The following is a 72,089-nucleotide window of genomic DNA, read 5'->3' on the forward strand; positions in this document are numbered from 1 at the left end:
CTCATTGTGTAAATGAGTGAATCATTTTCCTCTCCCTACTCTCCTGTCCTTCTTTCTAGATGGTAACAGCACAGATCGCGGCCCCAGCACCACTACCGCCTCAGCCTCCAACTCCACCTCCTGAACCCTCCCTCTCTGACCCCCCCCCCCAATCAGGGGTGCACCTGGGTGCCAGCTGTAAGAATGATGACATGGCAGGGTTTAAAACAGATGACCACAACTAACTGAGCCCTCCACGTCACCCATTTAAGTGTTTGATTTCTGCAACCTATTCCACTGAGGACATCTTTATGGTCTGTTAGAGGGAGGGGGTGGTGGGGGCAGGGGGAGGCTGATGAAATATAAGAGTATTCATATATAAACGTACCATATATACACAATACTAGCCTGCTAATGTTTCCAAGAGGACAATCTATGTATCAAAGTAATTATCTGTCCCCTCACCCTCCTACTCTTCCTTGTCCACAATGAAGCCCCCCCCCCACATTAAGGATCAGTCCCTCCCTCTCGCCCTCTCTCTACACCACACCCCTTCATATCCTCATCACTTCCCCTCTGACACCCCCTGGTTGGGATGGCCACCCAGGCTCCTCCTCCTGTAGTGCATGGCCTGAGTATAGTTAGGAGCACCCAGAGTGACCTTTCACCCCTGCATTGACGTCCACACTTTTGCTAATTAGGCATGAGGCACACATACACACACATACATTCTTACCAACACACGCCGATGCATGAAGGTCCTGATATATGTGGACAGTCCAATCAGAAGGGAGGTTTTGGATGTTGTCAGAGGTTTGCTTGGGGTTGTTTTTAAATGGTTAGCGAACAGTTTTATTCTGTTTTTATTTTATATCCCCTTGGCTTAGGGTGGGCGGGATCATGTCAGATGTCTATGGTTCTGTCTGCTTGTATTACATTTACACTGAGTGTACAAAACATTAGGAATACCCCCGTTCTACAGGGATCCTGGCCCATGATGACTCCAATGCTTCCCACAGTTGTGTCAAGTTCTCTGGATGTCCTTTGGGTGGTAGACCATAAATGATACACACGGGAAACTGTTGCATGTGAAAAACCCAGCAGCTTTGTAGTTCTTGAGACACTCCGGTGTACCTGGCACCTACTACCATACCTCATTCAAAGGCACTCAAATATTTAGCCTTTCTCATTACATCTGTCACACATACTGTACACAATCCATGTCTCTACTGTCTCAAGGCTTAAACATATTTCTTTAACCTGTCTCCTCACCTTTATCTCTATGCTGAGAAGTAGATTTAACAAGTGACATCCATAAGGGATAGCTTTCACCTAGATTCACCTGGACAGTCTGTCATGGAAAGAGCTGGTGTTCCTAATGTTTGTACACTCAGTGTATACATACATACACAGTTTATATATTACTTTGCATTATGTACAAATATATATATATATATTTAACTTCAATGGTTCAGAATCCATAACGGTTAGTTGTTGGCTCACAGAGCAGGGGCAATATTTGCTACTGCCTAAAGACATGAAGAGGCAAGGTGGTGTGATTTCTTTGGCTAGAAAAGCCTTTTTTTCAGCAGTCACTTTCCTGTTTTTCTGTATGTAATTATTGGTATGTTAATGCTGTAGACAGGACTAGAAAAAATATTTTTATTTATCTCTATCAGATGACTGTGTTGTAATGCAGTCAGTTTGGAGGGGATGTCTCCCCCACACCTTCTTTCTGTCTCTTCAGATGAAGACTTTTTCTTCCAAACCAACCCCTAGCTTCTACCCCCTTAGCATTTGATTTGGAATTCAGCCATGGAGAGGTCTTTGTTGTTTCTGGCTAGATTGCGAGGAGTCCTCTGTCACTCCTGGCTCTCCGATTGTGACCACTGACTCACTGTTAGTACAATGTTCATCAAATGTTGGTCCAACGTTAATTGAACATTAGTCTAGCATTCTTCTCTTTCCTCTATCTCTCTCCACCTGAACCACACACGCACCTCTCTGGCACAGTCTCTCAGAGTAGAGCGTCTTACTTACCCAGACATATTCACACAGGTTCAATACGACAACACAACTATACTGTGTATATGTATACAGTTCATATGCTCCTCACCAAATCCTGACTCATATTTTAGTTTTTTATGTTTGTTAGTTTCTTCTGTTTTTATGTTGTGATCATGGTATGTACAGTATATATATATCTAGACCCATGTCCTGTTTATGAGCAAAAACAAAGATATGGGGGGGAGAAAAGAAAAGAACAAAAAAACAGACTTGTTTGTTGGATATTGTAGATGATGATGCTTTATCCAGCCATATAGTTCAATCTTTACCTGTACATTACAGTAGATGACAGCTGTATTATTCGAACAATACCTAGTCATGTATAGTGTATCTATAGTTTGGAGTGCCTTTTCTTTCATACACCTTCGCCTTGCCCCCCTTATCTCCCACCCCTCCCATCACATAACCTTACATCCTCCTTAGGTGCTGTTGAATTACTTTCTGCCCCCTCCCCTATCCCCCCTCCTCTCAGATCTCAGTTTCAGTCAAGAGTTGTGCCAATGTTAGTTAACATTAGAATTTCTCGCTTTCTCTGTATGTACAAGTCATCTTCAACCTCCTTTTCCCCATGTTTAAAGCTTTTTGTTACACATCTGTTTTTAAAACATGATCTATATATAGTTCCAGATTGTTGTCCTGATTTGAAGAAAAGTCTGTGTTTGATTTTAATCAATGGTTTCACTAGGGTGCAGAAATAGACAACAGACAACAGTCAACATAGCATAGACATACATTAGAGCACATGATGTATTCAGTCAAAATGATGCTTCTGGTATCAAAGCCATTACGCCTATTGATGTTGTGACAAGCCATCCTCAGAGGTAATGCAGTACCTTGTATCTCATTGTCTACACACCCCTTCTCTTTTCCACCCTCCATCCCTCTGTGGTCTGAGGTGTTTATCATGTCCCCCTCCAGTGCCATGCCGTCCTGTTTGCTGTAATATTTGCGTTTATCAACGTGTTGCTATCTATCCCACCAGTGTGACCACTTCGCCTCTCTCCCCTGACTCCAGTTCAACCAGAGTGAACCATGTCAATCCACACCACAACCGTTTCAGTTACCAAAACAAAGACAAGCAAGGATAGTGGACTATAATATACCGACTGTGGCATCGTCACACTCGTGGCAGAAGAATTTGCTAACCGAGTTTAAAGAAAAAATAAGAAAAGACGACAGAAAACTAACTGTATAACAATACCACTACTACTTGAATGCCTCGGTTTGTGACATTTTATTTCATTTTTAAATGTTTGTTTTTTTGTTCTGTGAAGGTATCCTAAATGTTCGCCCCTGTAAATACTTCCCCCTGCGTGCCCTGAGGAATAGTTCCCTGGTTTCCTGGTACTGTCATTTGCATTAAATAAAGAGTAGGATAGCCTGGAAATGAACAAGCCTTGACCTCTGCCTGTGTGTCTGTGTGTGTGATCTTGCCCTGTTGTGACATCTGTCGTAGAGCTCAGTATGTACAGTAGAACAGCAGGCTATGACTAACAACACACTACAGTAGATGACTAGCCACATGTGGCCACAGCCCATCCACTTCATCCAGCCACACAATCTACATCAGGGGTGGGCAATAAGGGATTTCAAAATTCAGAGGAGGATTGGTTTGGGATCGATTTGTTTGTCAAAAGGCATTTGCGGGCCTGGAAAAGGGCAGTTATTTAAAAACGTATAGGTCCATTATAATTCCAACATACTTTTTATGTATGTTTAGGTGTTCAAGAGTAGCCTGGAGTGTTTTTTTAACCCAAAATACTAATATTCCAAATGATTCAAACCTCCCGTGGGACAGACTGAATGGTCTCCGGCCCATGGGCCGTATGTTGCCCAGCCCTGTTTTACATGGTTCTGTTATAGTCAAACTTAGATTCCTCTTTATTTGAGGGTTTGATAGAAGAGAGCACTTCAGGCTAACATAATTTAAATGTATAACTTTTATTTTAACATACAACAGCTAATAACTGTCCAGTGTTTCCAGATTTCTATGAAATATGACCTATAATTAATTACAATATGAGTGAAATAGTTTTCTTTCCCAAAAATGGTAATTACTTACGTTAAAAAGCATATTTTCTGTGTTGGAATGGAGTGGGCGTATACCGGTAATTCAGAAAATGTGAGTAGACTGCTGATAATATAACATTTCAGCAGACATTTTTATCCAAAGCGACTTACAGTCATGCGTGCATACATTTTACATATGGGTGGCCCCAGCGGGAATCAAACCCACAACCCTTGTAAACGCCATACTCTATTGACTGAGACACATAGGACCACCTGTGATGACATCATCTATGAGGAAAACATTTTTTAAATACTGTTTGAGATACAAGTTTGAGGTGGGGTGTTTGAAGTGTTTTTCTCCAATTTATGCTTTGTATAGGATGAGTCAACAACATTATTTGGGTATGACCCATTAGTTAACAGAATATGAACTTTTAAAAAGTGAGATTTTCAGTTGAGACATGAAAATGCAAATGCATTCACCATTGTCCGTTTTTGTATGTCAAAGTTCTACTACTCAACTGTTTTCTGGATGAGTTACATACACATGCAAGGCAGACATCTTGGGTGTTTTTTAGATTATCATCCATTATCCAACCTGGTCTCAAAGCATTTCCTATTATTCTGTACGTAAATCTGAGACACTCCATTTAGTATGATATGTTATGTTTCGTATGATATGTATTAATTTGTGGTTGTCCATCACCCATTTCGTATGATAAGTTACAAATTAGAAAAATATACAATGTGCTACGAATTTGTATGATGTACAATATGTTACGAATTCTAGGTAGGTGGCTAATGTTAGCTAGCTGGCTAATATTAGCTAGGCTAGGTGTTTGGTTTAGGAGTTAGGTTAAAGGGTTAGGGATAGGGGAAAGGTTAGCTAACATGCGAAGTAGTTGCATAGTAGCTAAAAAGTAGTTGAAAGGTTGATAATTAGCTAAAATTGTCCGTGATGAGATTCGAACTCGCAACCTTTGGGTTACTAGACTTTTGCGATATACACCAATCACCCTACTTTTGTTTTTGCCTTAAGTATCCATCTGTCTTATGTAACCATACCAAATGTAACCTATCATACTCATTTGAGTGTGCCATATTTGCTTTTAATATGTTACATCTAGTCTACGAGACCAGGCTGCATTATCTGATGACGTCCATTGAAAAACTATTGTCTCAATCCATACATTTCAGACACCAAATCTTTGTGTGGCCGTACACTAATAGGAGGAAAGCCTAAGGAATTGTAGACCTGAGGTCATGTGAGGTAGGACTAGTAGGTCAAAATAAAGTTCAAAGGTCATAAAGTTCTGGCCATGGAGGGTCCTGTGTGTCTACTAGTGTTACAGCACACAGAAAGATACATATTTAAGGCAGAAAACACCAACAACAACCATGACCCAACGCTCACACAGCCAAACACACGTCTGTACATGTCTAGAAAAAAACACAACCAAACATTCACATCACAAGGCAAAAACACAAATACACTAAAACACAGAATACACTAAAACACAAATACACTAAAACACAGAATACACTAAAACACAAATACACTAAAACACAGAATACAGGTTACTGCATCATTTGTAACATTAACAATACATATAAGATGATGTATTTCACATTTAGATTCTGATTGTAGTGTGTTCTTTTCACCTGTGACATATCTGCGATCAGGATAAATTGATATGTACTAGATTGATTTTGTCTCACAATTAAGGAGGCACTTGACCAGCTTTTAGGAAATACAGCAGCCAAAGAGTGTTTATCACAGAAAACAAAATCCCTCCTTAAACCTCTGTAGAACCATAGGGGACACCCCCTTCTTCAGTCCTGTATAAGATCATTTTGCATTAGTGCTTTAAACACAATTGTCTGAGTCTCTGACAATCATTTTGCGTTGGCAATATGCATAATTGAATGATGAAAGAAAAAAACATACAAGCAAGCACACATTAAAAAACTACGTATAGCTCTTTTGATATATTTTGATATATTTTGAATAAAATAAAATCTACATTCTTGAGAGGGAAAATGATTCAATCACCCCATAGGCAGTTTTACATGTCTCTGTTGAAGCCTGTCACAATTATTTAGGCATCCGTTCTGTATATCGGGCTGAGGAAAGTGGATTAAGCTGTCTGAAAGTAATTTAGGTCCTTTTCTCAATTGCATACTCCTTGCGTCCTTTCTTCTCGCCTCCTTCTCAAAACCCATTAGAAGAGAAGGTCAGAAGGGAGGGACGTCTGGCTCTTTCATCCAATGGGTTTTGAGAAGGAGTCGAGGAGAGAGGACACAAGGAGTATGTAATTGAGATTCTCCCTAGATGTCCTTGTTGAAACCTGACGGAAAGTGATTTAGGCATCCCTGCTGCTGCCTGTCTGGGTGTGTCTGTCTCAGGGGTCCTTGCTGACCACCTCCAGGATGAGTGGGTCAAATGAGTTGCCTGGCTGGATGTCCTGAATCTGCAGAACCTGTTTGGTATACTCCTCATTCATAGTCCTCATCTCCGTCAGGCACGCCAGAATCTTAGGGTACAGCAGGCTGGGGGGACAGGGAGGACAGGGACAGGGGGACAAGAGAGACAGGGATATAGGGCCCAAGAGGTCACTATGAAGACAGTATTCCTAGGCACATTATCCAACGTCATGCCTTACGACACGTCTCATGTCTCAATGAAATTCAATATTTAGACAGACTCACTGTTTCTCAGGCTTGGCCCTCTTGGAGTCGATGTGGACCTTCAGCGCAATAGCCAACTTCTCCTGCAGACTATCAATCACACCATGATTGATCACACCCGGACGATCTGCCAATCAGGACTCAACATTTTCAACCACATAAGCATTTGGGGAGCCAACTACCACTGTCTCACGAAGTCATTTAACAACTAATTTCAACAGTCTTTCCTCAGAAGTGTGGATGTATTTAAAGGTCTAATGTAGCCGTTTTTATCTCAATATCAAATCATTTATTGGTAACAATAAAGGACCGTACTGTAATTGTTTTGAATGGTCAAAAAGAAACAAAAATAGCTTCTTAGTAAAGAGACATTTCTCAAGCAGTACTTTTGCTAGGACTGTCTGGGAGGGGTCTGAGTGGGGAGGGGAAAACTGAAAACTAGYTGTTATTGGCAGAAAGATTTGGAACTCTTTCTTAGTGGTCTATTAACTAATTTATTGCCTGGTGATGTCACCAGGCAGGCCAAAACTCCATCCCACCAAAACCAGCTGAACATTTCAGGCGGTCTTCAAACAGCTCGCACACTRCAGGGGCATTATCATCATTTTCACAATTTCACAGTATGATTCCAATCTCATAGTGTGGAAATATAAAACACAGGAATATCACGTTTTGACAGCACTGGGCCTTTAAATGTATTGAAAGCAGGAAGAACGAAGCAAAGTCAGAGCATAGTAATGAGTGTGTGTGTGTGGCCTAATGTTTCCTGGAGAGAAGAGGGAGATGAGAACACTCCTGCAGCTGTAGGTTCCTCAGGGTGTAGTGGAACCGCATCAGAGGGTCCAACAGGTGGCGCTGAAACCCAGCTACAACAGAGATAGGGGGATGAGGGGAGGGAGGGAGGGAGGGGAAAAGAGATGAAGATATGGGAAGGGTTGGGAGTGGGGAGGGTGAGAGAGGGGAGAGGGAAGAGATAGGGAAGAGGGAGGAGAGAGATGCGGTATAGAGAATTGAGAGGGTGTTGTGTCTAAGGAGATAGAGAAAAATGTTTTAAAAAATTGAAAAAAGTGTGGGGGATGGGGTAAAAGGGAGAGACGAGAGAGAGACAGGGTGATGACGAGAGAGAGACAGGGTGATGATGATCGTCTACAGTCATGTGATGTGATAAAGGAACTAAATAAATCTAATAACCCTCACCTACAGGCAAAACAACAGGGTCAAGGACTAGGCTACACGGAACCATAGAAACATCCAGTAATAACAGGACAACACACTCGAATGAAAGTTGACCATGGTGTAACCTCACCAGGCTGTTCATCTACCTTGATTATATTTAACTTGACACTACTTATTTGATTACATGAGAAACCTTCATCACACTATCCTGATACTCTGACAGTTACAAGGGGTCACTGATTGACCAATTATTTCCTTTCAAGTGGACACCACTTTTCCAGATTGGAAAACATAAGATATCATACAGCTGCTCCTCCAGCTGGTCGCCAATGGCAACGGTAACAGGGAGGCTGGTGCCCTAATCACAGCATTCTATCTATAATGTAATGATGGTTCTTTTGACCAATCAGATCAGATATTTAGCAAATAATTGGGCAATATATCAGAATTTGGCTGCCTGTGTAAACACAGCCACAGAGACATAAACAAACAGATGGGCTACACCTGTTGAAATGRGAGGGGCTCATTAGCAGCAGCAATGAGGCTGCTGGTCAGGTGAGTAAAGATCTGGCTCCATGTAGCTGTAGCTCAGAGACTAGTCTCTATTGAACAATGACTACCAGTGCTGGTAAACTGTGGCTTGGGTGGGCCAGCCAGCCTAATGATATACAACTGTAGACAGACAAAAATTTGATTCGAGCACAAGACATTGGGATTGAATCCACTTCAAAGGAAAGCAGACACAGCAGAGGCTGTGAATGCCTGAGTCCAATTTGAGCTTCCTCTAGTTACAATACTGGTTGGTAATAAGAACGGGTTTGGGCACATTCTGACTCGAACATCAGCATTCATAGAAAGTATGTCAACTCTGTCACGCAACTGTCTGTCTCTCTGACCCCATTAGCATTACACCTGGTATTAAGATACAGTTCTTTCTACAGTTACTATATCCTCACTATGTAGATTACAATGTGTAAAGAGCATTACTACTGTGTGTGTGTGATATATCAGCCCGATTAACCGGTGCCCCCGCACATTGGCTACTCGGACTGTTTGCATTGTGTCCCGCCCCCCCGCCAACACCTCTTTTACGCTGCTGCTACTCTCTGTTTATCATCTATGCAGTCACTTTAACTATACCTACATGTACATATTACCTCAATTAGCCCGACTAACTGGTGCCAGCGCACTTTGACTCTGTACAGGTACAAACTGTATATCGCCTCGCTACTGTTATATTCACTGTCATTTTTTATTTATCTATTGTTTACCTAATACCTATTTTTTACTTAAAAATTGCACTGTTGGTTAGGGTTTATAAGTAAGCATTTCACTGAATACCTGTTGTATTCGGCGCACATGACAAATAAACTTTGATTTGATATATACATACATACATACATACAGTTGAAGTCGGAGGTTTACATACACTTAGGTTGGAGTACTTAACTCGTTTTTCAACCACTCCACAAATTTCTTGCTAAAAACTGCAGTTTTGGCAAGACGGTTAGGACATCTACTTTGTGCATGACACAAGTAATTCTTCCAACAATTGTTTAAAGAAGGATTATTTCACTTATAACTCACTGTATCACAATTCCAGTGGGTCAGAAGTTTACATACACTAAGTCTGGAAAATKTCAGAAAATGTCATGGCTTAAGAAGCTTCTAATAGGCTAATTGATAACATTTTAGTCAATTGGAGGTGTACCTGTGGATGTATTTCAAGGCCTACCTTCATACTCAGTGCCTCTTTGCTTGACATCATGGGGAAATCAGCCAAGACCTCAGAAAAACAATTGTCTGGTTCAAACTTGGGAGCAATTTCCAAACACCTGAAGGTACCTCGTTCATCTGTACAAACAATACCACGCAAGTATAAACACCACGGGACCACGCAGCAGTCATACCGCTCAGGAAGGAGACGCGTTCTGTCTCCTAGAGACGAACATACTTTGGTGCGAAAAGTGCAAATCAATCCCTGAACAACAGCAAAGGACCTTGTGAAGATGCTGGAGGAAACAACAGTATCTATATCCACAGTAAAACGAGTCCTATATCGACATAACCTGAAAGGCCGCTCAGCAATGAAGCCACTGCTCCAAAACCGCCATAAAAAGCCAGACTACGGTTTGCAACTGCACATGGGGACAAAGATTGTACTTTTTGGATAAATGTCCTCTGGTCTGATGAAACAAAAATGGAACTGTTTGGCCATAATGACCATTGTTATGTTTTGAGGAAAAAGRGAGAAGCTTGCAAGCCGAAGAACACCATCCCAACAGTGAAACACGGGGGTGGCAGCATCATGTTGTGGGGGTGCTTTGCTGCAAGAGGGACTGGTGCACTTCACAAAATAGATGGCATCATGAGGTAGGAAAATTATCAGGAAGGAATAGTCAGGAAGTTAAAGCTTGGTCGCAAATGGGTCTTCCAAATGAACAATGACCCCAAGCATACTTATTGTGGGAAGCTTGTGGAAGGCTACCCTTCACATTCTTAAAATAAACCGGTGATCCTAACTGACCAAATACAGGGGATTTTTACTAGGATTAAATGTCAGGAATTGTGAAAAACAGGGTTTAAATGTATATGGCTAAGGTGTATGTAAACTTCCGACTTCAACTGTATATGTGTGTGTACACTACAAGACCAAAAGTATGTGGATACCTGTTCGTCGAACATCTCATTCCAAAATAATGGGAATTAATATGGAGTTGGTCCCCCTTTGCTGCTATAACAGCCTCCATTCTTCTGCAAAGGCTTTCCACTAGATGTTGGAACATTACTGAGGGGATTTGCTTCTATTCAGCCACAAAAGCATTAGTGAGGTCGTCATTGATGTTGGGCGATTAGGCCTGGCTTGCAGTCGGCGTTCCAATTCATCCCAAAGGTGTTTGATGGGGTTGAGGTCAGGGCTCTGTGCAGGCCAGTCAAGTTCTTCCACACCGATCTCAAACAATTTCTGTATGGACCATGCTTTGTGAACAGGGGCGGCAGCGTAGCCTAGTGGTTAGAGTGTTGGACTAGTAACCAGAAAGTTGCAAGATCGAATCCCCGAGCTGACAAGGTACAAATCTGTCATTCTGCCCCTGAACAAGGCAGTTAACCCACTGTTCCTAGGCCGTCATTGAAAATAAGAATTTGTTAAAGGTAAAATAAAATAAAATAAATTACAATTGTCTTGCTGAAACAGGAAAGAGCTTTCCCCAAACTGTTGCCACAAAGTTGGAAGCACAGAATCGTCTAGAATGTCATTGTATGTGGTAGCATTAAGAGTGCTCTACACTGGAACTAAGGGGCCTAGCCTGAACCATGAAAAACAGCCCCAGATCATTATTCCTCCTCCACCAAACTTTACAGTTTGCACCATGCATTCAGGCAGGTAGCGTTCTCCTGGCATCCGCCAAACCCAGAGTCGTCTGTCGGACTGCCAGATGGTGAGGTGTGATTCATCACTCCAGAGAATGCTTTTCCACTGCTCGAGAGTCCAATGGCGGCGAGCTGTACACCACAACAGCCACCACTTGGCACTGCGCATGGTTATCTTAGGCTTGTGTGCAGCTGCTCGGCCATGGAAACCYATTTCATGAAGCTCCCGACGAACAGTTCTTGTGCTGAAGTTGCTTCCAGATGCAGTTTGGAACTCAGTAATGAGTGTTGCAACCGACAGACGATTTTTAAGCGCTGTGCACTTCAACAGTTCCATTCTGTGAACGTGTGTGGCCTACCACTTTGCGGCTGAGCCGTTGTTGCTCCTAGATGTTTCCACTTCACCTTAACAGCACTTACAGTTGACCGGGGAAGCTCTAGCAGGGAAGAAATCGTTTCTATGACGGTGCCACATTGAAAGTCACTGATCTCTTCAGTAAGGCCATTTTACTAACAATGTTTGTCTCTATGGAAATTGCATGGCTGTGTGCTCGATTTTATACACCAGACAGCAACAGGTGTGGCTGAAATAGCCAAATCCACTGATTTTAGTGGGGCGTCCATATACTTTTGTGTGTGTGTGTATATATATATAAATAAATAATCGTTTTTCTGTAGCTGCATATAAAACAGGACTATGATAGCTATTACTTCCATAAACAAAMAAGATTTGTTAAGGACTGAAAAAAGCCAAAGGTTGTGTCCAGGGACAGATTTCTTTTTTAAATGGCCCTGGAGATCTCACTTTTTTATCACAGTAGCAGTTAGCTCTCATCTCGCCTCGGCACTGCATCAAACAGATGAAGCAACTGCACATCTAGCTAATCTCCTTCCCCATCCCCTCTTCTCTTGATTCTACAGGGAGCTCGCCTGTTCTTCTCAAAACATTATTAGCAAGCTAGCTAACGTTAGACAATTTGAGAAGAGTGCTCAGCTTGCTAACATTCAAAGCCAACCAACACCTCCCTCCTTGATTTAATTTATTCCAGGAATGTAATTATGTTGTGTTGTCTGGTCAGGGCTTGGTCAACGAGTAGTTGAGCTACAAAAGAGAGCACAAAAAATTCCATGAAGATCTACAGACCTCAGCCCCTTGTCTTCCTCTATCATTTACTCCGCTGCTTTTCCTCTCATTCTGGGTAGAGATGTGAGTCTGAACCCTGGGCCCCCAATTACCTTGGGCCCTAGCCCCCATGCATACAACACTTTAACTTACCTACAGAAATCATTTGACTTTCTCCCTCCATCCATCCCTCTTCTCTTCCACCTCCCACCAGAGATAACTAAACCTGCTGACACACCTTCCTCTCCCTCCCCTCCACCTCTCACCAGAGATAACTAAACCTGTTGACACCTCTCCCTCTCCCTCTCATCCACCTCCCACCAGAGATAACTAAACCTGCTGACACACCTCCCTCTCCTTCTCCTCCACCTCCTACCAGAGATAACTAAACCTGCTGACACACCTCCCTCTCCCTCTCATCCACCTCCCACCAAAGAGATACTAAAACCTGCTACACACCTCTCCTTTCCTGCCACCCTACGATCCAACCTCTAACCCTCCTTCCTCTGCAGTCACGCCCACCAGAGATACTAAACCTCTGCACACCTCCCTCTCCGTCACCTCCCACCAGTAGACTAAACCTGCTGACAACCTCCCTCTCCCTCTCTCCCGCTCCACCCTCTCACCAGAGGATAACTAAACCTGCTGACACACCTCCTCTCCTCCACCTCTCACCAGAGATAACTAACCTGCTGGGACACATCTCCCTCTCCTCCACCTTCCCACCAGAGATAAACTAAACCTGCTGACATCTCCCTCTCCTCCACCTCCACCGGAATAACTAAACCTGCTGACACACCTCCTCTCCTTCCACCTCTCACCGAGATAAACTAAACTGCTGACACACCTCCCTCTCCTCCACCCCCCCAGAGATAACTAAACCTGCTGACAATCTCCCCTCCTCCACCTCCCACCAGGATAACTAAAACCTGCTGACACACCTCCCTCTCCTCCCACCTCCCACCAGAGATAACTAAACCTGCTGACACACCTCCCTCTCCTCCACCTCCCCACCAGAGATAACTAAACCTGCTGACACACCTCCCTCCCTCTCATCCACCTCCCACCAGAGATAACTAAACCTGCTGACACATTTTCCCTCTCCTTCTCCTCCACCTCCCACCAGAATAACTAACCTGCTGACACACCTCCCTCTCCCTTTCCTCCATCTCCCACCAGAGGATAACTAAACCTGCTGACACACTTCCCTCTCCCTCTCATCCACCTCCCACAAGATAACTAAACTCTGCTGAACAGCCTCCCTCTCCTTCTCCTCCCTCCCTACCAGAGGATCAACTAAACCTGCTGACACAGCCTCCCTCTCCCTCTCCTCCACCCCCACCAGAGATAACTAAACCTGCTGACACACCTCCCTTCCCTCTCCTCCACTCCCCACCAGAGATAACTAAAACCGCGACACACTCCCTCTCCCTCTCTCCAACCTCCCACCAAGCAGATAACTAAACCTGTTGAACACCCTCCTCGTCCCTCTCATCCACTCCCACCAGAGATAAACTAAACCTGCTGACACACCTCCCTCTCCTCCACCTCCACCAGAAGATAACTAACCTGCTGACACACCTCCCTCTCCCTCTCCTCCACCTCCCACCAGAGATAACTAAACCTGCTGACACACCTCCCTCTCCCTCTCATCCACCTCCCACCAGAGATAACTAAACCTGCTGACACACCTCCCTCTCCTTCTCCTCCACCTCCTACCAGAGATAACTAAACTGCTGACACAGCCTCCCTCTCCCTCTCATCCACCTCCCACCAAAGGATAACTAAACCTGCTGACACACCTCCGCTGACACACTCCTCTCCCTCTTCTCCACCTCCCACCAGAGATAACTAAACCTGCTGACACCTCCCTCTCCCTCCCACCTCCCACCAGATAACTAAACCTGCTGGACAACCTCCCTCTCCCTCTTCCTCCACCTCTTCCACCAGAGATAACTAAACCTGCTGACACACCTCCCTCTCCTCACCTTATCCCACCAGATAACTAAACCTGCTGACAGAACCTCCCTCTCCCTCTCTCCACCTGCTCACCAGAGAAATAACTAAACCTGCTGACATCTCCCTCTCCCTCCACCTCCCACCAGATAACTAAACCTGCTGACACACTTCCCTCTCCTCCACCTCTCACCAGAGATAACTAAACCTGCTGACAACCTCCCCTCTCCTCCACCTCCCACCAGAGATAACTAAACCTGCTGACACATCTCCCTCTCCCTCTCATCCACCTCCCACCAGAGATAACTAAACCTGCTGACAACACCTCCCTCTCCTTCTCCTCCGACTCCCACCAAAATAACTCAAACCTGCTGACACACCATCCCTTCCCCCTGCCGTCCACCTCCCACCAGAGATAACAAACCTGCTGAACACACCTCCCTCTCCCTCTCCTCCACCTCCCACCAGAGATAACTAAACCTGCTGACACATCTCCCTCTCCTTCTCCCCACCTCCCACCAGAGATAACTAAACCTGCTGACACACCTCCCTCTCCTTCTCCTCCATTCCCCACCAGAGAGTAACTAAACCTGCTGACCACCTCCTCCCTCTCCTCCACCTCCCAACCAGAGATAAACTAACCTGCTGACACACCTCCCCTCCTCCCACCCCCACCAAGAGATAACTTAAACCTGCTGAGATCTCGCCTCTCCTCCCCTCCCACCAGAGTAATAACTAAACCTGCTGACACACCTCCCTCTCCCTCCACCTCTCACCAGAGATAACTAAACTGCTGACACACCCTCCCTCTCCTCCACCTCCCACCAGAGATAACTAAACCTGCTGACACACCTCCCTCTCCCTCTCATCCACCCCACCAGAGATAACTAAACCTGCTGACACATCTCCCTCTCCTCTCCTCCACCTCCCACCAGAAATAACTAACTGCTGACACCACCTCCCTCTCCCTTTCCTCCATCTCCCACCAGAGATAACTAAACCTGCTGACACACCTCCCTCTCCCTCTCATCCACCTCCCACCAAAGATAACTAAACCTGCTGACACACCTCCCTCTCCTTCTCCTCCACCTCCCTACAGAGAAACTATAACCTGCTGACACAAACCTCCCCTCTGCCCTCTCCTCCACCCTCCCACCAGAGATAACTAAACCTGCTGACACACCCTCCTCTCCCTCTCCTCCACCTCCACCAGAGATAACTAAACCTGCTGACACACCTCCCTCTCCTCTTCTCACCTCCCACCAGAGATAACTAACCTGTTGACACACCTCCCTCTCCTCTCATCCACCTCCCACCAGAGATAACTAAACCTGCTGACACACCTCCCTCTCCTCCCCTCCCCCACCAGAGATAACTAAACCTGCTGACACACCTCCCTCTCCTCTCCTCCACCTCCCACCAGAGATAACTAAACCTGCGTGACACACCTCCCTCTCCCTCTCATCCACTCCCACCAGAGATAAACTAAACCTGCTGACACAGCCTCCTCTCCTTCTCCTCCACCTCCACCAGAGATAACTAAACCTGCTGAACACACCGCCCTCTGCCTCTCATCACCTCCACCAAAGATAACAAACTGCTGACACTCACCTCCTGCTGGACACCCTCTCCTCTCCCTCTTCTCCACCTCCCACCAGAGATACTTAAACCGTGCTGACACCTCCTCCTTCTCCACCTCCCACCAAGATAACTAAACCTGCTGACAGACCTCCCTCTCCCTCTCCATCACCTCTCACCGAGAGATAACGAAACCTGCTGACACACCTCCCTCTCCTCCACCTCCCACCAGAATAACTAAACCTGCTGACAGACCTCCCTCTCCCTCTCCCTCACCTCTCACCAGAGATAACTATAACCTGCTGACATCTCCCTCTCCTCCACCTCCCACCAGATTAACTAAACCTGCTGACACACTTCCCTCTCCCCACCTCTCACCAGAGATAACTAAACCTGCTGACACCACCTCCTCTCTCCACCTCCCACCAGAGATAACTAAACCTGCTGACACATCTCCCTCTCCCTCTCATCCACCTCCACCAGAGATAACTAAACCTGGCTGACACCACCTCCCTCTCCTTCTCCTCCACCTCCCACCAGAAATAACTAAACCTGCTGACACACCTCCCTCTCCTCTCCTCCACCTCCCACCAGAGATAAGCTAAACATGCTGACACACCTCCTCTCTCCCGCTCCCCACCCTTCCCACCAGAGATAACTAAACCTGCTGACACATCTCCTCTCCTTCTCCTCCAACCTGCCCACCAGAGATAACTAAACCTGCTGGACACACCCCTCTCCCTTCTCTCCATCTTCCCACCAGAGATAACTAAACCTGCTGACACACCTCCTCTCCCTCTCCATCCACCTCCACCAGCCAAAGCTAATAAACCTTGCGACACACCTCCCTCTCCCTTTTCCTCCACCTCCCACCGCAGAGATCTAACAGACAACACCTGCTGACGACACCCTCCCATACATACCCCTACTCCACCTCACACAACCTGAACGCCCACAAAGAGTGATGACACTAAAAGACCCTGACTGGACACAACAACTCCGTCTCTATGCGTCCTGTCACAACACTACGCTTGCAACCCAAGACACTCTGCGAATAGAAACTAACTCCTGACACCGAGCCTCGCCTGCTACCACTCTGCTGCCTACAGTCGCACCTGTGCACCAAACACAGAGAAAATAGGGAAACGTAATACACCGTGCCTGATGTAGCGAAGACCTAACCCGTCATCCCCTTCATGCGCGCTCGAGTGAAAAAGCCACGTTACGCCGCAGACAAGACCTCAAGGCCTCGCTGACCGACACACATACATCCCAATCTACACCTCAACTTACTCAGCGCTTCCCGGCAGTAGAGATAACGGTACCCTGCAGACTTCGTGACCTCACCCACTCTCAAGTTCCACCTGGTCCCACCAAGAAGAGAAACTTCCTGGAGGCTGAGAACACACCCGTGCCCGTCTCCTATCACGCAACAGGCCTGATAACCACACGAACACACACGAATAATCCTCAACCATGAACTAGGACAGCACCCTGCCCTCACCCAAGCATCCACGGATCTATTACCTGGAACCAAGCCACGAAACCAACTAAAGAAGCCTGGCGTCGAACACCAGACACAGCACTACCCCTCTACAAGTCACAGCGCCCCCCTGACCCAAGATAACCTAACCTGCTACACACCATCCCTCTCCCTTCTCCTCTATCCTAGACCCCCACCAAGGATACCGATCACACAGACCTGCTGAGCACACCTCCCTCTCCTGTACATCCCACTCCCAACCTGACCGACACCAAAAGTAAACAAAACCGCTTGCATACAGGTACACAACCCCTGCCCTCCGGGCTCCACACACTCGAGAGCGGCCAACGGATATACTACAAACCCTCCACACGCCTCCTCTAACCCGCGCTCGCCTCCGAACCAAGCCACACCAGAAGCGACCCGATAACTAAAACTCCTCCTAGACTGACACCTCCCTACTCCCATCCCCACCACCTACCCCCCAGAGATCAAGTAAACCATGACTAGGACATCAATCGCTCCTCTCCCTTCATAACACCATGGCCACCAGAACAAAGATATAGCCCTGGCTGGACACACCTCCGCTATTACACCATCTCCTCCACTTCTCCACCAGAGATAATGATAACGCTGTTGACAACTCTATTCCTACCTCTCCCTCTAGTCCACCTCCAACCAGAGGATAACTCGACACCTGCATGAACACACCGCTACTCCCTCTCTCCTCCACCCATTATCACCAAAGAGACATCCATAAAGCTAAATAGGACCTGTTGACCACATCTCCATCATACTACCTCTCTAGTTCACACCATAACTCCCAGAGATAAATCTGATCTACATGATTACTGGAAACACGTTTCCGTCCTCCACTCTTACTCTCGGCATCCATCCCATTCCATTCCCAACCACGAACAATCCATAAGGATGCCTAGCTTAGTCCCACACTCCTCTGCCTTCGCATCCATCCTGCCCGTGCCCAACAATCAAATGACATCAGAGATGTATAGACTTATTAACCTGCTGACACACCTCCCTCTCCCTCTCCTCCACCTCCCACCAGAGATAACTAAACCTGCTGACACACCTCCCTCTCCTCCACCTCCTCTATTCTCCTCGTACCTGCATATCCACCATATCCACCTCTCCTCCTTCTCGTTAGAGAGGTTCCATAGTGAGCCACATGCAGCTAATTAACCTGCAGTAAGTCACCCCTCTCAGCCATGAACTGTGTGACTAGTTTATAATGGGCCTTCAATGCAGGACACTCTACCACTTTGGGACTCCGTATTCAGAATGGCTATGTATGCTAAGTATGTAGGTTTTGCTATGTAGTATGAAGGTTCACTCACCCCGGACAGCGTCGTCCATGCAGTATGTCAGGGGACCACACTCCCAGATGCCCGTCTTGACATTGAACATCATGTTGAAGCGGATCTGCATCATCTCAAACATGGCCCCCTTCAACAGAGAGATCTGGTCGTCTATGGCCAGGGCCCTGTCAGACACACCCACACACACACATCCTCACAGGTAAGAGAGCGATAGAGAGAGAGAAGGGGGACATACACAAATATGCAAACACACACACCTGAAGGAGGGGAGTCCTTTGGCAAAGTTGATGATGTTTTGGATCATGTAGGTGGTGAGGTCAGCTATGTGGGGCAGAGTGGTGAAAACCGTATTCTTCCCCCCATCACTCCTGCCCTCCTTCTTCTCCTTCTCCTCCTCCTTCTTCTCCTCCATGTCGGTGGTAAGGTCAGCTACATCGGGCAGAGTGGTGAGAACTGTATTCTTCCCTCCATCACTCCTGTCCTCCTCATCCTCTAAAGAACAGGAGGAAGAGGATAAGCTGGTGGAGGTGGAAGTGGAGTAAGATGATGTCAAGTTATCCATTCTTCCAGTCTGTTTTGCACTTTGCCCACTGGCAGTCTGGTTCCACACAGACATGGGGTTGAGGTCTCTGTCGATGGGCTGAAACAGACACAAACTCAATCAGATATCATCCACCCAATATGCAACACAGAACACAAAACCCAAATGCACGGACGCACACGCACACGCACACACACACACACACACACACACACACACACACACACACCCTGAACTGGAAGTGGGAAAAGGTGACGTCGAAGGTCTTTTCATGGGCGTTGAACAGTTCCTGTATGACAGCTTCCTGTTGTGGCGAGAGGACCGGGGGCTCTTCAACCATCCTGTTCCTCCTGATCTGACTCCTCCTCTTCTCCACAGCCTCCTTTGACATGATCACTATGGCAACAGAGACAAACGCTTTGCCACCACGGCAGACCTGGGTTCGAATACTATTTCAATTACTTTTACATACATTTTTAAGTTCAAAGAAGTTCACTCTCTGTATGTGTGCCATACAGAGAGTGAATGGGCAAGACACAAAATGTAAGAGCCTTTGAACAGGGTATGGTAGTAGATGCCAGGCACACCGGTTTCTGTCAARAACTTCAACGCTGCAGGGATTTTCAAGCTCAACAGTTTCCCGTGTGTATAAAGATTGGTCCACCACCTCAAATGGACATAGAGCCAACTTGCCACAACTGTGGGAATCATTGGAGTCAACATGGGCCAGGATCCCTATGGAACGCTTTCGACACCTTGTAGAGTCCACGCCCAACAAATTGAGGCTGTCCTGAGGACAAAATATTAGGAAGGTGTTCCTAAAGTTGTGTACACTCAGTATATATGGAAATACACTTGGAATGTATTGGCATGTATTTGAATACAAGTAGTTGATTCAGCACCACATTATTTGAAAATACTCAAATACAAAGAATACGAGTATTTAAATAACACGTATTTGAACCCAGGTCTGCATGTCACTACAGAAAGATTAAAAAGCCAACGGTAACCCAGTATGTGGGCGTAAGTGTGTTCGTGTTAGTGTGTGAACTCACACTCTTTCAGCATGCCTATGGACTGGCATTTGTGGAGTCGACAGGCCTGGCACTGGCGGCGGTTGTTCTTGGTGATGACACAGACACCCTGCTGCGGGCAGCAGAACTTAGTGGGGTGCTTCATGGCACGCCTGGCACAACATCAAAGGCACATGATACACATATTATAAATATACTGTAAATATACTGAATATAATATACTGTATGTGGAAGAGGTGAGTTTCAGCCACAGATTTAAACATGATTACTATCAGGTTTCAGGTATGACCCAGATGCAGACAATGTTGAAGAAACAACAGTTTATTTCTAGTACAGGGCCAGGCAAACGACAGGTCAAAGGCAGGCAGAGGTCAGTAATCCAGAGAGGGTGCAAAAGGTCCAGAACGGCAGGCAGGCTCAGGGTCAGGGCAGGCAGGGGTCAATAATCCAGTGAGGTGGGGCAAGGTATAGAACAGCAGGCAGGCTCAGGGTCAGGGCAGGCAGAACGGTCAAAACCGGGAAGGACTAGAAAACAGGCGCAGGGGAACAAACTCTGGTAGGTTTTACGAAACAAAACGAACTGGCAACAGACAAACAGAGAACAAAGGTGTAAATACACAGGGGATAATGGGGAAGACGAGCAACACCTGGAGGAGGGTGGAGACAAGACAAAGACAGCTGAAACAGATCAGGGTGTGACAATTACATGGATTCAGTTATTATCTTAACTATGCTTTTTAAGAAAATACATGTGCATGCGTGTGTATAAGAGAGAGATAGTGCGTGTGTTTTAATGAGCTAATTTGACGTCTGCTTATCTTCATCGCCAATGGATACCACTGATAGATATGTTCCAAACCTATTTACCGCTAATGAGTACTTGGAGCATACAGAATACAGAGCTCAGGTAGCCAGCCCATAGAGAGTCTCAAACCAGCAACACTGCCCAGCAACAAAGAGCAATCAAGTCAACCAGCAACAAAGAGAGATCATATGGAGTGAGTCAGAGTAGTATACAGATCCAAACTTGGAAAATGCAAGGAAATGCAAAGGCACAGAGTATTCAAGGTTTAAAGGTGCACTATGCAGAAATCGCTTCGCCATTTCTCGGTTGTTAAAATTCTAGTAGTACGCCTAATTTCAGTTTATGTGACAAAACAAGTAGGTATAGTGTAGAGAATCATTGTGCCATCTAAACCGCTGTGAAATATATTTTCCATAACCCAAAATATTGTATTCTGAGCTGTTTGAAGTTGGTGTACAAAACAGAAAGTAAAGGCGCAAAAACCAAAACAGTTTTACAACATCTTAGACTTGCTTTCAATGAGAATGACAGATCTATAACTCACATTTCTATGTGAATTTGAATGGCCAGGTCTCCCAAAAAGTTACATATTGCAGCTTTAAAAGGGCTTCAAAAGTTTGTAATTTCCACTTTGCCCAAATGAAGACTAGATTTGCCCAAATGAAAACTATATCAAGCATTAATTATATTCCACATAATTCAGGAGATGTATTTACTGCTCTCACCAGTAAATACATTGTGAGCACCTATTGGCCACAATGTATTAACCACTTAATTTGTAAAACACAAACGTTCTCAAACACTCAGTTCCTTGTTTATGCTAACACAGTACTGAATGCTTGCGTGTGTGTGTTTCACTAACCTGAAGAATCCCTTGCAGCCCTCACATGTCATGGCGTTGAAGTGATAGCCTGTAGCCCGATCTCCACACACCTGACACACCTTGGGCTCCCCATCATCTTCCTCCTCCTCTTCCTCCTCTGCAGAGGTCTGGGATGGGGGCCAGTCGCTGAGGTTCTCCTTACTCATTCTGACCTGAGGGAGGTGTTATAACAGAGGCCTCAGCACTGTTACTAATGAGAATGGAATAGATTTGATACACTACTGCTAATAAATCCTATCCAATCTATTCCAATCAGACCAACTACTGACTATTCAATTTGAGATTAATATAATTTTTAATTAATTGAAGTTTAAAAAAAAATGTCATATTCAATTTCAGGTAAACATCACAGTCTTATCAGGTCAAAACAGATCAACATTTATATTATAAGAGCTTTGGTGTGATCTTATTTACAAATTTAAGGGTCAGTCGGTTCTTCTAAATATAGCAGTCATTAGATCTATGACGGAAAATAAAATTGTCTCCTGCTTCTTAGGTCAGGCATTAAACAGGTGGTTCATGGGTTTCTGTCTTGAAAGAGTCTGTCCTACATGTCTGTTACATAATGTTCTGAATTATATATAATAATAGAACGAACAGACATGGACTTCTCTGTCAGTTCTATAGAATACAATTCTATTATTTGCAGCATGCAGAACAGGGACGCCTCAGCTTCACATTAGATGTGGCAAATTAACAATTACACAAAACCAATCATTTAATAAACTGAGTCACATCAAAATCAGACAGACTGACAATACGTCTAAATGTCTAAAGAAAACTGAACATTTGAAATCAACTAACAATCAAACTGGAGATAACTAATCCATCCACTGACCCTGTCAAAAAAATACACAGCTGACAGCTACTGAAACCAACACAATCCCAGTCCCACACAATACTTTTGTTATTGGGTCTTTAGTTTGGGCATGCCTTTTTGTATTTTTACTCTATGTACATATATATGTTTCGTCACCATCTGAACACATAGTAATCTGCTTGGACTGGCCGACCAAGTGGTCAAGACGGAGCTGGCCCTGGACCTAAGTTAAGGTGGCTGTCTCCTGGGCACACATTCAACACCTAGTGATCACACACACTTACTTCCCACATTTATGCACACATCAAATCAGGTTACATACAGTTGAAGTCGGAAGTTTACATACACGTAGGTTGGAGTCATTAAAACTCGTTTTTCAACCACTCCACAAATTTCTTTTTAACAAACTATAGTTTTGGCAAGTCGGTTAGGACATCTACTTTGTGCATGACACCAGTAATTTTTCCAACAATTGTTTACAGACAGATTATTTCACTTATAATTCATTGTATCACAATTCCAGTGGGTCAAAAGTTTACATACACTAAGTTGACTGTGCCTTTAAACATCTGTGAAAATTCCAGAAATTATGTCATGGCTTTAGAAGCTTCTGATAGGCTAATTGACATCATTTGAGTCAATAGGAGGTGTACCTGTGGATGTATTTCAAGGCCTACCTTCAAACTCAATGCCTTTTTGCTTGACATCAAGGGGAAATCAAAAGAAATCAGCCAAGACCTCAGAAAAWAAATGTGGACCTCCACAAGYCTGGTTCATCCTTGTGAGCAATTTCCAAACGCCTGAAGGTACCACGTTCAGCTGTACAAACAATAGCACGTAAGTATAAACACCAATGGACCACGCAGCCGTCATACCGCTCAGCAATGAGACACGTTCTGTCTCCTAGAGATAAACGTACTTTGGCGCGAAAAGTGCAAATCAAGCCCAGAACAACAGCAAAGGACCTTGTGAAGATGCTGGAGGAAACAGGTACAAAATATTCTATATTCACAGTAAAACGAGTCCGATATCTACACAACCTGAAAGGCAGCTCAGCAAGAAAGAAGCAACTGCTCCAAAACCGCCATAAAAAAAGCCAGACTACGGTTTGCAACTGCACATGGGGACAAAGATCGCACTTTTGGGAGAAATGTCCTCTGGTCTGATGAAACAAAAATAGAACTGTTTGGCCATAATGACCATCGTTATGTTTGGAGGAAAAAGGAGGAGGCTTGCAAGCCGAAGAACTGTCACGGCCGTCGTTGAAGGAAGACCAAAGCGCAGCGTGGTGAGCGTACATTACTTTTTATTTGGATGATATCGCCAACAAAAACAATAAACAATACAAAAACGATCGCGAAGCTTAAGAGGGCTATAGTACCCCAAACAAAGACTACTTCCCACAAACACAAAAGGGAAAAAGGTTGCCTAAGTATGATTCCCAATCAGAGACAACGATAGACAGCTGTCCCTGATTGAGAACCATATCCGGCCAAAACAAAGTTATGTTGTGCTTCTGATTCAGTTCTCTTCCTTCTCAATCTCTCTCATAGTTGTTATCCGAAGGACAGAGAGCTCCAATGTCAGGCAAAATTAAGAGCTGGAGAGATGGAGAAAAACTCTCACTCTTTGCATGAGAGTACCTATATGTTACACCACTGATGACTCTCTGACACACAATTCCTTTATTGCTTTGTAACAAAACTGTAATAGCAACATATTAGGGAATCTAATGACATTTAATTGATATTGTGTAATAACCTGAGGTTAATGACATTATGTTGGTGTCCAGTGTGTGTGTGTGTGTGTGTGTGTGTGGGGGTGTGTGTTTGTGTATGTGTGTGTGTGAGTGAGTGAGTGAGTGAGTGAGTGAGTGAGTGAGTGAGTGAGTGAGTGAGATATCAAAACGTATAATATGTTATGAATTTTCCAAATGTATGATATGTTAGGTTAAAACTTAATGACGCACGGATCCCTTTAGCGGGATCATTTTCATCAACAACCGCTAAATTGCAGAGCGCCAAATTTTAAGAAATTGCAAAAAATATTTATATTCATGAAATCACAAGTGCAATATAGCAAAACACAGCTTAGCTTGTTGTTAATCCACCTGTCGTGTCAGATTTTGAAAATATGCTTTACAGCGAAAGCAATCCAAGCGTTTGTGTGAGTTTATCGATCACTAGGCGAAACATTAAGAACACCTAGCAGCAGTGTAGATTGGTCACGAAAGCCAGAAAAGCAATAAAATGAATCGCTTATCTTTGATGATCTTCGGATGTTTGCACTCACGAGACTCCCAGTTACACAATAAATGTTCCTTTTGTTCGATAAAGATTATTTTTATATAAAAAAAACTCAATTTGTTTGGCGTGTTATGTTCAGTATTCCACAGCCTTAGACAGGTCATCAAGGCTTGACGAAAATTCCAAAGAGTATGCGTAAAGTTCGTGGAAACATGTCAAACGTTCTTTAATAATCAATCCTCAGGTTGTTTTTAACATCAATAATCGATAATATTTCAACCAGACTGTAAACTATTCAATACTGGAGAGAAAGAAAATGTTGAGCAACCAGTGTGAACTAATGGAGGGACATGGAGGGACATGGAGGGACATCCGCGTATCCACTGACGCGTTTTGATAAATCTCGCTAATTTTTCTAAATAAAAGCTTGAAACTATGTCTAAAGACTGTTCACATCCTGAGGAAGCCACAGGAAAAGGAATCTGGTTGATATCCCTTTAAATGGAGGAAAGGCAGGCAATGGAACAGGGATTTTTCAAAATAAGAGTCACTTCCGGGTTGGATTTTCTCAGGTTTTCGCCTGCAAAATCAGTTCTGTTATACTCACAGACAATATTTTGACAGTTTTGGAAACTTTAGWGTGTTTTCTATCCTACTCTGTCAATTATATGCATATTCTAGCATCTGGACCTGAGAAATAGGCAGCTTACAATGGGAACGTTATTTTTCCAAACATAGAAATTCTACCCCCTAGCTTCAAGAGGTTTTAAAGGGTTTAGGTAAGGGTTAACTAAAAGAGTTAAGGTTAGGGGAAGGGTTAGCTTAAAGGGTTAAGGTTAGGTTTAGCTAACATGTTAAGTAGTTTCAAAGTAGATAAAAAGTAGTAGAAAAGTTGCTAATTAGCTGAAATGCTAAAGTTGTCCGTGCTGAGATTTGAACTCGTAACCTTTGGGTTGCTAGACGTTCGCATTATACGCCTACCCATCCACCTCGAACAACCACCCACCTCGAACAACCATACATTTTACATTAAGTAACCATCTGTCTTACGTAACCATGCCAAACGTAACATATCATACTAATTTGGGTATTGAGGATTTATATTTACTATGTTACGTCTAGTCTATGAGACCAGGCTGGTAGGGGTGGTCTGCTCAAGACCTGCTGCCAATCACAAACCTTTTAGTGCCTTTGTTTAATGTACTTTAATTACATAGTACCATTACCCACACATTATGGGGACATGTCACTCAAAGAGTGTAATTTAACTTTCACTGGTTCTCTGCTTGGCCTTCAGTGCTCTCCCTATCTAGGACTTCATTCATGTTGAAAAATGTCAGTGTGCCACCTTGTGATATGATTCAAATTACATGTAGACTGGAAATAAGTTAGTGTTCTCAATAACAGCACACACAGAGAGAGGGAGAGAGAGAGGGAGGGAGAGAGAGAGAGAACAGCAACTGGAATCTGGACTCATAATCCAGGTCCTACCATTGTGAGAATAACAATTGTATAACTATGACACAATTGCCACACACACAGATACAAAAACACAGACAAAACACATGCGCGTACACACACACTTCTATGCCAAGGCTCGGGTCCAAAGTTCTGTGTAAACGTTTGAAACAGTTCTCTGAACAGAGACAAGCAGGTGGTATAGTAGCCTACTGTACTTTGGCATGAACACTGATTGCAGTGACACAAAATCACAAAATCACTCACAAACGTAGCAATAGCCAAAACATTGCATGTTAACAGTGTGTTGAAACAGAATGTTGCAAAATATATGACAATTATTACTACAGCCGTGAGCGATCCAAGCTGTGAATTTCACTACAAAGTATCCTGTGTATACACGGAGTAGAGCACGAGCCTATCCTACGGTCTTTTTTTTTCTTTTTAGAGGCAACATAAAGCATGAAAGACTGATTTACTTACAAAGACATTACAGCACTAATATCATAATCCCCGGGTCTTGGAAGGCGACTTCCGTGGGGCATGACTACTTTGAAGAAAACATTGTAGCTGCGACTTTCAAGTGAAAGTGTTTATCCAGAATCACTCCTCCACACCAAAGCTCCCCTCGTCTCCAGAGCGCACACTCACTTCCTGGTTACGCTCTAGGTTGAAGATGACAATAATTATATTTTTAGACCTAGGTTAAATTGACATTAACGCCTCAAAAGTTGTATACAACAAAACCACTGTTTTAGTAATTCAGGTTTATTAGTTATGCTGTCTACAGTATCAAGGCTAAATGCCGAGCTCTCTCAACAAGAGACGGACTGATTTCTCAGCCAATGGCCTATCCACATGCAGGCTTTCCCACACCCTATACTCGTGATAGGAGGATGACGTGTTGTACATATGTAGGATCACCCTGTTGCAGGAGAAATATCCTGCAAAGCAGGATATTTCAAACTTGTAGTGTATTTGAAGTTTAATAGTCTTCTGAAGATTGTAATTTCCACTTTAAAATTTCAGTCTTGATTTTCATTCACCCCTACAAACATGTCCATTAATTATAATCCACATAATATTTCACATTTCCTTTATTGCAGGATTAATTCCCTGCTGTAGCAAACTGGCTCGAATTAAGATCCTACATATGTAGTAGCCTGTAGTAGTAACTGTAATAACACGACCCATACAAGAAAGATCGTAAACCTACTCAACCATAGACCCATGAAATCTCAGAATTTATAGAATTCGAATCAATTCACTTTAATTTCAAGCACAGCACGAGAAAAACAAGCCAAACCCAATGATCTGCTGAGCTGCCTGGAGGTTATTTAAAAAATATATTTATTATTTTATTTTTTATTTTTTATTATTAATATTCATAATACAAAATTATCAACAATTTACATCGCTACATCAAACGTCTAACAAAACTAAACACAGGTATAAACATGAAAATACTAAATACATACATATATATATATATATATATATATATATATATATATATATATATATATATATATATAAATAATAAATACAAAATATAATTTGAGTGCAATTGTATTCATTCTGAAAAAATCTCATTATAATGATTTATGAATATGTTATTCTTGATGTTATTCATTCATAATGTCTTAACAAGATGATTCAATTCAATCAAAAATATTTTTAATATTGGTATGGAATTATGGAATTGTTGTTTGTGTATAAAGTTTTTGGCAACAAGAAATAAAAACATTCACAATAATTTCAATGGTCTTGTTATCATTGCAGTAGTAACATACTAATATACTATATCCTTCATGTCGAAAACATGGGTAGTGTTTAAAATGGTAAATAAGTATCCTGCAAGATTTTCCCAAATTTCTAATACAAATTTACATGAATAGATCAAGTGAGTCAGATTTTCACCTTATTTTTCACAGAAAACGCAGATATCATCAATAGCCACAAATTTGGACAGAATTACATGGATATATCTTATCCAGAATTTTAAAGTGCACTTCCTTCAATTTGTTAGGTATACAATATTTGTAAGGCATTAACAACGTTTTTTCCCAGACAATGTTAGGAATAAGCAAGTTCCAGAAAAATGTTCCTCTAATTAAAGTTGGTTCCGTGAATGGAAAATTTGTGTTATGTATTTATTACAACAAGATTTCTCAAGTAAGCCCACGCCTCCCAAACTGAGTTCTGGATAAGCTCTGTGAACATCACCAAATCTGTAGTTAGACCACTGGGAATGGCTTTGATCACAGAAATAAACTCTCTTAAAGGTATTGGAAACTCATTCAATGTTAGAAATTGTTTATATTCAAGAATATTACCCCTGTTGTCAAAAACATCAAGAACAAAGTCAATATTCCTCTCATGCCAGCTAGGGTAGAACAATTACTTATTCCTTACAGTTATGTCTGAATTATTCCACAAAAGAGCTTTATGTGGGGGACAATTGTGCAGGAAACATATTTTCTGGACCATTAAAGCTTGTTGGTGAAACCTAGCCAATTTAGCTGGTGATCTTTCAGGAATAGAATTACATTGCAGTAAAAACTGAAGACCTCCCAACCTTTACCTCCCACACATTGTTTGGAATGAAATACCAAATTGATTCTGTATTGACCAAACATCTTTTCAACCAATTGATCTTGAAAGTGTTATTTATGTCAACTAAATCCAACAGCTTCAGACCTCCTTCAACTCTTTTATTTGAGAGGACTGACCTTTTTAGTTTGTGAGACTTATTTTTCCAGATGAAGTCAAGAAAGGCCTTGTTGATCTCTTTACAGGCAGAGGGATTTACAAATAAAGATAACGAGGTGTACACAAAGCGAGACAGTTCCTCTGCCTTGGACAGAAGCACTCTCCCAAGTATATAAAGATCCCTTTGTAGCCAATATTTTTTTTTACTGTCTAGTGAACCATGAGCAGCAGCCCAATGGAGCAGTTTCTATGGCTAATCACACGCAGAGCGGGTGACAGACAGACGACCAACTAACATAATAAATTATTTCTGATTTCTGCGCATAAAAATGAGCACGGGAGGGGAGTGATTCTTATCGGGACAGGACGGGAATGTTATAGAACTGTTGCAGGATCAGGACAATACAGGAAAAAACCTGACAGGACAAGACAGGACATGAATTGATTTTCACTCCCGTGTCAACTTCTTGCAGGGATGGAGGGAGAGGGAGAGAGAGAAGAAAATGGGAGGGGAGGGGAGAGAGAAGGAAAGAGCGAGAGGGAAGGTAATATTATGTTATTACTGTGTTACTGTGCTATCATGTATTATTATTGTGTGGTGGTGATAGACAACCCACCCCTGTCTCTGACTTTAATCTTTTGGATACAGGTTCCGCTCAGGTAAGCCCAACCATAAATGATCCGCGTTATCATCATACTGCAAGCCCGCAACAGGTAACCCTCATTGACTCTTGTTTAAATCCACATCTTTGTTCAAAGCGTAGGCCCAATGGTACAGTTTTAGACTATCTTGTATCTGAACCAATTCAAACTATCCCTTTGGTATTTTCAAATAAGGGGTTATCAACTGAGCATAGTATGCTTGTATTACAGACTGAAATCCTGCAGCTGTGTCATTGATTCATGTCAATGCCAGAAGTTTGATCTCGAAAATCTATTTTATTTGAACTCTGACCTCTCAAACCAACATGGACATTCTGGTAATATCTGAAACTTGGCTAAATAAGACTGCCGGATACAATTCGTCAAATACGTCATACTTCTTGAACTGTGTATCTGAGAATGATGAGAATCCAGCTGCCTTCTGGAATGTAGTCAAATCTCTGAAACAAAACTCTGTCCGTTCATTATTGTCGTGGTAATTTCCTGTATTACTAAATGAGGAGAGTGTACAAACCACACACAAGTCAGAGTTATATTTTAAAGTCCATCTTTAATTATATGAGCTTCACCATAGCCCTTTGACTCTCAGATCAATTCAGTGTCTATAAATGTATTATCTGAGAGTGCTTACAAAAGAATACTTAGTATATTTTATAGCCAAGATACACCCCTCTCAACTCACATGACGAACCACAGATCTTAGGAACTTCACAAAGGGCCTTTTACTTGAAAGAGGAGTAGCCCATAGCCAGATAACATTAGCAATAAATTATCGTTCAGTTTGGTCTCTTAGACGAGGTTCTACTTCTCGTTCTTGGTACTTCCTAGTACCAAAACATTACCTCATCTAATGGCATATATCAATTGTCAATTCTAGATATTCGCATCTCAAATACACCCCCTCCTGTACAAGCTCACTGAGGGGAGTGACTCTCTAGGGCATATACTATGAAAGATAAGTGCAACATCAGAGGGGACATACAATGGTTCCAGACACTGCCATACTCCTCCCCCCAATGGGAAAAGGAGGGAGTGACTGGAGTACAGACATGGTGGAGCCCTTCACATGGTTTAGGAATAGTTACAGACACATTCACATATGAAGACAATGTTCAAACCTGACTTCTCCCTTTCTGATATTCTGCATATTACCAGACATGTAAAAGACAAGCCTRACCTCTCCCGTCTCTGGGCCCCAAGTGACTTTTCCCTAGAGAAGAAACGAAAATGCAACTGCCGACAGTATAGTCCAAAAGAAGACATTCTAATGAGAAGTATAAAGTAAATAAAACATATTATTTATCTATGTTACCTAACTAATTCTGATTCAGCTACGCCATTATCCAAGTAGGTTATGACAACCTCTGGTCTCATAACAGATAAGATGGACATTTGTGGTGCTTTTAATAACCACTTTGCCTCAGTGGGCCACCTATTTGATAAAATAGCTTCTTAAAACTTTGATTGCAGCAGAGGAAGTCCTTAACTCACCTCGAACCAGGTTGCAGGGAACAATACATTCCCAGATACACATTCCTCATTTTCATTCCAAGCATTTGATGTCTATGATGTCCTAAGTGCCTTATTGAAGATCGATGTAAAACAATCCACTGGGTCTAACTCAATTGATAAATTTTTTGTGTAGCTTTCTGCCCCACTAGTTGCAGAATCATTGATTGTCAAGTAAAACATATATTTTTTTACTTGACAATTGTTTCTGGGGTGATCCCTAAGATCTGTAAAACGGCAGCATTCCTCCCCCTAAACAAATGCGAAGATCCTTCTGACTTTGACAACTACCGTCTAATATCCAAGCAATCTTACCTTGCCAAAGTTTTAGAGTCCCTGGCGAACTCTCAGTTTAGAACGTTTTTTACTTCTCATTGTATTGTTAATGAGCACCAGTCTGGTTTAAGACCTGGACACAGCGCTGTTTCAGCAGCTCTGCTTGTCTTAGATTATCTGTTATATTGTTTAGATAATACAAATCATTGTGCTGCCTTATTTATTGACCTGTCAAAGGCATTTGATACGGTTGACCGTTTCTTACTTCTTCAAAGGTTATCTGAAATAGGCCTAGATCAGGCATCTTGCAATTGGTTCAATAACTACCGAACGGAAAGGACACAATGTGACGATATCAAATCGAGTTTCCTCAATATTACAAAAGGTGTGTCGCAGGGGTAGATTTTGGGCACTGTTCTCTTCATTATTTATATAMATAATATTGGTCTATCTGTTGAAACCTGTAACATTCATCTCTGTGCGGATGATACAGTTATTTACTCCTGTGCCCACTCAGTACAGCAGGCCATTTATTACTTTCAGCATGGTTTTGACTGAATTCAAAAATTGCTTAACTGATCTTAAACTAGTGCTAAATGCTAATAAAACCAAGTTTATGTTGTTCTCTAGGTCTCGTAATATTGACCCTGATGACCTGCATATTTGCACATTGAGCCCAAATTGAGCAAGTTTCCCATTATACAGTTGAAGTCGGAAGTTTACATACACTTAGGTTGGAGTCATTAAAACTCGTTTTAAACTATAGTTTTGGCAAATAGGTTAGGTCATCTACTTTGTGCATGATACAAGTAATCTTTCCAACAATTGTTTACAGGTGTTTTGCTGCAGGAGGGACTTGTGCACTTCACAAGATGGATGGCAAGGGCCTCCCGGGTGGTGCAGTGGTCTGAGGCACTGCATCGCAGTGCTAGCTGTACCACCAGAGATTCTGGGTTCGAGCCCAAGCTCTGTCGCAGCTGGCCGCGACCGGGAGGCCCATGGGGTGGCGCACAATTGGCCCAGCGTCGTCCGGGTTAGGGAGGGTTTGGCCGGCAGGGATATCCTTGTCTCATCGCGCACTAGCGACTCTTGTGGCGGGCCGGGTGCAGTGCACGCTGACCAGGTCGCCAGGTGTACGGTGTTTCCTCCGACACATTGGTGCGGCTGGCTTCTGGGTTGGATGTGCATTGTGTCAAGAAGCAGTGGTTGGGTTGTGTTTCGGAGGACGCATGGCTCTCGACCTTCGCCTCTCCAGAGTCCGTACGGGAGTTGCAGCGATGAGACAAGACTGTAACTACTACCAATTGGGGAGAAAAAAGGATGTAAAAAAAAAAAGAAAATAGATGGCATCATGAGGTAGGAACATTATGTGGATATATTGTAGCAACACCTCAAGACATCAGTCAGGAAGTTAAAGCTTGGTCGCAAATGGGTCTTTCAAATGGACAATGACCCCAAGCAAACTTCCAAAGTTGTGGCAAAATGGCTTAAGGTCAACAAAGTCAAGGTATTGGAGTGGTCATCACAATGCCCTGACCTCAATCCTATAGCAAATTTGTGGGCAGAGCTGAAAAAGTGCGTGGGAGCAAGGAGGCCTACAAACCTGACTCAGTTACACCAGTTCTGTCAGGAGGAAGGGTTCAAAATTCACCCAACTTATTGTGGGAAGCTTGTGGAAGGCTACCCAAAACGTTTGACCCAAGTTAAACAATTTAAAGGCAATGCTGACAAATACTAATTGAGTGTATGTAAACTTCTGACCCACTGGGAATGTGATGAAAGAAATAAAAGCTGACATAAATCCTTCTCTCTACTATTATTCTGACATTTAACATTCTTAAAATAAAGTGGTGATCCTAACTGACCTAAGACAGAGAGTTCTTACTAGGTTTAAATGTCAGAATTTGTGAAAAACTGAGTTTAAATGTATTTGGCTTCCGACTTCACCTTTAGTACTTGGGTATTTGGAATGATGAAAAGTACTATTTTAAAACTGACAGAAATCAGATTGGTTTCAGATTTGTTTCTTTTATAGAAATAAGTCCTGCCTCACTTTGGAAAGTAGAAGGAAAATTGTTCAAGCAATGCTTCTCCCAGTACTTGATTATTGTARTATAATCTACATGAATGCGGCAGCCTCTGCTTTAAAACCTTTAGATTCAGTCTATCATTCAGCACTGCGTTTTTTCCTACACATCACTGCATTTTGTATAGTTCTGTTGGCTGGGAGTCTCTGACTACTAGACAGATATATAAAGTGGTTTTTCAGAGACTCCCCCACTACCTCAACTCAAGTATTAACTGGCGATACAGCTGTYTTCAGAACCCCTCTCTGGACTGGCTGGTTCTGGAGGTCCTGCGGGTCTCCACTGACCTGTTTTTATGCCCCCAGCTCATGGAAAAGCCTACAGGCCATCTTGAAATTAGACTCGCTTGTCTCCATTTGACAGTTGAGATCGAGTTTAAGGGAGGTGATATGTGAGAGCTGTGTTTGTTTTGATTAATTTTGTTATTATATTGATATTATTTATTGTATGTTCATGTTCACAGGGCTCCCTGTGAGACCCTGGTCTCAACTTTTTATTTCATTTTTTATTTAACCTTTATTTAACCAGGAACGCCAGCTGAGAACAAGTTCTCATTTACAACTGCAACCTGGCCAAGATAAAGCAAAGCAGTGTGACAATAAGAACAACACAGAGTTGCACATGGGATAAACAAACGTACAGTCAATAACACAATAGATATATATATATCTATGTACAGTGTGTGTAAATGTAGTAAGATTAAGGAGGTAAGGCAATAAATACGCCATAGTGGCGAAATAATTCTAATTTATCATTAACACTGGAGTGATAGATGTGCAGATGATGATGTGCAAGTAGAGATACTGGTGTGCAAAAGACCCCCCCMMAAAAATATATATAACAATATGGGGATGAGGTAGTTGGGTGTGCTATTTACAGATGGGCTGTGTACAGGTACAGTGATCGGTAAGCTTCTCTTACAACTGATGCTTAAAGTTAGAGACGGAGATATGTCTCCAGCTTCAGTGATTTTTGCAGTTCGTTCCAGTCATTGGCAGCAGAGAACTGGAAGGAAAGGTGACCAAAGGGGATGTTGGCTTTGGGGATGACCAGTGAAATATAGCTGCTGGAGTGCATGCTACGGGTGGGTGCTGCTATGGTGACCAGATAAGGCGGGGCTTTACCAAGCAAAGACTTATAGATGAACTGGAGCCAGTGGGTTTGGCGACGAATATGTAGCGAGGGTCAGGCAACGAGTGCATACAGGTCACAGTGGTGGGTAGTATATGGGGTTTTGGTGACAAAACGGATGGCACTGTGATAGACTACATCCAATTTGCTGAGTAGAGTGTTGGAGGCTATTTTGTAAATGACATCGCCAAAGTCAAGGATCGGTAGGATAGTCAGTTTTACAAGGGTATGTTTGGCAGCATGAGTGAAGGAGGCTTTGTTTGCGAAATAGGAAGCCGATTCTATATTTAATTTTGGATTGGAGATGCTTAATGTGAGTCTGGAAGGAGAGTTTACAGTCTAACCAGACACCTAGGTATTTGTAGTTGTTCACATATTCTAAGTCAGAACCGTCCAGAGTAGTGATGCTAGTCGGTCGGGCGGGTGTGGGCAGCAATCGGTTGAAGAGCATGCATTTAGTTTTACTTGCATTTAAAAGCAGTTGGAAGCCACGGAAGGAGTGTTGTATGGCATTGAAGCACGGTTGGAGGTTTGTTAACACAGCGTCCAAAGAAGGGCCAGACGTATACAGAATGGTGTCGTCTGCATAGAGGTGGATCAGAGAATCACCAGCAGCAAGAGCGACATCATTGATATATACAGAGAAAAGAGTCGGCCCGAGAATTGAACCCTGTGGCACACCCATAGAGACTGTCAGAGGTCCGGACAACAGGCCCTCCGATTTGACACACTGAACTCTGTCTGAGAAGTAGTTGGTGAACCAGGCGAGGCAGTCAATTGAGAAACCAAGGCTATTGAGTCTGCCGATAAGAATACGGTGACTGGCAGAGTCGAAAGCCTTGGTCAGGTCGATGAAGACGGCTGCACAGTACTGTCTTTTATCGATGGCGGTTATGATATAATTTAGGACCTTGAGTGTGGCTGAGGTGCACCCATGACCAGCTCGGAAACCAGATTGCATAGTGGAGAAGGTACGGTGGGATTCGAAATGGTTGGTGATCTGTTTGTTAACTTGGATTTCGAAGATTTTAGAAAGGCAGGGCAGGATGGATATAGGTCTATAACAGGTTGGGTCTAGAGTGTCTCCCCCTTTGAAGAGGGGGATGACCGCGGCAGCTTTCCAATCTTTGGGGATCTCAGACGACACGAAAGAGAGGTTGAACAAGCTAGTAATAGGGGTTGCAACAATTTCGGTGGATAATTTTAGAAAGAGAGAGAGATTGTCTAGCCCAGCTGATTTGTAGGTATCCAGGTTATTGAATATTCAAAACATACAATATACTTGCAGTGAAGCCGCTCAACAACTACATCATACCAGTCATCCAACAGATTCCCATTCAGAGTGACACACAGAAGCATCCAGGGTCATTGCCCTGCTCAAGGGTACATTGACCGATCTACCACCAGTCCAAAAAACGTGAACCTGAACCCTCCAAGATCCCCTCACAGTTCCCCAATAGCTGTCCCTCAACCATTTGAGACCCCTCCCACAGTACCCCCCAGGAAGAAAAAATAAAAATAAAAAATACAATTAATTCCATTCCCCACCCCCAAGAGCCCCCCCAATGCACCAACAACCAAGAGAATGAACTAAAGAGAAAAAAGGAAAAGACAGAAGAATACAGCAAACAACAATGCAATAAAATAATAAAACAAAATAATACATTTTAAACAAAGGACATCAAGGACAACTAAAATCATAACAGCAATGCCAACTCTATATGTTTGTGTACGTCTGGGACTATTACATGTATGTGTCTGTTCTTGTATGTGTTTATTTGAATGAGAGTGTGTGTATTTGCATGTGTACAAACACCTGCACGGCATCARCCTCAGGCAAACCGGCATTAGCTGTAAAAACACTGTCACTTAGTGTCATTCAAATGTACTTTTTATTATGTTTTATTTAGACTTTTTAAATGTATTTTTTACTTTTATCTTTTTACCATCATTCTATCTCCCACACAGCAACTCCACTCACACTTGTCTCCAATTCCACATACCAACCCTCAGCTTCCCTCAGCCCACCCCATCTATCTCTGCTGGCCACCCACTTCGGGTTTCTACGCAACACATACCTTTCAACTATGCTGTGATGTTTAACGTACAATTTCAATCTATCTAATCAAATAGAATCCACAGATTGCGAGTTGAAGATAAATACTTTTACTAAGAGTATTGGTATATTTGTAATTGACTGACCCGGTCTAGGGTCAATTCTAGATCAATGCTATGCATTATCAGCCATTCCTGAGCCTAAGACTAGAAACAGGCTACCTGAGTGCAATACCAAAATAAATGGTATATTGATTCTGTATCCTCACAACAAAATCTGCAGAGCTTCGATGATTTTATGCCCCAAATATTCAGCATTTTGTTAGTGGCAAGAATTCTACATAATAATATTAGCTGAAAAGCACGAAGTCTTGAATCTTGCTTTGTTTTATATGTCAACTCATACACCCTGTACCATGGAATCGGTACATCAAAAATCTCTTCCCAACTATTTTGCAATCTGTATGGCACAGTTGTCAACATCCTGGTCCTCAAATGAAACTGGTGTACTTTCCGATTTATGCTATTTTTATTCCTCTGCCAGTTTTGATCCTTTATATTGGGCAGACAGACCAGTTCCCTACCTCCTCCCGCTGCCACCCGCCTCCTCCATTTTTGGGGTAATGCTGTAATCAATTGGTTGTACTCTTGAATTGAGTAGACCTTCCCGTATAATTCTGATAACTCCATRAAGAACATAACTCTACTATTCCAATTTACAATATCATTTAAGAACAAAATATCATTTTCAAACATCTTTCCCATAAATACAGATATTTTATCAACCAGCACATTTGAGTTCAGCCATAATATTTGTTGTAATATTTGTTCTATCTTTTCAGGGAGATGAAATTTCAATTGTAGCCAGCTCTGCAATGCTTGTTTGAAAAAGAGAGATACTTTGAAAAAAGTATAATTTTAAATTAATCGAAAATGTGACATGGCAATCTGCACAACTTGAGAACCATTTAGGGTTCAAATAAAACTGTTGAATGAGTGAAGCTTTTAGAGAGAGGTTTAGTGCTTTTATATTTAATTATCTCAACCCACCCAATTCATATTCATTATATCAATAGGCATGTTTTATTTTGTCTGGTTTAGCGTCCCAGATAAAGCAAAATATTTTTTGCTCATATGATTTGAAAAACGAATCATCAGGAGTAGGCAGCGCCATAAGTAAGTGAGTAAACTGAGATATGACTAAGGAGTTAATCAGGGCAATTTTTCCATAAATAGACAGGTATTTACCTCTCCATGGTTGCAGGATCTTGTCTATTTTTTACAAGTTTTCTATTGAAATTCATTGTGGAGAGCTTATTTATATATTTTGTGATATGAATACCGAGTATGTCAACTTCACCATCAGCCCATTTTATAGGTAAACTGCAGGGTAATGTAAAAGTTGTATTTTTTAAGAATCCAATACGTAATATTGTACACTTATAATTAGGTTTTAGTCCAGAGAGTACAGAAAAGCTATCTAGATCTTCAATGAGACATTGCAGTGATCCAGCTTGCGGACGTAATATAAAACTTGAGTCATCGGCATACATGGACACCTTTGTTTTTAAGCCTTGGATTTCTAATCCTCTAATGTTGTTATTGGATCTGATTTTAATAGCTAGCATTTCGATGGCCATTACTAATAGATATGGTGACAGCGGACACCCTTTTTAACTCCTCTTGACAATTCAAAACTCCCTGAGAAGTAGCCGTTATTTACTATTTTCCAACTGGGGTTGCTATACATTATTTTTACCCATTTTATAAGAGAATTACCGAAATTGAAAAAATCCAGGCATTTATAAATAAAATCCAGTCTTAATTTATCAAATGCCTTTTCAAAATACGCTATAAATACCATTCCTGGCTTCCTATATGTTTCATGATGTTATATTATTTCTAGTAGTTGTCGTATATTATCTCCAATGTATCGTCCATGTAAAAAACCTGTCTGATCTGGATGAACAATACATAGTAAAACCCTTTTAATTCTGAGTGCTATGCATTTTGCCTGACTATTTTTGCCTGACAACATTGAAGTCTAAGGGGCCTCCAGTTTTTTAGATAAACTGGGTCTTTATATTTGCCTTCTGGGTCTTTTTTAATAATAGAGAAATCAGACCTTCCTGCTGAGTACCTGACAGACAACCATTTCTATAGGAGTAGTTATAACAATCTAACAATGGAGCTTTTAGTATATCAAAAAATAMTTGATATACCTCTACCGGTATGCCATCAAGCCCTGGGGTTTTTCCAGACTGAAAGGATTTAATAGTCTCAAAAAGTTATTCCTCTGTAATTTGGCCTTCGCACTGATCTTTCTGTACATTTGTTAATTTTCAATTTTCTATATTATTTGGAAAGAATTCCTTACCATAATCTTCATTCAGTGGGAGAGGATGAGACGGAAAAGAGAACATGATCCTAGAAGTGTGAGTATGGGGTTGTACCTAGCAGACCGACTAAGGGCAGGAGAGGGTTGGCGGGTTTTGGGAAGAGTAGGGGCTCTGAGCTGCATCTTAGTCTTTGAAACCTTTCTGATTCATCTAAATCCACCACCTGCCGGTACTAATTATATGACGCCATTTTCATTGATAAGAAGTAATAGATGAACTATATAATACACTGATGAGTAAGTTACAGAATAAGGAGTCAAAGAAGATCAAGATGTAGGATTTAAGGTGAACATTAAACAATTCCCTAGGAAAGCAAATACCTTTACAGGGATTGGGTTGGCCAGATTGAAGTACTCGGCCAACCCACCTCGGTTCACTTTAACTCTTGATGAGTACCAGTGTTACAGATCCAAGAATGGCACCGAGAACTTWGATGATTTTAATGGCTGAAAGGTAATCATTAATGTGACTGACTTAGGTTTGGAAGTACAGGAGACAATTCTTAACCTCACAGCACCTATAACTGATGTAGGGTGGGCTCGTACCAGCAAAGGACGCATACGACAGAAACTACCAAAAAGGGTGGTCAGGAAATTGTGCCCCGGGGTTATGGGTCGAACCAGTTCGAGTTAGTCATCAGAGGCCAGTTATAGGAGGTTAAAGTAGGCACAGGAGGAGTTTTGACCAGGATGGGAGTAGCTTTGTCTAGATGGATGCTATTGGCATCCTCAGGGAAGTTACAGATTAATACAAAGCTATGAATCAAATAGGTGAAGACTTAACCACTACATTATTTTGGTGGTTGACAATAAATAAAAATGTGGATTGGATAAATGACATCTATTATAAGCAACAGAGATTCGTGAATGAGACTGGGGATGCAGTAAAGGGGTTATCTGACCAATTATCCGCGCCGGAGAAGTGCGTCTTTGAGCAGCCTGAACAGTCCACGTGGGAAATCCACGGAGACCTTCCACACATAATTACATCATTATATTCTGACCCATAAGAGCGGCAGTTTGGGGCAAGGCTAGGGTTAGAATAAGCATAGCTGACAAATTCACTCAAATGTATATTTCTCTCGTGTACTTTCTCTCTTTCTCTCTCTTTTAAATCCCCATTTTGGGTAACACGCGCCATAGTGTGTTGGCCCGTTATACTAAGTTCTAATCAATAGCCTAGAATGTGTTTTTGTGTATGTGTATCTTTTTTCATCATTTTAGCTTTCTAGTAAATAAATAATCAACTAAGATTGGTGTGGTACGAACTCATTGGTGAGACCCGGGTCTGTGCAGATTCCCGGATTATGCGACGTTCAGAACGAGACTGTAGAGGTAACTGATTAATTAGCGGCTGTTGTAAAATCGATATTCTGATATTCTTTGAGTTAATTTGGGAAATACAAACTCAATAAAATGAATTTTCCCATGGTGCCCCAGGTTAATGAGTTAATAATTGCTTGATTCAGTTAATCACGCAATTATAAACCTTTGATCATTCGATGAGCAACAGTCGTCACATTAACTAAGACAACGTCACGACATTTAACGTAAAACTATAACTAACAGAATTCTACCCCGTCTCTGTATAATGATAAATAATGTTTGTCCATAAGAAAGAGGGACTGTTAGCAGGCAAGGAACTGTGGCAGACAACTTGTGACCACTGTGAAACTGATAACAGGGAAGGAAGTCTCCCCACCCAGGGATGGGAGAAACCTTGGGCTTGTAGTAGATTGTATAACAGGTGGCAGGCAATGTATGAGAAGAAGACTTGTGAACTATGTTGCCATTGTTTTAGAGGAGGGACAGTTATGACGAAATGAGAGGTTAATAAACCAATGTACAGGAAATGATAAGGAGAGCTCTCGTAAATAAACATGCTGACTATGGTAGACTGGCCTCTGTCTGTTTCATTTCTATAAGAACCTTACACATTCTTAGTAACAGACAGAGTAGTTTATTTGAAGTTCAGTTTATGAACATTGAGAACAAAATTCTCTTGACAAAAACATAATAAAAAGTACATTTGAATGACACTAAGTGACAGTGTTTTTACAGCTAATGCCGGTTTGCCTGAGGCTGATGCCGTGCAGGTGTTTGTACACATGCATATACACACACTCTCATTCAAATAAACACATACAAGAACAGACACATACATGTAATAGTCCCAGACGTACACAAACATATAGAGTTGGCATTGCTGTTATGATTTTAGTTGTCCTTGATGTCCTTTGTTTAAAATGTATTATTTTGTTTTATTATTTTATTGCATTGTTGTTTGCTGTTTTCTTCTGTCTTTTCCTTTTTTCTCTTTAGTTCATTCTCTTGGTTGTTGGTACATTGGGGGGGCTCTTGGGGGTGGGGAATGGAATTAATTGTATTTTTTTATTTTTTTCCTGGGGGGGTACTGTGGGATGGGTCTCAAATGGTTGAGGGACAGCTATTGGGGAACTGTGAGGGTATCTTGGAGGGCTCAGGTTCACGTTTTTTGGCCTGGTGGTAGATCGGTCAATGTGCCCTTGAGCAGGGCAATGACCATGGATGCTGTGTGTCACTCTGAACGCGAATCTGTTGAATGACTGGTATGATGTAGTTGAGCCGCTTCACTGCAGGTATATTGTATGTTTCGGATATAAAATAAATATTAATAAAAGTCAATTGTTTTAAACAGCAAATTTAGAGCGTCATTTCCAGTCACACCATTTCCACTTTGACAAACATATCCGACTCAAAGCAACCTCAGAAACAACAAAATAGTGCAACTCAAAGGACAGCTCAAAGGAAAACAACAAATGATGGACAGATCTAGCACTGTTGCAGAGAAAACGACAGAGGCAACATATGAGATTGCTTGGATACTCGCGAGAAACAAGAAAGCCTTCACAAACGCGGAGATTGTCAAATAATGTTTTTTTGGCCTCAGCCGAAATATTGTATGCTGATTTCACAAACAAGGAAGCTATTTTAAAGCAAATTAAAGGACTGCAACTGTCAGGCTCGACCATAACAAGACACATTTACATTTACATTTAAGTCATTTAGCAGACGCTCTTATCCAGAGCGACTTACAAATTGGTGCATTCACCTTATGATATCCAGTGGAACAACCACTTTACAATAGTGCATTTAACTCTTTTAAGGGGGAGGGGGGTGAGAAGGATTACTTTATCCTATCCTAGGTATTCCTTAAAGAGGTGGGGTTTCAGGTGTCTCCGGAAGGTGGTGATTGACTCCGCTGACCTGGCGTCGTGAGGGAGTTTGTTCCACCATTGGGGTGCCAGAGCAGCGAACAGTTTTGACTGGGCTGAGCGGGAACTGTACTTCCTCAGAGGTAGGGAGGCGAGCAGGCCAGAGGTGGATGAACGCAGTGCCCTTGTTTGGGTGTAGGGCCTGATCAGAGCCTGAAGGTACGGAGGTGCCGTTCCCCTCACAGCTCCGTAGGCAAGCACCATGGTCTTGTAGCGGATGCGAGCTTCAACTGGAAGCCAGTGGAGAGAGCGGAGGAGCGGGGTGACGTGAGAGAACTTGGGAAGGTTGAACACCAGACGGGCTGCGGCGTTCTGGATGAGTTGTARGGGTTTAATGGCACAGGCAGGGAGCCCAGCCAACAGCGAGTTGCAGTAATCCAGACGGGAGATGACAAGTGCCTGGATTAGGACCTGCGCCGCTTCCTGTGTGAGGCAGGGTCGTACTCTGCGAATGTTGTAGAGCATGAACCTACAGGAACGGGTCACCGCCTTGATGTGAGTTGAGAACGACAGGGTGTTGTCCAGGATCACGCCAAGGTTCTTAGCGCTCTGGGAGGAGGACACAATGGAGTTGTCAACCGTGATGGCGAGATCATGGAACGGGCAGTCCTTCCCCGGGAGGAAGAGCAGCTCCGTCTTGCCGAGGTTCAGCTTGAGGTGGTGATCCGTCATCCACACTGATATGTCTGCCAGACATGCAGAGATGCGACACATAGAAGACATCGGCGAGGACATGGGTAAGAAAGTGATTATGACTGTGACATACAGAATGTGATGCAGCAACTCGTGCATGTGGTGAAAATTATTATTGCGATGGCACTGAATCATTGGCAATTCCGCAATTTGCTGGAGGAATACCAGACAGAATACGGCGACTCGATATTTCACAATGAGGTGCGATGGCTGTCTCGTGGCAGAGTTTTGGAAAGATTTCTCTCACTCCTCCCTCAAATCCATGAATTTGTTGCAAGCAAGAGGAGAGAGGAGCCAGAGCTGAATGATCCACAGTGGATATTAAAGCTGGCTTTTTTAACTGACATCACCTGCCACCTGAACACGGTGAACCTCCAGCGCCAAGGGAAAGCTAAAACTGCTGTGTGTGGTCACAGCATTTCAAAATAAAATCACCACACGGTTMATACCTGAGAGACAGTTTGCTCATTTCCCAAAACTCTGAGCAGTCACCACATCCAACCCAGACATACTGCAACATTTTAGCTATGATGCATTAGTGCGTGTGTTGGAAGAGTTGAAGTTATATCATGGAGTACAAGGAGTTTTTCAACTTCATTGAGAACCCCTTTCATGTGCCAGTGTCATCTCTGACCCAAGTCATCACAACCATCTGTCCTGACCGTGCTGAAATAGAGAGTGAGATAGTGGAGCTGCAGGCAAATGACACATTTCAAGGTGAACTAAGATCAGGTGTTACCCATTTCTGGAGCCTTGTGTCAGACACAGAGTGTCCACTTCTGAAGCAATGTGTGCAAAAGGTGATATCCATTTTTTGTCAGCACTTATTCATGTGAAGCAACATTTTCAACAATGAACGTTGTGAAACAAAAACAGAGAAACAGACTGACCAATGCAAACCTGGATTGACTCAAAAGGATAGCAACAACATACTATAAATTTACAATAAATTCAGTCAAGGAGTAGAAGGGACGTTTTTGCTCATCCAACTACTGAAGTAACCCTTAATATGGGTCTTATACATGTGATGTAGCGTATGTATATATGTATATATTTGTGTATGTATATATTTGTGATGTGCTGTACATCAAATCAATTGCATGTGCTCTATTGCTCTGAATTTGCTCTCAACTGATAATTGATAATATTGGAAGAAAAAGTACAACAAATTGAAGATCCCTTTGAATAATTGTCTCAACACAAAGTTGCCCTCTTACAGAAAATAGTGAGTAACCAATCACCAGGTGGCAGTATTCCCCATAGTCCCAGTCACTATTAGATAGAACGTTGTGGCCATGCCCGCCTTTGGGTGAAAACAACCTGTGGTTACCTCTGTTACCCCATTGGCTCACAGCAAAAACTTCACCTTTTTCAAATGCAATTTTTCTTGTTGTCTGCTTGTTTTAGTTAATTACGAAACTACATTTAAGAAAAATACAACGTCTAAAGATGACTTTTCAACAATGCCTGCTCCCGAGCATTCTCACGTCTTAGAAAAACTTAATATTGTAGGGCTTCTCCATGCACCTTTTCATGATGGTGCTAGCAGCCACGTGAGTGAGTGCTAGCTAGCTACCGACTGGTTAAGCTAGCCAAGACCAACAACACAAACGAATGAACTATACAGCTACAGTGCATTCGGAAAGTATTTAGACCCCTTGACTTTTTCCAAATGTTGTTACGTTACATCCTTATTCTAAAATGGATTAAATGCATTTTTTTCCTCATCATTCTACACACAATACCGCATAATGGCAAAGTGAAAACAGAAATACCTTATTTACATAAGTATTCCGACCCTTCGCTATGAGGTGCATCCTGTTTCCATCGATCGTCCTTGAGATGTTTGTACAACTTGTTGGAGTTCACCTGTGGTAAATTCAATTGATTGGACATGATTTAGAAAGCCACACACCTGTCTATATAATGTCCCACAGTTGACAGTGTATGTCAGAGCATAAACCAAGCCATGAGGTCGAAGGAATAGTCCATAGAGCTCCAAGACAGAATTGTGTTGAGGCACAGATCTGGGGAAGGGTACCAAAAAATGTCTGCAGCATTGAAGTGTCCTCCATCATTCTTAAATGGAAGAAGTTTGGAACAACCAAGTTTCTTCCTAGAGCTGGCCGCAAGGCCAAACTGAGCAATCGGGGGAGAAWGGCCTTGGTCAGGGAGGTGACAAAGAACCCGATGTTCACTSTGASAGAGCTCCAGAATTCCTCTGTGGAGATGCGAGAGCCTTCCAGAAGGACAAMCATCTCTGCAGCACTCCTCCAATCAGGCCTTTATGGTAGAGTGGTCAGACAGAAGTCACTCCTTAGTAAAAGGCACATGACAGCCCGCTTGGAGTTGGCCAAAAGGCACCTAAAGACTCTCAGACCAGGAGAAACAAGATTCTCTGGTTTGATGAAACCAAGATTGCCCTGAATGCCAAACATCAACTCTGGAGGAAACCTGGCACCATCCCTACAGTGATACAKGGTGGTGGCAGCATCATGCTGTGGGGATGTTTTGCGGCTGCAGGGAGACTGGGAGACTAGTCAGGATCGAGGGAAAGATGAACGGAGCAAAGTACAGAGAGACCCTTGATGAAAACCTCCAGAGCGCTTTGGACCTCGACTAGTACGAAGGTTCACCTTCCAACAGGACAACGACTCTAAGCATACAGCCAAGATAACGTAGTAGTGGCTTCGGGACAAGTGTCTGAATGTCCTTGAGTGACGCAGCCAGAGCCCGGACTTGAACCCGATCTAACATCTCTGGAGATACATGAAAATAGCTGTGCAGCGACACTCCCCATCCAACCTGACAGAGCTTGAGGGGATCTGCAGAGAAGAATAGGAAAAACTCCCTATACAGATGTGCCAAGCTTGTAGCATCATACCCAAGAAGACTCAAGGCTGTAATCGCTGACAAAGGTGCTTCAGCAAAGTACTGAGTAAAGGGTCTGAATACTTATGTAAATGTAATATTTCAATTTTTTATTTGTAATACACTTGCAAAATGTTCTAAAAACCTGTTTTTGCTCATGGGGTATTGTGTGGATTGATGAGGCAACATTTCCTTTTTCTTTTTTTTTTTTAGAATAAGGCTGTAATTGAACAATATGTGGAAAAAGTAATGGGGTCTGAATACTTTCCGAATGGACTGTACAAGTAGTGAGAGAGTTAGAAATGGACTATACTAAACAAGTTAAATGTCATGCCTGTGATGAAATGTCTTCCACACACATACTGTAGCTACATGTTGCCTACTTGGACACCGGGTCCCAACATTTCCCACTCTCCCACACCGAATTGCCTGAAGCAGCAGTGCTTCTCGTAGGTTCTATTTCCCTACGTGGGACCATTGCAAACCGTTGGTCGCGATTTTTGACCWGGTTACATCTACATACATCTACAACAACAAAGCAGCTTTTCAACATGCTTTGTTATTTCTGTATAACAAAAAATCTAAGATGAAATTGTCTCTTTTACAATGGGGGTCAGTTGGAAAGAACGTTTGTTTTCCCCAACTGGGATGGTAGAGGGGAATTCCTTATTATTATGTGAATATCGACTTGGAGTATAAGTACTAAGTTTATGTGGTGTTTCGGCCACATTTGTATCACTTTTGAGCACAATCTTAATTTCAAATTAAAAACAAAAAACAATGTTTTAAGTGAGAAGKAGGAAATGGTCTGAAGCCATAAAAGAAAGGAAATTGACATGAGCACCAAAATGCCTACTCCACCAATGCTCTACCAAGGCTTTCCAGCACACAGTGTTGACCTATTACAGTAGCTATGTTGGTCTATTGTACTGTGTAAATATGTAAATATTTGTATGAACATAACAAGATTCAACAACTGAGACAGAAACTGAACAAGTTCCACAGACTAACATAAATTCAATAATGTGTCCCTGAACACAGGGGGGTCAAAATCAAGAGTAACAGTCAGTATCTGGTGTGGCCACCAGCTGCATTAAGTACTGCAGTGCGTCGCCTCCTTATGGACTGCACCAGAYTTGCCAGTTCTTGCTGTAAAATACCCCACTCTTACCCCAGTCTTCCACCAAGGCACCTGCAAGTTCCAGGACATTTCTGGGGGGAATGGCCCTAGCCTTCACCCTCCGATCCAACAGGTCCCAGACGTGCTTAATGGGATAGAGATCCGGGCTGTTCGCTGGCCATGGCAGAACACTGACATTCCTGTCTTGCAGGAAATCACGGACAGAACGAGTAGTATGGCTGGTGGCATTGTCATGCTGGAGGGTCATGTCAGGATGAGCCTGCAGGAAGGGTACCACATGAGGGAGGAGGATGTCTTCTCTGTAATGCACAATGTTGAGATTGCCTGCAATGACAACAAGCTCAGTCCGATGATGCTGTGACACACTGCCCCAGACCATGACGGACCCTCCACCTCCAAATCGATCCCGCTCCAGAGTACAGGCCTCGGTGTAACGCTCATTCCTTCAACGATAAACTCGAATCCGACCATCACCCCTGGTGAGAAGAAACCGTGACTCGTCAGTGAAGAGCAAGGCACAGCGACGGTGGGTTTGTGCTCATAGGCAATGTTGTTGCTGGTGATGTTTGGTGAGGACCTGCCTTACAACAGGCCTACACGCCTTCAGTCCAGCCTCTCTCAGCCTATTGCGGACAGTCTGAGCACTGATGGAGGGATTGTGCGTTCCTGGTATAACTCGGGCAGTTGTTGTTGCCATCCTGTACCTGTCCTGCTGCGAGGATGAGCAGCTGTCCGTCCTGTCTCCCTGTAGAGCTGTCTTAGGCGTCTCACAGTAAAGGACATTGTATTTTATTGCCCTGGCCATATCTGCAGTCCTCATGCCTCCTTGCAGATGCCTAAGGCACGTTGATACAGATGAGCAGGGACCCTGGGCATCTTTCTTTTGGTGTTTTTCAGAGTAAGTAGAAAGGCCTCTTTAGTGTCCTAAGTTTTCATAACTGTGACCTTAWTTGCCTACCGTCTGTAAGCTGTTAGTGTCTTAACGACCGTTCCACAGGTGCATGYTCATTAATTGTTTATGGTTCAAGCATGGGAAACAAGTATGGGAAACAGTATTTAAACCCTTTACAATAAAGGTCTGTGAAGTTATTTGGATTTTTACAAATTATCTTTGAAAGACAGGGTCCTGAAAAATTTACTTTTTTTGTTGTTGAAAAATTCCATATGAAGACTAAAATAAACAAATCAAACATCCAAATTTGCATTTTTTCCTTCACAGAAAAACTGCTCTGGACTGTTGTATTTGGGTCAGGGATGCCTGTGTCTTTCCTACAGTTTGGCTGAAGTAATCAAGAACGAAAAGCTGTGTTCAAAGTAAAGGAGGGCACAGTGTCAACCAAATGGAAACATGACTAATTAGGGGTTACGCATCTCTGCAACATCACATAGTAGGGCCTATGTGGATCATGTCTTTGAAAAGAATAACACACCCACCCACACATACATAATTTTCCAACCACACTTTACTAACAAACGCTATGCAGTTACTATAAATGACAACGCATCGTGTCAGGGACATCAGGGTAAAGTCAGGGACATCAGGGTAAATTTTGCACATGTCTTAAGTCTAAGTCTGTACACAAGGCCACGGTCGGAAGTCATCTTTTTTATATTTTGCTGAATCTTATTTTCATTTTCAGAAGTTAAATGTGTTTGTGATAGCTGATATCAGTCCACCATTTATGTTAGCTCCTTGGGGACTCTCCCCATGTCCATGCAGTTGTATTGTCCCTGTGGCTTTTGTGATTATCATGGCAGACTCCACTCATGGCATTGTGTCAGTTCTGAGAATAGACTGTGACTCTGCACAGGAAACTGCCAAGTTATATCAGAGAAACAGAGAGTCTCCGCACACACATGTATGCAAATGAATGCAAGACATTTTGAGCCATCGCCTCCATCTTGTAACTCCCTTACCATTGTAAAAAAAACATGTCGGCTGCTATAGAAATTCATTTATTTATGTCTACATTAGTTTTTTCCCACATTTATTCTATCTAAAGACCTTTATGCATTCTTTTAAATTATATTGTGTAATTCTYTTTTCTTTAAAGTATWTTTTTTTTTAGAGATTACTAATGTTACTGTCCCCACTACAMCAACAACAAAAAAATACTTAAATACATGTCATTTTGTCTTAGAAACATTTTAATTTAAATACTGTAGAAATGCTTTCATTCCTATGGAGCAGTGGTTCCCAAACGTTTTATAGTACCGTACCCCTTCAAACATTTAACCTCCAGCTGCGTACCCCCTCTAGCACCAGGGTCAGCGCACTCTCAAATGTTGTTTTTTACCATCATTGTAAGCCTGCCACACAAACACTATACGATACATTTATTAAACATAAGAATGAGTGTTTTTGTCACAACCCGGCTCATGGGAAGTGACAAAGAGCTCTTATAGGACCAGGGCACAMATAATAATATATTAGTAAGAAATAATTGTGCTCTTTATTTAACTATCTTACATATAAAACCTTATTTGTTCATAAAAAAAATCATGAATAACTCACCACATGTTAATGAGAAGGGTGTGCTTGAAAGGATGCTCATAACTTTGCAATGTTGGGTTGTATTGGAGTCTCAGTCATAAATAATTTTCCACACACAGTCTGTGCCTGTATTTAGTTTTCATGCTAGTGAGGGCCGAGAATCCACTCTCACATAGGTACATGGTTGCAAAGGGCATCAATGTCTTAACAGAGAGATTTGTCAAGGCAGGATACTCTGAGCGCAGCCCAATCCAGAAATCTGGCAGTGGCTTCTGATTAAATTAAATTTTCACAGGACCGCTTGTTGCAATTTTGATGAGGCTCTCTTGTTCAGATATCGGTAAGTGGACTGGAGGCAGGGCATGAAAGGGTTAACGAATCCAGTTGTTTGTGTCATCCGTTTCGGGAAAGTACCTGCGTAATTGCGCACCCAACTCACTCAGGTTCTTCGCTATATCATGTTTGACATTGTCCGTAAGCTTGATTTCATTTGCACACAAAAAATCATACAATGATGGAAAGACCTGTGTGTTGTCCTTGATAATGCAGGCAGAGAAGAGCTCAAACTTCTTAATCATAGCCTCAATTTTGTCCCGCACATTGAATATAGTTGCGGAGAGTCCCTGCAATCCTAGATTCAGATCATTCAGGCGAGAAAAAACATCACCCAGATAGGCCAGTCGTGTGAGAAACTCATCATCATGCAAGCGGTCAGACAAGTGAAAATGATGGTCAGTAAAGAAAACATTATGCTTGTCTCTCAATTCAAAAAAACGTGTCAATACTTTGCCCCTTGATAACCAGCAAAACTTTACATGGTCGCTGCCCATATCATTGCATAGTGCAAAAAATACACAAGGGTTCAGGGGCCTTGCTTTAACAAAGTAAACCATTTGCACTGTAGTGTCCAAAACATCTTTCAAGCTGTCAGGCATTCCCTTGGCAGCAAGAGACTCTCGTGGATGCTGCAGTGGTTTGCAGAAGAGGATGTCTTGCTTAATTGACCCTCCATAAACGTAATGGACATATACCAGGAGGTGTGCCAGGCCCGCCACATCTGTTGACTCAKCCAGCTGTAATGCATAGAATTCACTGGCTTGTATGTGAAGCTGTAATTGTTTCAAAACATCTTCTGCCATGTCACTGGTGCGTCGTGAAACAGTGTTGTTTGATGAATGCATTGTCTGTATAGTTTTTTTGGCCTTTCCCCCCAGCATATCTRCGGCAGCAGAAAGAATGAAGTCTTCCACAATAGTATGGGGCTTGCCTGTCCTAGCCACTCGGTAGCTCACCATATAAGACACTTTCTAGCCCCTTCTTATTAATGGTATCTGTTGCTTTTATACATGTCTTACTACTCGAAAGTCGCTTAATTCTCTCTCAAACAACTCCCGTGGCTTATTTTTCAAATTGGCATTTTTTGTTTCTAAATGTCTGCGCAAGAGTGAGGGTTTCATCGAGTTGGGAGATTTTGCACATATAACACACTGTGGCTGAGGAAAGGCACTACTCCCAATATAATTATACATACAGACAAACAAAGCCTACTAAACAATGCCAAGTTGACACACAAAACAACCACATAATGTCAGCAGGAAATATCTACTGTACATTGAACAACAATGACTAGCTACAGATTCAGATTCATACACAATGTTTGAGAGAAGGGGAGACTTTTGCACTGAGACGAGTGACTGTGAGTGAGTGAAACAGAGCCACACGTGTGTCTGTCTAGGGAAATGAGAGCTTGTACTAATCCAATAGATGCAGCAGGCTCAACCGATACCACWCCCGTTTCTTTACAGACAGAAGAACTAGCCAATAGTTGTTTAGAGTGCACAGCGCTTCACACTGTTTGAGTAAAAGAGAGATGCATCATTTTTTTACGATCATGGTAAAAAATAGTTTTACCTGTGTCATAATCGTATTCAGAAAATTCTCCATATACGTTATGATACTTGTTTTGTCCAAGTGTTCGGCACAGAACTCAGAACTTCTTTACTAAAACTCTGATATGTTCCAGGTCATGCTTCCCATCAGTATCTTTTCAACAACAATACTTTCGGGTCACAGTATTTTGGGAAGTGTCAATAACCTGTACTTATTCCTGTACCTGTACAATAACCTGTACTTATTCCTGTACCTGTACAATAACCTGTACTTATTCCTGCTACCTGTACAATAACCTGTACTTATTCCTGTACCTGTACAATAACCTGTACTTATTCCTGTACCTGTACAATAACCTGTACTTATTCTGTACCTGTACAATAACCTGTACTTATTCCTGTACCTGTACAATAACCTGTACTTATTCCCTGTACCTGTACAATAACCTGTACTTATTCCATTGTACCTGTACAATAACCTGTACTTATTCCTGTACCTGTACAATAACCTGTACTTATTCCTGTACCTGTACAATAACCTGTACTTATTCCTTACCTGTACAATAACCGTACTTATTCCTGTACCTGTACAATAACCTGTACTTATTCCTGTACCTGTACAATAACCTGTACTTATTCCTGTACCTGTACAATAACCTGTACAAAAGTTGCCTGGGAGCTGTTCATTAGTGACAACATCATTGAGGAGGTTCTAAAGTGTACAAATGTAGAAGGACAGAGAAAAGTGACAGCAAAAGGGACAGAGTGGAGAGAGGTCAATAAAGAGGAACTAAAGGCCTTTATTGATTTAACCTTCCTCGCCGGCATGGAGAAAAAGTGGGTTGTCTCCACACGGGAGCTATTATTTGATCCACTGCAGGATCCAATGTATAAGACTTCCATATCTTTCGGAAGATATGAGGATATCCGTCGCTACCTGAGACTTGATGACAAGAGGACCAGAGTGTTCAGAGGCAACGGACCACCTGGCAGCCTTCTGGTATGTGTGGGAAATGTTCCAAGCAAACTGTAGAGGAAGGTTCATTCCCATCAACTGCGTCACAGTGGATGAGCAGCTTTCCTCCAGACAYGAGGAGGCATTCCGTCCAAAGAGTTCAATCTTGGTTTCATCAGACCAGAGTATTTTGTTTCTCATGGTCTGAGAGTCCTTTAGGTGCCTTTTGGCAAACTCCAAGCGGGCTGTCATGTGCCTTTTACTGAAGAGTGGCTTCCGTCTGGCCACTGATTGTTGGAGTGCTGCAGATATGGTTGTCCTTCTGTTAGGTTCTCCCATCTCCACAGAAGAACTGAGGCAATGAAAAGATTTGGGTTGATGAAATAGAGCCATGCCACCACTACTCAGAGCAGCCAGGGCCAGAAGAGGAAGAGGTGCCAGCTCCGCCCAAGAATTAAAGTCAGCTGCTGGTGGACAAACACACACCCGTCTGCAAAGAGCACAGTCACATGCTTGTGGTTTAACACAAATGCATGGACTAAGACAGCATAAGTAAGCATCACACACACACACTTTGTTCCTTTTAGTGTTCATGTTTTCTAAATTCACAATTGTTAGTGTTGTCGTTTATATTGATGATGAACTTTGTATTTTCAAATAAATGTTTTGAAATACTATGACACATGCTTAAGGTGGTTTTATTTTGTTCTACACACTAAAAGGTTGAATGTGAAACTTTGACTGTAAGTGTAACGGCTGATTTCCTCCTCTTCGTCTGAAGAGGTGTAGCAGGGATCGGACCAAGACGCAGAGTGGTAAGTGTCCATGTTTTAATATAATTAACAGAACACGACAAAAAAATACAAAATAACAAAGTAACCTAACCGAAACAGTCCCATGTGGCACGAACACAGACACAGGAAACAAACACCCACAAACCAACAGTGAAAACAGGCAACCTAAATATGGTTCCCAATCAGAGACAATGCAAAACACCTGTCTCTGATTGAGAACCATATCAGGCCAATTGACAAACCTAAACATAGAAACACATAACATAGACTGCCCACCCCAACTCACGCCCTGACCATACTAACTAAAGACAAAACAAAGGAAAATAAAGGTCAGACCGTGACAGTAAGATTGATTGTAAGAAAAATATGCTAATATTTCCAATAGCTGTTATACATTTTCATAATATGTTATCATTGAAATGTGTATCAAACTGTTGAAGAGGGACTAAAAACATTTCAAACAATAAAATAATTATTGAAAGGTCCAAATCATCACTCAAAATAATTATGTTCCACAAAATTGATAATATTTTAGACCCATATAAATAAAACACAGATATTACATTATCGGGTCATTTTGACCCGACATATGCATTCTTGAGGGGCCATGTTTACTATGSATCCTAGGTTTAATAATGTTTAAATAATGTTTACATACTGCTTTACTCATCTCATGTGTATATACTATATTCTGTTCTACTGTATTTTAGTCATTGCCACTCCTGTCACGCCTGCACCCGCTCCCCCTCCCAGGCGCTCGATGGTGTCAGGCGGCCCATCATTACGCAAACCTGTCACCATCGTTACGCGCATCAGCGCTTCATTGGACTCACCTGGATTCCATCACTTTATTGATTGCCTCCTCTATATCTGTCCGTTCCTCAGTTTGATCCCTGTGTCAGCATTAATGTTGTTATGTTCCCCCTGTCCAGACGCTGTCCGTGTTTTGTTTCATGTCTGTTATTTATTAAATATTCACTTCCTGTCCTTGCTTCTCGACTCCCAGCGTCTGCCCTCACAACTCACATTGCTCAATCTAATTGCTCGATCTAATTTATATATTTCTTAATTCAATTTTTTTACTTTTAGATTTGTGTTTATTGTTGTGAATTCTTAGATACTACTGCACTGTTGGAGCTAGGCACACAAGCTTTAAGCCACACCCACAATAACATCTGCTAAATATGTGTATGTGACCAATAACATTTGATTTGATTTGAACATCCTACCCTACTAACAACGGTTTGGTCAAGCCATACCTTCTGGTTGCAAATGAAGGCTTCTCAGCAATGGGTTACCACGCTGTTTCCTTTACTGGTAGCAAGAACCGCTACCCACTACCACTCATCTCTCAGCCTTCAAGCCCCTCCTGAGAGCCACTGTGTTCTCCAAGCTGGACCTACGGAACACCTACCACCTGGTGCGGATATGGGAATGGGAAGAGTGGAAGACTGCCTTCAAAACGGCCAGCGCTCACTACGAGAATCTGGCCATACCATGTGGCCTTAACAATGCCCCTGTTGTGTTCCAGGCTCTGGTTAATGACATTGTCTGTGACATGTTGAACCGGTTCGTCTTCGTCTACCTCACCGACATCCTCATCTTATCCCGCTCCGCCCAAGAACACGTGCTCCACGTCCACCAGGTTCTCCAACGCCTCCAACGCCTCCCGGGGGGGGGGGGGGGGGGGGGGCAGATAACCAGATATTTGTTCCTGACGCGGTCCGTTCCTCGGTCCTGGAGTGGGCCTACTCATCCAGGCTTGCCTGCCACCCGGGCTCCCATCGGACCCTGGCCTTTGTGCGACAACGCTTTTGGTGTCTTAACATGGTTTCTGATGTCTCCGTTTTCGTCGCCGCATGCACAATCTGTGCGCAGAACAAGAATCCTCGGCAAGCTCCGGCTGGTCTCCTTCAACCTCAACCTGTCCCTCACCATCCCTGGTCTCACATCTCCCTGGACTTTGTCACAGGTCTCCCACTGTCTGATGGCAACACCGCCATCCTGACTGTAGTGGACCGGTTTTCCAAAGCTGCCCACTTCATTCCTCTCACCAAGCTACCCTCTGCCAAAGAGACGACCCAGCTCATGCTGCAACACGTCTTCCGGATCCATCGACTCCCAGTGGACATGGTCTCTGACCGGGGTCCTCAGTTCTCATCCTGGTTCTGGAACACGTTCCACACACTCATTGGGTCGTCGGCCAGCCTGTCCTCCGGGTTCCACCCCCAGTCCAACGTCCAGTCGGAGCGATCCAACCAAGACCTGGAGACGACTCTTCGCTGTCTGGTCTCCGCCAACCCCACCACCTGGAGCCAGCAGCTAGTGTGGGTCGAATACGCCTGCAACATCCTTCTTGCGCTGCCATGGGTCTCTCGCCCTTTGAGTGTTCCCTGGGATATCAGCCCCCGCTCTTTCCTGAGCAAGAGGAAGAGATCGGAATATCTTCGGCCTAGATATTTGTCCGCCGCTGTCGTCGTACCTGGAAGAGAGACCCGTCGGCCCTTCTCAAGACCACCTCCACCTCCGCCAACCTTCCCCCCCGGTTTATCGACCCTTTCCCCATCTCCAAGGTCATTAGCCCTCTGCTGTTCGTCTCCTGTTGCCCCATACGCTCCATATACATCCCACTTTTCAATGGTCTAGAATCAAACCCATGTCTCACAGCCCTTTGTCTCCTGTTTCTAGCATTATAGCATTACGGCATGCACTGTTGGGATCAACGCTCGGTTAACATTTCATCTTATTCATACATATCTCTTACAGCATGTGTAGCTGGGTAGACTTTCAACAAAACACATTACACGATTTTCATCCTGCGCTCAGCGCGATTGCAATAGTAAACATTCCATATGATACTTTCCATTAAAGCATACTTGCACTTTTGTTCTATTCTTCACATGCATCTCTTTTACATCTATTTATCTTCAATCTTTATATCCAACCTTTGCTCTGCTGTGTCCCTCCTCCGTGGTGAGTAACTTAACTATTTTTGGGGGGGTTTTGATGCCAGCTGCCCAGCATAGGGCAACCTGTCATCAGCATCTGGCTCTGAGGAGCATTCCTYAGAGATGAGGCCTACCCCAAACTATTCAATAAAATTCCAAATTGTATTCTGCCTTTGTCATTCAGTTACGGAAGTTCAATCGGTAAGGCTGGTCAAAATGGATCTTCACTTTTCATTCATCTAGTAAACTCATAAAACTCACTCAGCATAGCAGGTATTTATAAGGTAATGTCTATAATGTTACCTCATCAGTATAGCCAGTATTTATAGGGTAGTGTTGATGATGTTACCTCATTAGCATAGCAGTTATTATATTGTAATTATTATAACGTTACCTCAGGCATATCAGGTATTTATATGGTAGTGTCATAATTGTACCTCATCAGCCTAGCGTCACATCATTCCACTTCCTTTACTATTAGCAAGCGTGCGGAATGTCATTCACCAATTAACTTCAGCCTATGAGCAAGGCACACGAAGGCAGTTCCACCAAGCTTGCTGATTAACCTATGCAGTAGGTCTTTCAGAATGTGTCTGCCAGGCAGAAAGAAAGCAGACATTTGATGTTTTGTGAAATGCTTTGACTGGGGTTTGATTTTACACTGTGAGATCAGATTAGATCAAAATGTATTAATATACGAAATGTAAATAATGTACACATGGATTTATTTATAGAACAGTTTAGTACAATTTCTGAACACTGAACCACAAGGCATATTTGAATATCCTACTCTAATCCTACCTATACCCATCCTTAGTTAGAACACAAGGAGTTACTGAACATCAATTCACATACAAGATATTACTGGGCAAGGCCAAAAGTTATTTTGTTTGTGGCCAGGGCATACGTTTTAGACTCGGCATCAGATTCATAATCATCAGCTCTTTTTTATTTATTTGCCAGCTTGCACACAATCAAGTTTCAAGAACAGAGAAGTGACACAGACAAAACCAAGCCCCCCTCCTTTCAACATCTTAGTCTTCTATCTGCGGTTCAGAAAAACAGTGCTGATGTCAACAGGATTGCAAGGGGTAAAAGGTTATGGGTTGTTGTTCTGCTAGACTATATCCTATCTGTTGATGGTGTTAATATCTGTTGAATGTTAATTAGAGGTATTTGTTACCACATCCTGTAAAACAGCATGTCTCTATCAAAACCGCACAAGCTAAATGTTTGTTCATGTTCGCTAATCTCCCCATCTGAAAAGTGTGATGTGATCGTGTCAATGTGATCGTCGTTAACATCTTCCCTCTTTAGTTAACACACCGCAGTAAGTGTTACATCATCTCTGCAGAGTGAGTTAACAGTCATAAACTGCAATTTAAAAAAATCTTAGCTAGATATCTCTTCCCATTAGAATGCATTGACTTATCTTACCAAGGTAAATTATCTTAGTGCTCTGGCAGATAATATTGCTTATTTTAACCCCTAAAAAATATTTGATACAAGTGGGGTAAGATACATTATCTTCAAGTTATTTGATCTTAATAAGACATCTTACCAAGGTAAATGATCTTAGTGCACTGGCAGCTCATTTTTCCTACTTTAACCTAAACAAGGCTCGAAACAAGTCARAATATCTTAAAACAATAAAAAATTATCTGGATGCATTTGCTGGGTAAGCTAAGTCAACTCAAAACAAGTAAATGCATTTTCTTGGTGAGCGGGATTAACTCAAAACAAGCAATTATTTTACAATACAAAAAAATCTAGGTAACATTTACATTGTTTGCAGTGTATGGAGAGTGTTTGTTCAACACAAACACTTATGCACATATAGCATAGGCCAGCTTAACATCTATTAGCTGGTAATGACAGTGGTCACTCTGAGCTGATTAGTAATTATAAAGCCAACATGACATTAGGAAAATGACATGACTTTGACTTAAAGTAACAAGTCAAGCAATGTAAGGACCTCAATGACCTATTGGCTGGTCTGCCACTTGTGACTTTTGAGTTTCCAAWCTGATATTTCTATGACATGCATAATAGTATTTCATTAGGAAGGTAATAATAACTCAGAGAAAGAGTTTCCTCTACATGTTAGGGCCCAATGAACAAATGAAATTCAATGACTTGGAACAGAATGACAGTAAGAACTATGATTTCATTTTAATCTCCCACACAACAGTTATTGCTGTTTCATAGAGTTTAGAGGCTGTGTTGTACTCTGTGGTCATGTGACAAGTGCGAGAGGAAACAGGCGTCACCCCTGTGTGGGAGATTGTCAGAAAGAGAGATGTACAGAGGAGAAAGGGGGAGAGAGGTAAGGATGATTTGGTTTATTTAGGGGCTTGTTACAGTAGAGTAACGTCAGTAAAGGGATGAAAGGTGTAGATCAGGACAGAGACCGACAGGTTTTATGAGAGCAGAGAGATCAAGTCAGATTTAGAGTTTGGGGTACATAGGCAAGGCATGACAAACAGTGCAGTTATAACACATTGAGACGAGGAGACTGAATTGAACAATAATAGAGGCCATTTTGGGGTTCAGGGATAAGGGTATAGGGACCAGGGGCAGAGTTTAGTGTTTATTTTTGTTTTTTTTGGGGTGGGGACAGGTGGAACGAGCAGCATTGTCTTGATGAGTACAGCATTGCTGTCAGGAGTCATAGAACGAACAACCACAGAGATGGGGAACACATGGATKATAGGAGTCCTCTCTCTCCTGGCTGTTTCTGCTACCTGGAGTTTGGAAACCGGTTTGGGCATCTCATTACTTCATTTTGTTTATCCGTCTGGTTTTGGTTTCTGTTGAATACCGCGTTAAGAGTTAAATTATTCATAAAACATTCAAAGCATTACTATAGCTTAAATATGATTTGATGAAATATCATACAGTCAAAATCTGTATTTAATGACTGAATAATATTGCTGAAAACTATGCTCTGACTAGGGAGACCCTTGCTTTAAATTGTAGACTGTGTGGGCTGCTTGTAGAATCCCCTAGGGCTGAAGATTACTGTGACATGAATTGAGAATTCTGCTCTGATTATTATTTTGAGGTCAAACTAAAAACCAAGTCAGTGGAACAGATTTGAATGATTATTTAAAAAATCAAATGGAACCTTTAAAAAAAATAGTTCCATTTGATTCTACCAATGGAAGGAAAATGCAGAGTGCCACATAGTAAAGACTAGAGTATGTGGGTGGTGGCATGCTTTACAGAGGAAGGAACGCATGTTTTCTCCTGTGTTTGAGAGGAGATTGAGACAATGATACAGCTTTTCTCCGTGATGGGGGACTCTGAGGAGGAAGTGAAATTACTAGTCAGGCACTGTATGGGGGTCGTGTGGCTTTCTGTAACCACCATAGAGGTTACACCTGTCAAAAGTAAACAGACAATAATAAAAGAGCACTCTGTGACCCAGAAGAAAACACTTCAGAATGTTCAGTAACCTAACAGTCAACCTTCCATGATATCATGTCTTAGGTATGACACTGGGGGTTGTTTAAGGAGTGGAAAGTATGGTTATAAGCATACTTATGTGTATTGGACGCTAGATACTGTATGTAATATTTAATTTCCTCACAAAAACAAAAATCTAAAATACTTTTACTAACAAACTAATGAACTTTTCAATAATGGCCGAAATACTATCACTGGAGACATTTATGTAAAGTCAATAATTAAGTCAACCTACTTCCCTTACTCAACACTTTTTCTGATGCTGAGCCTTATAATCAACTGTTTCGATTCACTCTTCTATCAGTCCCATGCTTCAATGATTGCTGGATTGTTGATTGTTCTTACACCTGATGAAATCCCTAACTGTGTATGCTAATGACTGCCAAAACATTTTCCTGACATGCTACTGTATACCACTAACATGCACTTTGATTCGTCTCTCAGGACATAACAACCACATTTCTGTGACCTCTCACACTACCCCTCCTTCCACTTCAATTACATCTACAGAACTTCGACTGCATGGTAAAAACCATTATGTTTAACCAAACCTTCACTGCTGCCACTCTATTAACCTAAACTGGCATGGGGTCACATTCTTGTTCAGAGAGAAATGGAACTTAATTTTCAGAAGAGGAGAAAAAGCAAATGATCTGTATTAGTTTCCTGTTCCTGGGACGAGACCGGTTAGTCTGCATGACTCTCAGAGATAAGGCTTTAGACCGGCATAGCCCTATCAAGCTTCTCAATATACTGTAGACCAGTCTTGTACATTTTTACAGTGGTATCAAAATGTGATTTTCAGATACCATAGAATTAATTTTCATTTATGCATATAGTCATCTTTTTTATTGATTTTGTATTCAATCTTAAGTCTTTTAACATAATTTCCCCAGTTTCCAGAAGTGAACATTTTCATCTAGGCCATGAGGTCATCTTAACATGCTGCAATAAGACTTGGAGTGAAATGATCTACACCATCTGGAAAATAGACCGGGGTGGAACAGTGTGTCAAATATCATCAGGTGTTAATGACCAACCTCTTGACTCATGCAATGATGGAAAAGTCATGCTAAACACAACCAGTGGTGAATCTTACCTACACATTCCTGAGTTCTCAACCAGTGATGAGGGATTCTACTACTGTGAGTCAGTATACAGAGGAGGGAGCAACTCTGCAAACATTAAGGTATCAGTTATAGGTAAGAAACTGTTTTTTCTATGCATTAATCTGTAGCCTACATTTTAGGATTATGTGATGTATGTCATATTTTTATTCCAAATTAGTGTAGCCTGTGTTGTGTAGTGTAGGCCTATACAGTAGGGCTGATTCTTCCCGCCTTCCTACCCCCTCCCCTGTGTGAAGAGTAGCTCCTCCCATAGTGTCTGCCTCGCTGGAGTGGAAGGACCGTAGGAGGGTGGCTGTGTGTTTAGCTGAAGGGGGGAAACCAGCTGCCTCCATCTCCTGGAGGAACCGATGGAACTCTACTTCAACCATAGCCAGCACTAYAGAGACCAWACAGAACCAAGATGGCTCCTACTCTGTGGAGAGACGGTTGGTCCTGCCTGATCTCATCCCTATGGGCAACCTGACCTGTGATGTCAGACATCCCTCCTGGGTTGAGGTGCATACTGTGACACTGCAGATCCCCGAAGGTAGAGACTGCTATTGTGAACCACATTGTTTGGGTCTATAAAATGCAGGTTGGGCGGAAGGATACTGTATGACTAATATATCACTCTTTTAGAATAGGAGTGAACATCATAGCTTTTTTTAGTCAGAAATATCAGATTATTATTTTGAGGCATTATGAGGTATGGGAGTTGGGAGGGATAAATAACACCAATTCTCAAACGTCTATTAGAGGACGTTGCTGCATTGGCATATTATTTGAAATTAATGCATTGTGAATTTCACTGTGAACATGACTTAGAAGTAAAATCTCAATGCTTATCAGATTGAATGTAATTGAAATACGATGGGATGATAATAGTATGACTATTATTATATATAATTGTATCTCCCTTTCAGGGGCCTCAATACCCTGGCTACATGTCATCATCTCCGTGGTAACCATCAGTGTCATTATGGCTACTCTTGGTGGTTTATACTTCACACGAAAACACCYCTGCAGAATTAGGTATGAATACGAATTATTCTTTTTTTTTTTTACATCATTAATGAATACAAATGTTTTTTTCAATATCATTGCTTGTGTAATAAAGAGCTTTATCTCTGTATTCACAGCCCCGCAACACCGTCTGAGTCCAAGGCTCCTCAGGTATGTAGACGATGCACCGTATCCTGCATTATGTTTCATGTCTTAGCTAGCAGTTTACTGTACATGGTGATGATTGTGTGTGTTTCTCTCTGTCACAGGACTATGTGGAGGAAGTAGAGCCCTATGCCAGCTACGTGCAGCGTGTCAACTCCATCTACAACTCCTCTGCAGACCTGTTCACATAACACCCACACAACACACACACACACACACACACACACACACACAACACACACACACACACACACACACAGGACAGCAGACAGACAACAGACAGACAGACAGACAGACAGACAGACAGACAGACAGACAGACAGACAGACAGGACAGACAGACAGACGACAGCACAGAGAGACAGACAGACAGACAGACAGACAAGACAGACAGACAGACACAGACAGACAGACAGAACAGACAGACAGACAGACAGACAGACAAGACAGACAGACAGACAGACAGACAGAGACAGACAGACAGACAGACAGACAGACAGACAGACAGACAGACGACAGACAGACAGACAGCAGACAGACAGACAGACAGACAGACAGACAGACAGACAGACAGACAGACAGACAAGACAGACAGGACAGACAGACAGACAGAACAGACAGACAGACAGACCAGGACAGACAGACAGACAGACAGACAGACAGACAGACAGACAGACAGGGACAGACAGACAGACAGGACAGACAGACAGACAGACAGACAGACAGACAGACAGAGACAGACAGACAGACAGACAGACAGACAGACAGACAGACAGACAGACAGACAGACAGACAGACAGACAGACAGACAGACAGACAGAGACAGACAGACAGACAGACAGACAGACAGACAGCAGACAGACAGAACAGGACAGACAGACAGACAGACAGACAGACAGACAGACAGACAGACAGACAGACAGACAGACAGACAGACAGACAGACAGACAGACAGACAGACAGACACCACTCTTTACAAAGTTGGAGGTTGATGAAACTGAGAAAAGCCACAATGAGCCAGTAAATGAAACAGGTAGATAACGGAGGACATGACGCAGAGCTTCAGGTAGGAGAGGAAACCCTCACAGATCACGCCGGGCTGTGGAGGCAGATGAAAAAGGATTTCCACCCAGCAGACGTGTGGCACCACTGCAGACACAGCCCCCATTCCCCCTGCATCTCTACCAAACCACAGGCCTCTGTCTCAATGATAACCTGGAGAACTTGCCTCACAACTCCTAAACTTTCCTTACAGATAATATATAATAATGACATCCTGGAGACGTGAGAAAATGGCCAAAGATTAAACAGTTCTACAGAGATTTCCACAACTAAAGTGACATGTGGGCAGATCAGAGATGATCTTTCCAGTTTCCTAATTTGCACACTGAGAACTATGACTGTGTGTAGTCTGTGTGTAGTCTGTATACCACAGCTCTCATAACACACACGYTTGACTGTTCCCACACACCTGTGTATCATCTGCTACTCGTGGGCAAGAGTGCAATTTTGACATGTTTAATCAAAATCAAAATGTATATTACACTGAAGCATGATTACATTGTTTTTGTTGAGTTAGTATTTATGATTGAATTTAAATATCATCTTTATTATATTTCTTTATAATAACAACAGATTATTTACATTAGAACCTTACATCCTGAGCTGATGGGAAATGGAGGTGAAGCACACACCACATTCTCTGTGGTTTCATTCAGGAGAGAAGAGTTTGAATCTGAGAACTAAGTTTACAACTAAGCTTTTTAATTGAGTCAGTTGCTTTCGATTTAGAAAATGTGTATGCTTGTTTGCAGAGTGCAAATTGTACTGTGACATTCGGGGGAGCCTCTATTAAAATTGTCCTGGGCCTAATAGTAAAGACGTAATTTAATGCTAAAAATGTATTACATTTTAATGTGGCATGAACACAACCAGTCATGATGTTTTCATCTGTTTGTCAAACAAATCACTTCCAAAAGTAAGCTACTTGCGGCTGCCCACGTCATCCACCAAAACTCCAGAATCCAAACAGTGCACTGTGCTTGCGCCATTTGATTCATGGAAGGAGACATCTGCAGTGCTATTGGTAGTGCTATAGTTCCAGGGATGTGTCAGAAATATTTTGGGGCCATTTTCACAGCCATAATTATGAGCGCAATAGCTGGAGGTGGTGCAAAAGGGCTGACTTTTGATGAATAAACAAGTTGTAGGTGTGATGAGGGCTTGAACACTCACTGGCCAATCAACACGTTACATGGCTTAATACTGCATGTGTTTTTCTAAATTTTTGTTGGTTATTGACTGTCTTTGCATTGTCATCAACTCCAATTCAGCTGGGGCCACGGAATATTTTTGTTCTGGTCCATTGTGGATTGATACTACAGTTTATTATTTAGCGTACAATAACAAATAATAGCAACAGTAAAAAAATTATCCAGTACTCAATAGCCTATGTTTGGAGCGTTGGCAGTCAACATTGTTGTAATTGGCTTCAATGAGCCCAGCCTACATGTCTTTACGTATCATACTTTACCTAAAATAAAAACTACTAAACTCCTGTAAATGTTGTGTTGTATGTGTAAAGCATACGAGATTATACAGGTCGCAGTGGTGGGTGGTATATGGGGCTTTGGTGACAAAACGGATGGCACTGTGAAAGACCGCATCCAATTTGCTGATTAGAGTRTTGGAGGCTATTTTGTAAATGACATCTCCGAAGTCAAGGATCGGTAGGATAGTCAGCTTTACGAGGATATGTTTGGCAGCATGAGTGAAGGATGCTTTGTTGCGAAATAGGAAGCTGATTCTAGATTTAATTTTGGATTGGAGATGCTTAATGTGAGTCTGGAAAGAGAGTTTACAGTCTAACCAGACACCTAGGTATTTGTAATTGTCCACATATTCTAAGTCAGAACCGTCCAGAGTAGTGATGCTGGATGGGCAGACAGGTGCGGGCAGCAATCGGTTGAAGAGCATGCATTTAGTTTTACTTGCATTTAAGAGCAGTTGGAGGCCACGGAAGGAGAGTTGTATGGCATTGAAGCTCGTCTGGAGGTTAGTTAACACAGTGTCCAAAGAAGGGACAGAAGTATACAGAATGGTGTCGTCTGTGTAGAGGTGGATCAGAGAATCACCAGCAGCAAGAGCTACATCATTGATGTATACAGAGAAAAGAGTCGGCCCAAGAAGTGAACCTTGTGGCACCCCCATAGAGACTGCCAGTGGTCCAGACAACAGGCCCTCCGATTTGACACACTGAACTCTGTCTGAGAAGTAGTTGGTGAACCAGGCGAGGCTGTCATTTGAGAAACCAAGGCTGTTGAGTCTGCCGATAAGAATGCGGTGATTGACAGAGAGTCGAAGCCTTGGCCAGGTCGATGAATACGGCTGCACAGTATTGCCTTTTATCGATGGCAGTTATGATATCGTTTAGGACCTTGAGCATGGCTGTGGTGCACCCATGACCAGCTCGGAAACCAGATTGCATAGTGGAGAAGGTATGGTGGGATTCGAAATGGTCGGTGATCTGTTTGTTAACTTGGCTTTCAAAGACCTTAGAAAGGCAGGGTAGGATAGATATAGATCTGTAACAGTTTGGGTATAGAGTGTCTCCCCCTTTGAAGAGGGGGATGACCGCAGCTTTCCAATCTTTGGGGATCTCAGACGAYACGAAAGAGAGGTTGAACAGGCTAGTAATAGGGGTTGAAACAATTGCGGTGGATAATTTTAGAAAGAGAGGGTCCAGATTGTCTAGCCCAGCTGATTTGTAGCGGTCCAGATTTTGCAGCTCTTTCAGAACATCAGCTATTAGGATTTGGGTGAAGGAGAAATGGGGAGGCTTGGGCAAGTTGCTGTGGGGGGTACAGGGCTGTTGACTGGGGTAGAAATAGCCAGGTGGAAAGCATGGCCAGCCGTAGAAAAAGCCTTTTTGAAATTCTCAATTATCGCGGATTTATCGGTGGTGACAGTGTTTCCTAGCTTCAGTGCAGTGGGCAGCTGAGAGGAGGTGCTCTTATTCTCTATGGACTTTACAGTGTCCCAGAACTTTTCGAGTTTGTGCTACAGGATGCAAATTTCTGTTTGAAAAAGCTAGCCTTTTCTTTCCTAACTGCCTGTGTATATTGGTTCCTAACTTCCCTGAAAAGTTGCATTTTGCGGGGGAAATTCGATGCTAATGCAGTGCTTGGTAACCGGATGAGAGGTGCTCTTTGGAGAAGGGCATGGATACTTCAACAAGCTAAGTGAAGTATGCAGGTAGGTATATAAGTATGGAACGCCGTTTGGGTCTTAAAGCACGTGGTCAAAACGCAATATTTTTAATGCTGCGTGTGTAAAGTAAGCAGGTGCAAAATTAGCGCGTGCAAATGTGCTAAATAAACAGCTGCAAGCAGTCCTGCACAAGTCAAATTAACGTCTATAGCTGCTAAAAATACACCTACACACGCTAACTTAACGCGTTCTTTAATTTGCTAATTTTACCAGCCAATTTCCCTAGCTCCTCCTTTCATTAAATTGGTGTACAGTCAGTTTGATGCAACAACACCACAATTGAAGATGGCGAGAAGGAACTTCCTTATCTGCTGCAAACAGACCCTAAATGACTGCACTCGGCTTCTGCTCTCCGATAATCCTGGACTTGATGCCCTTCAGTCCACGTTAACAAGGTTGATGTTTTAAAATACAATTATTACTTAATCATAAAATTGATCTGCTAGCTAACAGAGAGGACAGATCTGTGTATGGCTTTGCAGCTATGTTGGAGGCTCAGACACTGAGACAGAAGTGCAAGTAATTTAGGCCTATGTGTCGCTAATATTGTAAGTCTGATTAGGCCAAGGGAGTATTTTATATTTAGCTAGTATATGTAGAATATATATACACTGCTCAAAAAAATAAAGGGAACACTAAAATAACACATCCTAGATCTGAATGAATGAACTATTTTTATTAAATACTTTTTTCTTTACATAGTTGAATGTGCTGACAACAAAATCACACAGAAATTATCAATGGAAATCAAATTTATCAACCCATGGAGGTCTGGATTTGGAGTCACACTCATAATTAAAGTGGAAAACCACACTACAGGCTGATCCAACTTTGATGTAATGTCCTTAAAACAAGTCAAAATGAAGCTCAAGTAGTGTGTGTGGCCTCCACGTGCCTGTATGACCTCCCTACAACGCTGGGCATGCTCCTGATGAGGTGTCGGATGGTCTCCTGAGGGATCTCCTCCCAGACCTGGACTTAAAGCATCCGCCAACTCCTGGACAGTCTGTGGTGCAACGTGGCGTTGGTGGATGGAGCGAGACATGATGTCCCAGATGTGCTCAATTGGATTCAGGTCTGGGGAACGGGCGGGTCAGTCCATAGCATCAATGCCTTCCTCTTGCAGGAACTGCTGACACACTCCAGCCACATGAGGTCTAGCATTGCTTGCATTAGGAGGAACCCAGGGCCAACCGCACCAGCATATGGTCTCACAAGGGGGGTCTGAGGATCTCATCTCGGTACCTAATGGCAGTCAGGCTACCTCTGGCGAGCCCATGGAGGGCTGTGCGGCCCCCCAAAGAAATGCCACCCCACACCATGACTGACCCCCGCCAAACCGGTCATGCTGGAGGATGTTGCAGGCAGCAGAACGTTCTCCACGGCGTCTCCAGACTGTCACGTCTGTCACATGTGCTCAGTGTGAACCTTGCTTTATCTGTGAAGAGCACAGGGCGCCAGTGGCGAATTTGCCAATCTTGGTGTTCTCTGGCAAATGCCAAACGTCCTGCACGGTGTTGGGCTGTAAGCACAACCCCCACCTGTGGACGTCGGGCCCTCATACCACCCTCATGGAGTCTGTTTCTGACCGTTTGAGCAGACACATGCACATTTGTGGCCTGCTGGAGGTCATTTTGCAGGGCTCTGGCAGTGCTCCTCCTGCTCCTTCTTGCACAAAGGCGGAGGTACGGTCCTGCTGCTGGGTTGTTGCCCTCCTACGGCCTCCTCCACGTCTCCTGATGTACTGGCCTGTCTCCTGGTAGCGCCTCCATGCTCTGGACACTACGCTGACACACACAGCAAACCTTCTGCCACAGCTCGCATTGATGTGCCATCCTGGATGAGCTGCACTACCTGAGCCACTTGTGTGGGTTGTAGACTCCGTCTCATGCTACCACTAGAGTGAAAGCACCGCCAGCATTCAAAGTGACCAAAACATCAGCCAGGAAGCATAGGAACTGAGAAGTGGTCTGTGGTCACCACCTGCAGAACCACTCCTTTATTGGGGGTGTCTTGCTAATTGGCCTATAATTTCCAACCTGTTGTTCTATCCATTTGCACAACAGCATGTGAAATTTATTGTCAATCAGTGTTGCTTGATTTCACAGAAGTGTGATTGACTTGGAGTTATATTGTGTTGTTTAAGTGTTGCCTTTATTTTTTATTTTTTTTATTTTTTTGAGCAGTGTATTTTGTTGTAATGAATGCTGGTATTTAATGCTAATTAGTTACTAGTTCGCTTGATCACGTTCCTTAGCCGCACACCCCGGCCATAGCCACAGTGAACGGCGCCGTACAGCCCTGCTAGTTACATAAAGGTGACCTATTATCGAGGAGTACTGACGTCAAATGTGTTTTTGTATTTTTAAGCAAAACAACAACTGAAGGTTTAAAACTTCAGGCTGGCTGGTAACTATAATGTCAATGCTACTTAGCCTTAAGCTCACGATTAGCATGAAAACATTTACAAAGCTCACAATGCTCATTTGACCTAGCACAACCTAGTAAAAACTTTGCTAATATAATAACACATCAGCTTTCCAACAGCACAGATATATTTTTGAATACCCTTTGAAATATGAATATTTAATCTAAGCCTATGATGGCACTGTTTGAACAGGAATCGCAGTCCCATCCATGGTCTCTATTTTCACAAAACTGTCGTCTTGCAGATTGGAAACCATGCAGAGGAGCCTTGAGTGGGCTAGGGGGAGGCTGAAAAATGTTGGGTGTGGTTAATTTGACTTTTTYTTTTTTTTTTTCACTCTTCGTTCTCCTGCTGCCAATTCTATTCGTTCTTGGTCAACATTTCTATTTATGTCTTGACTTTAAAACATTACTTGGCCACAATTTGTGACAGTTACTATAATTTAAAAGWGTTTTTGGAACAAGGGGGGTGAGCTGTGTCACAATACATTAGGTAGCCTAAACACAGTGTATTATTGTTACAGCCAGTTACAGTTACCGGGCTCCTCGGGCTTGGAGAGGATCTAGAGGTGCACCTTGTTATGCCATCACTCAAGAGCAACTGAGGTTTCTAATGTCCTGTGCTGTCAGTGTGTCTCAGATGGCAGATATTCTACATGTGTCCCGATCGACAGTCAAATGTCATCTAAGGTCAGTTGTGCTTGGGAGTAATGCTATAAACTACATACTTTAGATGCATGGTTTCCAGTTTCTTACCAATCAAACAATTTTAGAATGACTACAATCAAGACAGTACTTTAAAATGACTATGATGATATACATTACCTCATCCCTGTCCATTGTTACTCTTTTTTCCAGACACTTCGATCTGTTACATGCACCATTATATTCTGACCATGTCAGACTTGGCTCTGGAGGAATAGATTAAGGACTTGGAGGCTGGGAACGACAAACGTGGACCGGAGGCTGTTCGATCACAATTAAGGGCTCTGGGTGCAGAGACACAGAGTGAGGGACAGCATGCTTCGTGTTAACCAGAGGGCGGCTGCCCTCAGAGCCATGTAGCAGAGGCTACATAGAAGGTCATACCGTGTTGCTGGACCAAACTTGTTATGGTACCTTGATGGAAGCCACAATCTGATAAGGTAGATGTATCTTTGTGATAGACACAATTATCTATATCACTGGTGAGAAGTTGTACATTGTAACATCTCAGATTGTTCATCAACAACTAACAGTTCAGTAAGCAATGGCACTTGATACCATATGTCACTCATGTGGATAATTGTTTTATTGTGTTTCTGCTACTTCTGTGATTGATAGAATATCTGCATCATGAAATTAACAAACATGCTTATATTGAGTACATACGTAGGCAAAAACAGTTGGAGCAAAGTATTTGTACCTAATTGTGAACAACAGGAGAGTCTGTCCTCTTGACTCATCAAGATAAACGTGGTTATTTTTCCAATTGAAGTAGATATTGTAATCACACATCTTCCGCTGCAGGAAACAGTCTAGAACAAACCCTTGTTGTAGCCTTTAGAGGGCTAACAGAAGTACTTATAGTTGTGATCCGCGGTAGACTGTTCATTAACATTGTTCCACATTTTGGATGTTAATTTAAAATTAGGTCTGCTGCTTTGTTATATACTGCAGGAACCTGATGCAGCATTTAAGTGGTAAAGGAGGATGGTGATGTTTGTATATTTAATGTGTTCAGCTTTTGTATCAACCAGTGCTGTATTTTCTGATTTAGGTGGAGGATAGTCATACATGGTGGCCTTCTCGTTGTTTCTCCGTGCTTCCAGCAACAATCGCAGCAGTACTGTCATGGATTGCTTGATGAATGCTGTCTTCAGATATGGTGTTCCCTCCAGAGTTAGGACGGACCAGGGAGGAGGAAACAACACCGTCTGCTTGTTGAATGTAATACATATTGGAAATATTATTTAAAAAATAGAGCTACATGCATCCTTAAAATGTCTTCTTGACCTACACATTGATTACATTCTATAGTGAGTGATGCATGCGGCTACATTTTTTTTCTGTAAATCATTTCAGAACGCAATCACATTGTTTGAGTTCTCCATGTTTTTGAAATGTATAAGCCTTTAAATTACCTTTTACAGACTACTTCTACAAACGAGGCTACACTTGTGGCAGCACCTATTCCTGTGGCCCCCCATCTTCTGCACCACTTCCTGTGGCTTTCCCTCCACCATTCCCTGAGGCTTATCGTCCACCTTCACCACAGTCTTCTGTTGATGTTGGTGATGGCAATGAGTAAGTCATCCCTGTAAATAATTAAATGTCTTGTTATTACAGATAAATTGTGGGAACTATCTGAGCTTTGTTATTCTGAATGTCTCTTTAAGTTTTGACCTTAAAACACTGCTGAAGTTAATGAGATGCCAACCGAATTAACGTGATGAGGGACAACGTTTATGATTGTGCAATGAGAGGCTTTAAGAGAGCCCACTTTAATCCTGAGGCAAAAATAGACATGGTTTTTAGGGATGCTGACAGAAAAGGGGCAGCTGATGAGGGTGGTCCCTCAAGAGAATTTCTCCGGCTGCTAATGAGTGCCATCCATTCCTCTGCAATATTTGAGGGACCTGATTGGCAAAAATGCCTTTCTTGCAACTCAACACTTTTACACCAACAAAGACACGTTTGTTTATGCCAATATATATGACTTTTGTAAGATATTTGATTTTGGTATGTAATGTGTCCTTTATTTACTGTTTGTCTTCTGTGTGACAGCACTCTATGATGGCGTATACAAGCAGGTGGGCCGCATGATTGCTGTCTGGTACATGGGGGTGTAGAGCCACATTTTTTCAGAGAGGCTATACAGGCAAGTGTGTGGCCTACAACCTCCTGTGCCAGAACTGAAAGAAATTGTGGAATATGACTTCAGAGAGAAGTTTGAGAAGGTAAGTGGCTTTATACTGTGGTGGATGTTATGTTACTGTTAATTTGCACTAAGTTTGAAAAAAATGTGGGTCGTAGTTCTTGAATACTTTTCCACATGTATTTGGTTTCCTTTTGCTGGCAGTCAATCTTTTTTAAGGGTAGTGATAATCAGTTTATTGTTTTGCTAATTTGTCCCAAAACACAGTTCAATAAACAATCTAAGATCCAGTTAGCACAAACTGTTGACGAGGCAGAGGAAGTGGTCATGTTGGTGAGGGATTCCCTGGTGGAGTCGGCCACCAAGT

The 72,089-nt window shown here is 42.6% G+C and overlaps 3 protein-coding genes across 4 annotated transcripts in view; 2 read left to right on the forward strand and 1 right to left on the reverse strand.

Annotated features, from left to right (window-relative positions):
* Positions 1-2,228, forward strand: part of LOC111979128 (glycogen synthase kinase-3 beta) — a 76,972-nt gene extending 74,744 nt beyond the window's left edge. Inside the window, exon 7 of the mRNA XM_024009446.2 lies at positions 60-2,228. Within this exon, the coding sequence (XP_023865214.2) occupies positions 60-124 (65 nt within the window). The 3' untranslated portion in view covers positions 125-2,228. The remainder of the gene's footprint in view (positions 1-59) is intronic.
* Positions 2,229-3,968: 1,740 nt separating this feature from the next.
* On the reverse strand, positions 3,969-27,390 carry nr1i2 (nuclear receptor subfamily 1, group I, member 2). 2 transcript variants are annotated; one of them, XM_070448851.1, is made up of 8 exons: positions 27,040-27,390; positions 22,012-22,184; positions 20,366-20,496; positions 19,540-19,706; positions 19,027-19,409; positions 18,788-18,933; positions 6,766-7,610; positions 3,969-6,606 (listed from the first exon to the last, which is right to left on the reverse strand). In XM_070448851.1, the coding sequence occupies exons 2-7, from the start codon at positions 22,176-22,178 to the stop codon at positions 7,501-7,503; spliced, it is 1,104 nt and encodes a 367-aa protein (XP_070304952.1). In that variant the 5' UTR covers positions 22,179-22,184; positions 27,040-27,390; the 3' UTR covers positions 3,969-6,606; positions 6,766-7,500. The 2 variants fall into 2 exon arrangements, with proteins under 2 accessions (XP_070304952.1, XP_070304951.1); XM_070448850.1 differs by having other exon boundaries at positions 19,540-19,727.
* A 31,378-nt stretch (positions 27,391-58,768) lies between these two features.
* si:ch211-214p13.9 (cell surface glycoprotein CD200 receptor 1-A) lies at positions 58,769-62,365 on the forward strand. Its single transcript, XM_023999461.2, has 7 exons — positions 58,769-59,187; positions 60,339-60,419; positions 60,791-61,096; positions 61,266-61,550; positions 61,927-62,035; positions 62,143-62,176; positions 62,275-62,365. The coding sequence occupies exons 1-7, from the start codon at positions 59,070-59,072 to the stop codon at positions 62,359-62,361; spliced, it is 1,020 nt and encodes a 339-aa protein (XP_023855229.1). The 5' UTR covers positions 58,769-59,069; the 3' UTR covers positions 62,362-62,365.
* The last annotated feature ends 9,724 nt before the right edge of the window (positions 62,366-72,089 follow it).

The sequence above is a fragment of the Salvelinus sp. IW2-2015 genome, linkage group LG2 (genome assembly GCF_002910315.2).
Source record: "Salvelinus sp. IW2-2015 linkage group LG2, ASM291031v2, whole genome shotgun sequence".
NCBI lineage: Eukaryota > Metazoa > Chordata > Actinopteri > Salmoniformes > Salmonidae > Salvelinus > Salvelinus sp. IW2-2015.

Coding starts and splice junctions, on each gene's coding strand:
- nr1i2 (XM_070448850.1), bottom strand. CDS start 22,178: ATGAGTAAGGAGAACCTCAGCGACTGGCCCCCATCCCAGACCTCTGCA. Junction 18,934..19,026: donor AAAGGACTCCCCTCCTTCAG/GTGTGTGTGTTT, acceptor TGTGTCTGACAG/GGCCCTGGCCATAGACGACC. Junction 7,611..18,787: donor CATGGACGACGCTGTCCGGG/GTGAGTGAACCT, acceptor TCTCTGTTGTAG/CTGGGTTTCAGCGCCACCTG.